We start from the raw sequence: 72,089 nt of genomic DNA on the forward strand, positions 1-72,089 counted from the left end.
TAACTTTATGAAGTAACTTGACTCCATCATTTTGTTAAAAGCTGAGTACAAGGATCTATATTTCATTATTTCGGTGATGTACTCTTTTGTGTTCACACTTTAATATTTCTAAAATCAGAATCCGTTTTATAGTTGCTCTTAGCAAAGTAGCACTCATGACTATCGTCTCTGTCGGTCAGCACATTCATGTCAAAACTCAGAGGAAGGGTAAAGCATTTTAAAGAAAGTCTTAGAGACAAGCAAGGCACACTCTTAGAAAATGCTATGTTACAAACACTTTTGATAGTACTAGAAACAGTGTTATATACTGAAAAATAATACCATCAATCTAGGGTGTGAGAAATCTAACAATGCAAAATTTTCAGAATTCTTTATCCAACTTATTTGCTTATATTTTCTTTTTCATGTAGCTATGGTTGATATTTGTGGAAAATATATATGTATGTATCTGAATGATAAAATATTTTATCTTAGTTTAATGCGATATTTTTCTTCTTTACAAAAGATAACATCTTGTTTTGTTTTAGAGTCAATAAAATAGAATTATAGGGAATAAAGGAGAATGAAAATTTAAAGACTTGACAGAGGGGAGTGTTCCTGGAAGAAGTGAGAGTGGGTAAGACAATGGGTACTACTAGAGGAGTTACTTGGGGAAGAAAGGTGGACTCCTTTCTTTGTTGGAAGGAAAAATGGGAATTTTTTGCCTTCACTGTCCTATTTCTCCTTACACCTTCCTCCTGCTCATGCTGAACAGAAATCCAAGTCAGTCTCTCAAGAGAAAGTGATTACTCAGTTGCATACTGACACATACAAGTCCAAATAATAAAAGCTGGCATTATTAAACAAATGCTTATATTCCAGGAATTTTACTGGGTACTTTACATTTTGGTCAGAAGAAGAAATTTGAAAGTGCACCTCAATGAGGGTGCCAACTTCTTTACAGAGTTTAAGCTAAGGCATGTGAGATTTCCCAGGAGTGTTCCGAAAGAGGAGCATGAGGACTCAGGAGGTCAGGCAGGACAAAAAGGAAGAGACAAGGCAAAGGCCAAGTTGAAAGCCTGTAGGCAATGAGATCCTCATTACATGGCAGTTAATAGTTTATACATTCTAAGGCTTCAGGGTTCTGCTGACGACACTGGGGCATATAATGTGAGCACATCTCCCAGTTTAGACTACAGTGAAGAAAATTTGGACAGACATTATGGGAAGTAAAAAGAAATAGCATTTACAGAAGGTTTGCATTCATTCTTTCATTTATTTCCAAAGAAAATTATTGGGAGGCAGTACAGTTAAGTGCAAGGGAGCACAGGCAGCGGAAGTTTAAATCATGGCTCTGCTGCGTTACTTATGTGACCTTGTCCAAGTCTGTTTTCCTCTTAGTCCCTCAGTTTCCTCATCTTTTAAATGGAGAAAATGAAGACTCTTATGTTGCTGTGAGTTCACTGTAATGGGCTCAGAAGAAAATTATAAGTTTTCATCTTTTTATATATGAGAAGATCAGATGGATAGAGGAGTCTGTGTGAATGATGAAACCCATGTTTCCGATGAGGAGACTGATTTCATTGACAGGTAATGGGCCATATACTTAGCAAGTGACAAGGCTGGGACTTGCTTTTAAATTTCTCTGATGCCAAATTCTACACCATCTTCCTAATCTGGTAGGTTCTAAATATGAGATAAACAATTGCTAAGCAATGGAACAAACTCAGTTGAAAGGCAGAGATTTCTTTTACATGAAACCTTTCAGTGGGCTTGGTAACTCAGATGTTTGTTGAGTGTTAAAGAAAGTGATGAATGTGTAGGTAATATTTGTGTGTCTATGTATAAATTTACCTATTTTTCTATATTCTACCTACATATATATAATTATAGGATAGAATGTTTTAGACAAAACCCAAAATCATAATTTTTGGAAAATTGGATATGTTTGTATTTAAAATGTCTAACAGATCACAGCACTGTTATAATATAGATACATACAGAGAAGATAATTGCAAACATATATGAGATACAATAGTAATATTCAGAAAATGTAGAGAATCCCTGCAAATAAGTGAGACGAAAGACATACATCTCAAAAGAAAATTAAGTAAAATATATGAGAATACAATTCACATAATTGGAACCCATTAGTTAAGCTTGGTAATCATCAAGGGAATCTAAATCAAAGTAGGAAGATTTTATTTCATATTCATAAGATGAACAAAATATCTGACACATAAAGTGTTGCTGAACATGTAAAGAAAAAGGAACTACCAAACATCACTGCTGGGAATGTAAAACCATGTAATCCTCTTAGAGAGCCCATTAGTACTATGTAGTAAAGCTAAAAGTACTCATATCCTGTAATCTAGCAATTTCACTTGGAGGTATAGGTACCCATGGAAAGTTCTTGCACAGGTACAGAGATATGTATAAAAACATTCATACATATTATATAAAACAGTGACAATTTGAGGAAAATACAAAAGAGGAATGGAAAAATAACTTATGGTATCATTAGCTATATAATGAAATGCTACATAGTTAAAGTTAATAAAATAATAATATGCTTATATATAATTATATGGACAATCTAAGACTCAATGTTGAGTGGCAAAAAGCAAGTTGAAGGACATGCACTACATTCAAGTATTTATAAATAATCAAAGGAAGGCACATGGTGATACCATATGTTATTTGTAAGTAGATGTATATAAAATGACCTATAAGAATACAAATGAAATAATAATTTCCTATGGAAAGTGGAGGTAGGGAAATGGGATTGTGAAGGGTAACAAATGGGCTTTCAGATTAGTTTCAGATTAGTTTCACCCACAAAATTCAGTGTAAGCCAGGGTTTTCAAGAGGTTGGTGCAATGAGGAGAAGGTGCTGCTGTTCAGTGAACAATGTGGGTTTCAGAAGAGTCATCACTGGTTCTAAAATTCATTCCTCACCCTCACCACCCTCTAACATTACTTTTTATTCTCTCTAGATTCGTTCATAATTAAATGCAAATATTAATTTGGAAGGTTAACCCTTTGCTGCAGCAGCATGGTAACATGGATTAATTTCCCAGATTAGCAGAAAGCAGTGCGTGGCTTCAAGGAAGGAGCCAGGGCCCAATTCCTGATTTTAATTGGCAGCTTTCAGATTGTGATAATCCTCATCCATTTCTATGTGGCTACTGTTCAAGAAGATTTGTAAATTGTAGCATTTACAAGTAAAAAGCCCGAGTTTGGGTTGTTGGGGTTAAGGCATGGGCCCCAGGGCAAGTGGCTGCAGCGTCAGGACAACCTGTGTGGCTGGGACAGAGAGCAGAGCACTGCTGTGGCTTGACGAAGCTGATGAAGAGGTCATACATGTGAATGAGGGCCAGGCCTGCTCACTGACATCTGACATGTCTGGAACTACTTTCCCTCTCTTTTCATTGCTGGGGTTTTCCTCTGCTAACCAGAGAACACTTAACTACCTCCTCTCACTATGGATGCTCACTGAACTCAGGGGGATGTAAGCAGAAGGAATAAAAATAACTGCACAATCATAAGCCCTGCAGAGGAAGCACGGTGTAACTGTTTTCAATACCTCAGCAGCAGGATTAGGAAAAGCTTTTGATCATTTAAGCATATTTTCCTAGGCCATCACAAGTCATAAACCAACAAATGAAACCCCTTTGGAAGTGGATTTCTCTGGTGAGTGAATTAGGGCCTTTGAGTTTGTGAGTAAATTGATTTCTTCTTTTTAAATTGATTGTCTGCAGCAGAATCCTATCACTTTTGGTGTAGGGTGACTTCTGCCCAAATTTTCCTGTTTCAGAAATTCCCCCACAAAAGCCAACTGCAAAATATTTTCAGTTTCTCATTTTCCTTTTTTTTACTTATTTTTCACAATGATGTATAAATGCCACTTGGACTCATTTGATCCATCACTCAGAAAACCTTTGTAGGCCTTAATAACATTTCTGCTTGTGTTTGTTACTGTGGTGCATGGTGCTGACACGCTTAGAAAGTTTGTGGTCTTTCTCAGCACCTGCTTTTTTTTCAAATATGCAATTGAGTTTTTCACAGCTGAACTCTAACATTTCTCTCCTAACTCAGTGAAGTTTCACAACACATTTGAAATATTTCTGAGGCTGGGCATATGTTCCTGTTTATCCAGCACAAAGCTGAGGCCTCTTTGAACTTTCATCTCCTGGTAATGTGCTTCATATTTTATCATCATAACACTAAGATTGGAACTGTGTGGAGGCTTTTGTGCTTTCCAAAGGATTTTCTCTTTTCCTCTCCTCGCTTTCTCTCCTCCCTCATTTTAAACAGCTGCAGAAAGGCTGAAGTCACAGGATGATTGGTTGGCCAATGCCAATAAATCTTTGATATGTGCCTTCTATTTCACAGTGGAGAGTTTTCTAAAAATCTTTATCTCACATCGGTTTAAAGTTCCACAGAACCCTCTCATGAATTCCAGCACAACACTCACAACACTGGTGTCTGAAGCCAAGTCTGTGCCAGACAGCCTTGCTCTTGGAGTTGAACCCCTTTGTCCCTTTCTCAGATGCATTTCCAGAGCCACTTTCTGTTCTATTTCTGACCAATCTCAATCTCCACGAGGAACTGGAATGATGTAGGTACAGGTTGGATATTCTAAAATATTAAAACTCCTCTGGAATCTCTGCCAGGTTTTACTTTTTATCTTTTGTGTGTGGGGGGGTTGTTGTTGGTTTATTATTATTATTATTTTTTAAATTTTTCTGGCTCAGAGAAACCTGAAAATGACTTTTCTTTGGCTCTTTAACACCTTCTTCACACACCACAAGAATATTATCCAGGATGCATTTGGCCCTCTATCTGTCATGAAACCTTGGTGAGATATTTTTCTGGAGTTCCTCCAAAGCCAAAGGAGCCCACATGGCATCCTTTTACACCTCGAGGGAAGAAAGGAGGTATTCAGACTGCATCATTTGCTGCCTGTTTGCTTGGTTGGCTCCAAAATACCAGCTTTACTGAGCATTGGCACCTTATGTTAAGAAAATATTACCTTCTCATTTCCTCTTTTTTTAATAGACTTTGATCTACATTCTTCCCCTCCTCTTGTCTCCTTTTATGTGTTCTTATGAAAGATTATAGTAGATCTCTCACATGAGTGCTAACAGGATAAATAAAGTGATAAGTTGGTTTAAGATAATAGTAATTATTTACATTGAACAAAAGCAAAACATTAGCATTGTTGTCCAAGAGATTATAACCTCCAATTTTAACAAAAATTTTAATGATAGCACCTCATGTCAGCTGATTTTCTGTCAATCTAGTTTTTAATTAGTTTCAATCTGTACTATTAATTATCTGATTTCTTCATAGAAATAGCAGTTTATGAATCCAAGATAACACCATAATCATGCTTATGTCTTCCTGGAAATTTATTCAAGTGATGGCAAAATGAATTTCTTAGCAATTTTGTTGCTCTTTAAAACAAATTTTAAATGACTTTTTCCCATGAAGTGAATGGTATTTAATTAATTTGTTCAGTACAGACATACTAACTAAACAGTTAGGCCTTCTGGAATCTACTCTGGGACCTAAAATATGTGACTGAACTGTCTAACCTGGATTACCAGATAAGACTTGCTGAACATTTTAATTAAAAAAAAAAAAGTTGATAATTTTTTCCCAGATGTATCACTCCATTTGGACTTTTATAACAAACTACCTTACACTGGATGTTGTATAAAAAATGGAAATTTATTTTTATAGTTACAGAGGCTGGGAAGTAGAAGGTCCAGGTACTGAAGATTTGGTATCTAATAAGAGTCTACATCTTCTCACTGTGTCCTCACATGGCAGATGAAGCAAGGGAACACTCTTGAGTCAATTTTATAAGGCTCTAGTTCCAATCATGAGGGCTGTATGCTCATGACCTAATTATCTGCCAAGGCCCCAACGTCCTTATACCATCATGCTGGGTGTTAGATTCAGCGTATGAATTTTGGAGAGACACAAACATTCAAGTCCATAGCACCAAGAGATCCAGTGCAGCAGAAAAAGATAGTCTTAATGAAGTTCTTTTCTTAGTAGATTTTTAAAAATAATATAATGTCCCTGACAAAGAGTGATATCAGCTCACATATCTTAGAAAATCTACACAAATAATTTATCCAGATGTCAGATCAGTGGTTATGTTAGGCAAAGAAATCCTCTTACTTTCTTCAGTTTTCACTATGTTCAGAATTTCTCAGATGTTTTTGACAGAATGAATTATATTTGAAATCAAGCATTCCAGAAATACTTATTAAAAGTGGATTTAGGCCTACATTCCATTTTCTGCACAATCATTTATAGACTATCACCCGACTCATTCGTTTTCTTCTTATCTTTCTCTTTTTTGATTCATTTGTCATGTACTTGCTTGTTCATTCAACTATTAAGCATCTCTGAAAAGCCTGAACTTTCCAAAACAATATAATCAAATGACTTGAATAGACATTCCTATTTTTTAATTTTTAATATAAAGTGAACAAATTTCGTAGATACAATTCTAAGAAAGTAATCACACTTCCCTCCCTTCCTTCCTCCCTCCCTCAATACCCACTCCTACATTCTTTCCTTTAGTACTGGCAATAAAATGCTTTCAATTTACTTTATAGTCACAGGCTTAATGCACCACTAAAAGAAGGCATACAAATGGTCATCAGGTATATGAAACAGTTATCAGCATTACTAAGCATCAGTGAAATGATAATTAAAACAACAATGAAATATCACCTCACACCTATTAGAATGGCTATTACCAAAAAAATGAAAGATAACAAGTGTTGGTAAGGATACAGAGAAAAGGGGAACCATTGTGTGTTATTAGTGGAAATTAGTATAGCCGTAATGGAAAATTATATTTACTATAAAGTCAATCGAAAGTCTGTTATTGCAAAAATTAAAGGAAAAAATGTAAGAGGGAGGATTGAGGGAGGGAAGAAAGGAGGAAAGTATGGTTATTTTCTTAGAATTGTATCTATGAAATACATGATCTGTTTATATTAATAAAAATTTAAAAAATGTCTATTCAAGTCCTTTGATTGTGGCATATATTTAAAAGACTGTTTTGGAAAAAAATTACAGATAGAACTACCATATGATCCAGGAATACCATTACTATTAATAAATAAATATAAAGAATATCCAAAGGATTTGAAATCAATATATCAAAGAGGCATGCACACTTCCTTGTTCATCACACCACTATTCACAATGGCACAGTAACCACCTATGGATGAATGGATTAAGAAAATGTGGAATACATACCCAGTGGAATACTATTCAGATTTAAACAGGAAATCTTGTCATTTGCAACATGGACAAACTGGAGAATGTTATGTTAAATCAAATAGGCAGGCACAGAAAGACAAATACCTCATGATCTTAATTATATATGGATCTAAAAATGTCAAACTCAGACTCCTAGAAAGAGAGTAAAATGGTGGTTACTAAAAGCTGGGGACTGGAATGGTTGGTGAGGTACACAAAGGTTTGTGAAAGGACACAAAATTGCAGTGAGAAAGAATACATTCAAGAGATCTGTTATACCTCATGGTGACTGTAGTTAATAAAAATCACTGAGATATTTTTTAAGTGGTCTCACCATAATTCAATGATAAGTATGTAAAGCAAGCTATATATTGATTACCATGATTTAGCCTGTTTCAGTCCATTTTCTATTGCTATAACAACGTGCCCTAAACCAGATAATTAGACAAAATAGGAGTTTATTTGGTCTGGGGTTTTAAAGGCTTGAGTATCTGTTCAGCATTTGGTAAGGATTTTTTTGCTACATCGTGACACAGTGGAGAGCGTCATATGGTGAGACAAAGCAAACACGCTGGAGAGAGCTCACTTTTATAACAAAGCCACTCCCTTGATTAATTAGGGATCCCCAGGATCCATCCACCCTTTGGAGCTTCTACCTATTAACACTGCTGCAGTGGAAACTAAGTTTCCAACACATGAAATTTAGAGAACATATTTAAGCTGTTGCATGGTCACTCCACAATGTATACATATATCAAAATATCATATTGTATGCCATAAGTATATGCACATATTGTCAACTGAAAAAATACATAAGCAAACATACCCCAAGTTAATTTAGTATAAGAGTATTTCCCTTTCCTATCATTGACTTTCACATAATCTGGGTGTCACTGGCATCTTAAAGGGTTTTTCACTACAGTAAAATAACTGTAAAACCACTAACTATATATGCCATCCTGCAGTGCACAAAAGTGAGTATTTGAAAAAGTCCATTGACTCAAATAAGTTACTTGAAAAAAATACGTAACAACTGAGAAAGTGATCAGACTTAAGAATGCAAGAATGGGCCAGCGCCGTGGCTCACTAGGCTAATCCTCCGCCTTGCGGTGCTGGCACACTGAGTTCTAGTCCCGGTCGGGGCGCCGGATTCTGTCCCAGTTGCCCCTCTTCCAGGCCAGCTCTCTGCTGTGGCCCAGGAAGTGCAGTGGAGGATGGACCAAGTACTTGGGCCCTGCACCCCATGGGAGACCAGGAGAAGTACCTGGCTCCTACCATCGGATCAGCGCGGTGAAGGCGGCCATTGGAGGGTGAACCAATGGCAAAGGAAGACCTTTCTCTCTGTCTCTCTCTCTCACTGTCCACTCTGCCTGTCAGAAAGAAAGAAAGAAAGGAAGGAAGGAAGGAAGGAAGGAAGGAAGGAAGGAAGGAAGGAAGAAAGAAAGAAAGAAAGAAAGAAAGAAAGAAAGAAAGAAAGAAAGAAAGAAAGAAAGAAAGAAAGAAAGAAGTAGCTCTATGGTAACATGAAGAGGGATCAGCATTATATCCAGTAACACACAGTGGTCCAAAAAGTTGTAATTATAACTCAAAAAACAAATGTCAAAGAGATTTTTAAGAGAAATCACCAAATATTCAAAATAACATTTTAGTGAAAGTAAACATTTAGATTGTATTAATAAAGATGATGAAAAGTGGAGGGAAAGGGGGGTTTGAAAAAGTAGACATTTGTTACATTCTCTGTCTTAAATAAAGAACAACTCAAAAGATGACACTATTGCTTTAATTTTTATTATTATTTTTCAAGTTATAAGAGGAGTAATTTACTATATATCACTTAAAACATAGCTTCTACTACACATATTACTTGGAGATATTTGGCAAAATTAAATTCTAATAGTATTTTCTCTAAGTATATAAAATGTTGGATTTGTACTCAATCAGAATTCACTGATAAAATATATCAAAATTTAATATATATTTTCTTTTAAAAATTAATTAGTATTTATTTGGGAGACAGACTTAGGTCTTCCATTTTCTGGTTTACTCTCCACATGCTGGCAACTGTAAGGAGTGGGCTATGGTCAAGCCAGGAGCCCAGAACTCAAGCCATGTCTCCCAAGTGAGTGGCACGGACCCAAATGCCTGACCCCAGGGTGTGTATTAGCAGGAAGCTAGTCAGAAGCTGGGAGAAGACTTGGACTCCATCCAACAATCTGATGCAGGATACAGGTACCTTAACAGGTAGGCCAAGTAAGTATTTTCTTTCCCTCAAAATATTTTATTAAGTTGCTAGTTACAGGTAGAATGGCCAAATATATCAACAAATCAAGAATGAAAAAGACTAAGTAATGGATCAAAGATATCAGAACCAAGTAATGGATCAAGGATGTCAGGCTTGCCTGTGGTTTTATGGAGAATTTAAAACAGGACAGAGGGCAACACTTTCTTTGTCCCCTCCCAGCTGATGGAAGCTCGGTTGCTTGAAAAACCTCCTTTGCTATGGTCACACACACAAAAAAAAGAACATGATGGAAAATGGGAAAATGAATCTGAATCTCACCGGGATGTAAAGTTACCACTACAGTAGAGGAGGGAGGAAGAAAGCTGCCTGGTCCTTGCTGGAAGATTCAATTAGGGCCTGTACGCCAGTTGCCTGTTCTCATCCATGGTGCAGCATGTCCTCGAGTGATTGTCCTAATTTCCCTAGATTCCATTTATATGCTTTTGAATTAGGCAGTTTTCTCTTGTCCAGATCATAGAAACTGTAAGCAAGCACTGCACTGGGGATAAGCTATGTGGGCTGCTTTTGAGTCATTCTCCTACTAATGACAGGAAGGAATTGAATGCTAGCTACCTAGGAAAGTACAAAATGAGTGTAATGGAAAGCAATGATTTGCCTCTTGCTAAAGCAATAACTTCCTTGTGATTTAAGAGAATATTAGAAAATCCTTGGAGAAAAAACACAGGTTTCAAGATTTTTAAGCTAGCAATTCCACAAGCATATTGCCATTTTATTTTTAAAGAGACAGAAAATGGACTTTTCAAGTATTTGAGGCAATTGGATAATCAGTAAATCTCATGCAAAAATTTAACTTTATTTACATATATTAGTAATGATAATTAAGTGCTTAAAGATAGAGTTATTAAAGATGAGTTGAGAAATATTTCTCACATTTTTGAGGCTGCCTAATCACAGTTTTGAGACGTTTTATAATAATAGTATAGACAGTTTAAAAATCAAAATATTCATTATTTGTGGGGAAGCTATAACAAAATGATTTTTTTAAATATTTCTTTATTTCTAGATTGACAGAGAGAGAGAGATCTTCCATCCTCTGGATGATACTCCAAATGGCTGTGACGACCAGTACTGAGCCAGGCTCAAGCCAGGAGCCTACAACTCCAGCTAGGTCTCCCATGTGGGTGGCAGGGGCCCAAGCATTTGGCCATCCTCTGTTGCCTTCGCAGGTGCATTAGCAGGAAGCGGGGTCAGAAGTGGAGCAGCCAGGACTCAAACAGGCACTAAAATATGGGATGCCAGTGAGACAAGTGGCAGCTGAATCTATTGTACTAAAATGCTGCTCCCCTATGGCTCCACCATGTTCTTCAAAGGACATTCCTGCCTATTTGGGATTTTGTAGCATTTTACTACTAGCCAAAAATATGGAAAGAACATAAATTAGCTCTAATTTGTCAATTTATTAATTAATGCAATGATTTTTTTTTGTCATTGACTCTTAGATGCTGAGGTTCATAGTCTCTGTCCTCATGAAGCTGATAGAACAACTACAATACAATTTCAAAAGTAAAAATTGTATTACAAAAGTAAATTATCCATAATCCATAGTAGAACTTTGCTTGGGGGGTCGGGTTATGCATGCATAATCTTTTTTCCCTTTTCTTTGTATTTTAGTTTCCCATTGAGTGAATAATAGCCTTAAAGTACCACTGATTGGGAACACTGCTTTACAAACATTGTCTCATTAATCTTAATGATTACTAATAACCTTTACTTTATACTTGTAGAAGCTAAGGGTTAGAAGGATTAAAAATCATACCTCAGGCAGTTATCATAGCCTAATGTAAAACATGGTTGGTTTCTCTTTGAATGCTCACAGCTACTAGGAGACACAGCAAATCATAAAATGATTTCTAAAATTTTATCATTCCTACAGAATGCAATATAAGATAGAGTAATATAAAATTTAACTGGAATTTAAATTTGAGATTTATTTTTTGCAAGAAATATAGGAATTTTAAATTTTTTTAAAATCTCATTTTCCAATTGCTCTTCTTATTGGAGTTCTGGGTGACATATCTATCATTCTTAAAGTTCTTCCACCACAAGGTTGCACCAGGGATTCAAAATTGTAAAGGAGACTCTAGAAATTCTGGAGATGCTGTGAGCATTGATTATCCATTTTCACTAGTTAGCACTGAAATATCCATTTTCCAAGCCACATAGGCCTTTCAGGCTACAGCTTTTTGAAGATGCTTTAGGCATGACCTCTGGGGACACTGGTCAAATTGTACTTCTTTCCTCTCTGGATTCTTGCACTGTCATTGGAACAACAGAGATAAATCTTGGACAAGTTAACTCTTCCCTCTTACAAGGGGTTGTCTTACTTTGGTCTCCTGCAAGGCTCCATGGGAATTGGCTGTATATAACTCATGTTTATGGCAATCAATACTTGGCAGTCCCAAGACTTGGACCCCAATTCCTCACTCTGTTATGTTAGTTGAGAGTCAGCTTATCCACAGCCATGAAGGCAGATGGAATAATCTTTTGCAAATTTGTCACAATGTGCAGCTATAGTAAGTGATAGGCTTACATCTCACCTGATTCTCAAGAAAGGGCTGGCATTCTCCCTACCCTGAAGAGAAAACCAGCAGTTTAGAGCTGTAGCAAAGAGTCTGCATGTCATATTGTTACTGACTTGTGCCTTTTAACTACCCTGTCTCAGAGAAGGCATTGGAGTCTCCCTAATCTTGCAGCATATGTCACATCTAAAGATCTGAGTCTCTTTCCCAGACCTAAGACGACTTAGGCTCTTCTAGCTCCAGGTAGGGTGCTCCAGAATACCTGCTACTGTTTCTGCCTCCTTGAGTATTCTCCGGGAAATGCTACTCAAGCCAGGTGAGCTGTGTAAAATAAATGGCCACTTGGACTTGCTCACGTGACATTATCAATTTGTTTTTGCTAACTTGAAAGGTATAAAATTATGCAATTTATGCTCTTGATATCAATTTCCTTGGCTATTAGTATACTGATCTTTCCATATGTTTCTTGGGCATTTTTGCTTCTTTCTCTGTGAAGTTCCTGTTCTTCCCTTTTTTCTTATTAAAGTTTACTTGAAATCAATTCACTGTTTATGTGCTGCAAATACTTTTTCCTATCATTTCATGTTTAAATTTACTTATGGTATTTGTGTTTTTTTAAATCTACATTTCTACCTCTGACCTTCATCTATACTTCAAATCTGTACTTTTCTTATTTTTAAAAATCTGATCTTGTTTATTTGTTACTCATAGAAAGTCTTACTTTTGATTGGATTCAGACACACACAGACTAGAAATTCTCAGAGAGAATACAGCATCCATCTCCTGCAAATCTGTTCCTGGCATTTCTCTTTGATCTCCCATTCTCTTGACCAAAAGTCTAATACATTCTCCAGCCTCTTTCTGATGTTTTCTTAACAAGGTGTTTTTTTCAGAGAAATGTGCTGATGATTTTTTGTGATGCTGAGTTTTGAGTTGTTCAGTCTTGAGTTTCCTACTTTCGTTGTTTAGGGTTTTTGCACACCATATGGATGTATACTATTTTTTTAGAGAACTATGAAAACTATACAGATTCTGTTAGCTCTTTTATGCCCTAGGTGATGAGTAACAGTATTTTCTGTTGGTCCAATAATATTCTTCTCTCTCTCTCTCTTTTTGAGCAATAACCAAGATAAGAACACCCTAATGGACATGGAAAATGCAATCCCAAACAGATTTACACTTCGTCCAGTTTTCCTTGGTCTATTGCAGAGATGCCCCATTACTAAGTAGCCGATGAACATAGCCATAAGTCAAGACATTTTGTTTCATGGGGAAATCTTTTTTGACGTTCCCATTACTGATTTAGACCACATAACCTTTTCACTCTTCACTCAACACATCCCGGAGCAACTTCTGGCTCATATGTTTATCAAAAAAGTGCTGATGTTGATGTTTCTCATCCACGCCAGTGTTTCTGTCACTGAGGCTAAGAAGAAATTTATCCTCAACATTCTGAAGCAGCCTTGCCTCTGCAATGCCACAAGAAAGAGCCAATCCTATATTTCTAATTATGTATTGGACATTTTTACTTGCTCATAAAAATGAATGTTATCTTTCTTTTATGAATACTTATCCTCAGTTCCCCTTGTTATGGTGCCAAATAATTATTGACATTTCAACTTGAAACATACAGGATGTTTTGACTTATTATTATTATTTTTTACTTTCGGGCTCTTTATTAAGTCAGTTAATCAGTATACAGTTGATGACAAACACACTGGTATTTCCTTGGTAGAGAAAACACTCTTTGTCTTTCCCCCCTGCCAAATACTCCCTTGAATTCGGGGTTCATAATTGGGAAAAATGCTTACATTAATAAACCATCACATGCCAAATTTCAGCCAATGTAAGTTGTACTATGTTGCTATGATTATTTAAAATGCAGGTCAACTCTTTACTTACCTAAGAAAAGGTTTCTGGTAAGCCTCTTTTCTTGTTCTTTTAGTAGCACTTCACTGTATGTGGGAACTCTAGAGAGGGCCAATATTTGTCATAGCTCTTTCTTCCAGCCACCCATCATCTTACGAGGTTACCTCCAGTCATTTCTACAGGAGTTCCTGTGCAGGCTAACTATAGGTTGTCTTTTTACATTAGGCGTACAACCACTGAAATATTATTTCTCAGTAGCCAGCTAGGTAAGAAAAAAATCAGTTGTGATTGTAATTTTAATGAAGCAGAATTTACATTGTTTCCAGGCTGTCTGCCAATTTGCTATTTAGGAAAGCTAACCCAGATGCAATTTAATCAGTTTGTCTTTTTTTTTTTTTAATCACCAAAAATTCTCTTGTCAAGATCAGATGAAGGATAATAGTATACCATTAATGGCTTGCACGCCAGAATGGAGTCCGTTCCTAATTCCATTGAACAGGAACCAGCTGGCATTTCTTGGAGGCCCAAAAGGTCTCTTTTGCACTCCTGCCTGGGATCTGCTGTGGTCCTGTACTGTTCTCTGTTGGTTTTAGTAAGTGGCCTCTTGACCAGCATCACTTGGGAAGCTAAATCTAACTTCACTGTAATGAGTCTCTCACCAAGACACATTTTTCATTATTCTGAAGTGCCTTTGTGAATAGGTTTGAATTTTGACTCTCACAGATGATTGGACTAAAACTTAAGTCATAGTCACGTTTTATTATCATGTTTCTGTTATTTCTCATGTGTGTATGTGTGTGCATGTATGCATGTGTGTACATGCTACTAGAACATTGTGACATCATACTGAGTTACCAGAGTTCATGGTAAGCAGAGTAATATTGTGGCCTCTGACCCCAGGTGTCCACCTAAAAAAAGTAAGATTATAGTGGCATGGATGAATTTAGCATGTAATACAAAATCAAGAGACAGAGTAGCTTGCTTCCATCCCAAATACTTGTATATAGATGATTCTCCTTTTATAGAACAATGGAACTTAAGGTTCCATTTCATATCCTCTACCAAGATGTAAATGGCCAGAGGCATTCTGTGGGAATTACTTTTCTTCAACTCCAGGTCCTCCTGTACCCCCTTGCTCCTGTCCCATGGTGGCAGGCAGTTGCATAATGTGAGCAACCTGGACTTGTTTGCCCTTGCATTTCTGCTCTGCCCTCTCCCTTCTCTGCTCTGTGTCAAGGAGAAATAACGTCCTCACAGCAGTGGTTCCCAGGCTCAGCTAGCTTCAGAGTGGGTTGTGGAGGTGGTAGGGAGACCAGGGTACCCTGCTTTTTCCACTCTTTCTGTAGCTCGCTAGATGCAGCTCTCAGCAGGCAGGCCATCCATAGTTCCAGCTTCCTCTAGTGCTGCTACACTACCTTCACCCTCTCTCTTGACACCTGCAGTCATGGATGGAGTAGCTTTCTGCTGCTGCAAATCTTGGGGTGCCCCTCTGACCCCATTTGGTTTCTCAGATGTTTCATTATGCAGGCAATTAATTTTCTGCAGTAAAGTCCCTTGGCTTCTCATTGGTTTCTCTTTCTTGGCTTGGCTCTGATGATGCACGTGATTTCCTCAGTACATATGAAATAACCTTGCAGACATGTGTGTGTGTGTGCGTGCGTGCGTGTGCGTGCACGTGTGTGTGTGTGTGTGTGTGTGTGTGGAGGGGTGTTTGTGTGAGAGTTTGAAGGAAAATCTTTATAGGGACAACATAGTGACACACCTGGTTAAGCCCCCGCCTGTGGTGCCAATATCCCATATGAGTGCTGGTTTGAGTCCGGCTGTTCCACATCCTATCTAGCTCCCTGTTAATGTGCATGTGAAAGGAAGAGAAGATGGCCCAAGTGCTTGGGCCCCTGCCATGTATCTGAGAGACCAAGGAGGAGTACCAGGCTCCTGGCTTCAGCCTAGTCCAGCCCTGGCTGTTGCACACATTTGGGGACTGAGGGATGGAGGATCACTCTCTCTCTCTGTAACTCTGTCTTTCCAAAAAAAATTGTGTAAAGTCTAGATATTTCATCATCCACAGAGGACAAAGCTAAAAATATAACTGCTAGGGAGGAAGCTCAAGAAAGTGCAACTTTTTACTTTACTTTGATATGTCTGTTAACTGACTGTATATAGAACATAATATATGTATTTAGAATAAATATTTCTCCATGAAAGTTGGTTGCAATTAAGGAATCTCTCCTTTAATGAAGCAAAAGAAGATGAAATATTGCATTTCACTTAACCCTGCCATTTTCTCTGGTAAGAAATTACTAATTAATTACTCAGTTAGAGTATTTTAAAATAATTATTTACAATAATTTTTCTTAAAATATATTTATTTGGAAGTCAGTGTTACAGAGACAGAGAGACTGGTTAACTCCCCAGATGGCTACAAGGGCCAGGGGTGGGCCATGCTGGAGCCAAGAGCTTCTTACGGGTTTTTCACATGGGTAACAGGCTTCCAAGCACTTAAGCCATCTTCTGCTGCTCTTCTCAGGCATTAGCAGGGAGTTGAATCAGAAGTGGACACAAACTTGAGTCCATATGGGATGTTGGTATTGCAGCTGGCAGCTTTACCTCCTATACACAATACTGGTTATAAAATTAAACTTTTATGAGGGAATTATTTCAATTAGTTTGTCAAAAAGGAAAAGTCAAACAATATATAACATTTTTCATTATTATTCTCTGCCTAATACAAAATATGAAACTAGTAACAATCCACATAGCTTCTGAGGTTTCCCATTTCATTTCACACTGCAGAGTACAGCTCATTTAAAGTTTGCTGTAGTTGACATTAAACACTGACTTCTAGTTCACTAGTGCCCGCTGATTCATAGTTTCACTTATCCGCAGTTTCAGTTGCCATGGCCAAGGACAGCCCAAACATACTCAATAGATAATCACCCAAATAAACAATTTATAAGCTTTTGATTGCACACTGTTCTCAGTAGGATGAGAAAATCTAGGCCTTATGTAGCCTGCTCTTCCAAAGTCTTCCAGCTTCTACCTATCACCCAGTTCTAAAACTATTTCCACAGCTCTACTTCCAGTAACATTCTTCTGTCTTGGCCTGTTTTGTGCTGCTTTAACAGAGATCCTGAGACTTGGTAATTTATAACAAATAGGAACTTATTGGCATGCCCTTCTGGAAGCTCAGAAGTCCAATATCACTGGGCCAGCATCTGGCAAGGGCCTTTGTGCTTCACTATAACGTGCTGGAGGCATCATATGACAGAAGGTGAGCAAGAAGAGGAAGTGGGGTTAAATCCACTGTCAAGATAATGAATACACACTTGGAATAACTGCATTAGTGCATTCATGAGTGGAGAGCAATCGTGAGCTAAACAACTCTGAAAGGTTTCACCTCTTAACACTGTCACAATGACAAGGAAATTTCAACATGAATTTTGGAAGGGGTACACATTTAAACAAGTGTACTTGCTGAAAGGTTTTAGCATATAGTTGGTTATGTCTTATGGCAGAGATTCCACCCATAATTCTCTACAGAGGAATTCAGGTAGGCAGAGATGCTAGATGACCTGGGATGCTTACATCAGTTTGTGCAATAGGGAATTATGATACATTACTTTCAAATACTCCACCAATATTCATGTAGACAAAAGGCAGTTTATACTGATCCCAAAGTTTAGAAAATAATTTTACATATCACAGGTTTCTTTGTTCATAGTTATAACACAAAGCAAAATTTTCAAGAATGCAATACTGCTAAAAATCAAGGCAACATTGTACTGTTTTCTGATAGTTGTTCACCATTTCAGAAAATCACAACAGCAAAACAATGCCACGCATTCTCATTGAGTCACCAAAATAACAAACAGGTGTTTGTTGGCACATGTAGCTGTCACCAGCAAATACATAACAAAGGCAACCTGACATTCCTTTTGAACAGTCTTACATATTAATGAAGATACACAAGATACAAGGATACACTGAATTTTATTACTAAAGATGTTTTTTCATATCCTTGCTGTCACATATGCTTTAAAATGTTGTGAATAATAATGCTAAAAAATCCAGATTTTAAACATTTCATAGTAAAATTATTGATTAGATTTTGGGGTTTCCTGTTTTTTCCAGTGTTGTACATTCTTTCTTTGTCACAGTTTTACTGTGGTGTCTTGTGCTACTGCTGCTTTTTGCAACATACTCTTGACCCTCTATTGTTTGTTAGAGGATATAGACCCCTTTCTAGGTCTCTCTGAATGCCAGATACTGATTGTAAGCCTCAACATGCAGAGGAATTTCAAGGCAGGAGATATGTTTTCAGAGATACTTTGTCATCATCCCGTCATAACATTGGGAATTATTTTGACACTGCACTTATAAATAAGGCCCAGCTCATTGGTGCTAATATCATACTTCATCATTTTCTCTGTTTCCAAAGTCTGTAATTTGTCTTGGCATGTTATCCTTATTTCAATTAAGATTATTTCCCTCTTTTTCTTATAGACAAATAAGTCTGATCTGTTAGGGCTTATTTTTATTTAGTGACCACCTTTTTCTCTATTCTTTTGTTTTCTTAAAGTTCTTATATTAAAGGGTTTCTGATCTAACTCTCTTAAATCCAATTGTAATCATTATCAACAGAGTTAACATTTGTCTACATCATCAAGTTTCCTGGGACAGCACTGCCTGAGCATTTACATATTGAAATAGGTGTTACTTTATTATAAATTACTTTAAAAAGTAATAGTGTCATACTGAGCCATAGTGGAGTTGAGTCCCCTTGTCAGTGCTTATTATCAGCTGCTGAGATGAATTGACCCACCAGGATTCTTGGACTTCATCCATATCTTTACTCTGTCTAGTCTCGAGGTCAGGGTTGCCCCTGAGGTCTAGCCTAGCAGTAACCACAAGAGCCTATTCCATGGTTTTCTCTCTTTTGTATGAGTAAATTTCCTGTGCCCTTAACCATTCCTTTTAGGGCACAGTTTTTTTTTTTCCTTTTTTTTTTTTTTTTTTTTTTTTTTGACAGGCAGAGTGAACAGTGAGAGAGAGAGACAGAGAGAAAGGTCTTCCTTTTGCCATTGGTTCACTCTCCAATGGCCGCCGCGGCCAGCGCGCTGCAGCCGGCGCACCGTGTCTATCCGAAGGCAGGAGCCAGGTACTTATCCTGGTCTCCCATGGGGTGCAGGGCCCAAGCACTTGGGCCATCCTCCATTGCACTCCCTGGCCACAGCAGAGAGCTGGCCTGGAAGAGGGGCAACTGGGACAGAATCTGGTGCCCCGACCGGGACTAGAACCTGGGTTGCCGGCGCTGCTAGGCGGAGGATTAGCCTACTGAGCCACCGCGCTGGCCAGGGCACAATTTTAATATAAGTAACAAGGTCATTTCTACTCCATCTGTTTTTGGATAAATGCCCAGTGTTCTCTGATGTCATCCCGGTTTCATTTGAGTTATTTCAATAGTGTCCTAAATGATGTACCCGCCTTCTGTTTCTCCTCCTTCCAATTCTTCCAGAGAAGCGAGGTTAACTCCTGAAACATAGTTAGGATCATGTAACCCTCCTGCTCAAAGACTGTGATTGATAAGAAGATAGACGATAGAGACAGAGACAACACAGCTCTAAATAGCCTTCAATTCTTTTTTTCCAAATTAAGCTCAAATTCCTAAGCCTTTCTTCATGGCTCTGATCTCAAGTTTCTCAATATTATTTCCTTTACTCTCCTACAGACAGTCTTTGCTTATGCTACATGGGTGGTTTGAAGTTCCCTAAACACACTCCCTAATTTCAAATCTTCACACTTGTATTTAAGCCATTTTCTTTACCTGGAATGACCTGTTCATTTCTGTGGGACTCTGCTATCCTTCCAATGTACCCTTCTTTCCTGAACGTATCCTGAGCCCCAGTCTGACTGATCTCCCTGAAGCCCCTCATCACTTTCCTTTCAGCACTTGGATGATATCACATTTATGCTTCATGTTTTACTTCCTCTATGAAAATCCAAGTTCCTTAGTGAAGCAGCATGGGATAGAACCACACCTACTAGGTCTAATCTGGATTCAATCACTTATCAGCTATGGGACTTTGGGAAAGTCATTTGAAATTCTGCCTTAGGGGCAGGCATTTGGCTCAGCAGTTAAGATGCAGTTTGAGAAACTTCCATCCCATATCAGAGATCTGGTTTCAAGTTTCAACTCTGCTTCTGACTTCAACTTCATGCTAATGCACACCATGGGAGGCAGCAGGTCATAGTTCAAGTGCTTGGGTCCCTGCCATTCACATGGAAGACCCAGACTGAGTCCCTAGCTATTGGCTTCAGCCTGGCCCAGCCCTGGCCATTACAGGCATTTGGGGAATGAACAGGTAGATGGAAGATCTTTCACTCTTTCTGTCTCTCTGCCTTTTAAATAAAATGAAAATAAATAAATGATTTTTAAAATATTTCTTTGCCTCAATCTCCTGCTTTATAAAGCAGAGATAATAAAAGTACCCAGTATCTAGAGAGCATTAAGCATGTCTTTTTTCCTGCTGTTCTGACATCTGGAGCCTTACTGACATTGGTGGTCTCCCAGGGTAGTCAATTCCTAGAGATAATGACTTCCCTAACAGCATGCTTTTCATGTGCAAACTAATGCAGTTAAAGCCCAAACCTTGCCCCAACTTCTCTAACATGCTCTTACACTCTGAGTCATTATTCTCCTGCCCTAATCACCCCAGAGCAGGCACCAGGCAACTCTGGAGAGCCATTTCACATCAGAGCCAGCTGAAATCTTTCAAACTGTTCAGTTGTCTGCCTACCCTCCCTCTCTTGTTCCTTCCCAGTAAAACCATGATAAACTCTCTTGCTTGAATTTCTTCCCAGTCCTTTGGCCGCCTGACCAGCCTGGGAAATTCCCTGTGTGAGCCTGCAGGGCATGGAGTGTTCTCTCCTCTTCATAACTGTAATGAATTCTTTCTTCAGTGGCAGAAATAATCTAATTTGTTGGGCTCACTGTACCTGAATAATAATGAAACCTACCTATTAAAACAGGGTATTCTGTGAGGTCCATGTGAGTTAACCTTTGTAAAGACTATGGATCAACAACTGGCACCTATTTCAAGTTGCATGAGTATAAGCATTAGCTATCTGAGGGTAATTTCAAACAATGTTTTTAGTGTGCCTGCACTTTGACTACAATCATCCCTGTGAGGTCAGGTGTGGAACTTTTCATTTGTGACATTAATGTTGGCACTCGAAAAGTTTTGGATTTTGAAGCATCTCAGATTTTCAATTTTCAGATTAGGGATATTCAACCTGTATTGAGGAAAGTGACAATATATAATGTATCTCTGTGTTCTTACATGATATCTGTCTTGTATATTGTCAGCTCTCAAGAAATATTTGACTAATAAATTAGTCTAATTCTTCAAGTAATGACTATCTTTAATAAATCTTCATTGATAATAAAGAGGCAGTCCATTACTGTTTTCAAAATGAGACTATCAGAAGGAAAACCAGGCAGTCATTGATTAGTACTGATAATTTGATGGGAAGCTTGAGAGACAGTAGTGGCGCTGAAAACAGCTAAAAACAGAGAAGTAAATTACTATAAAGGAAACAGAAGGGTAAACAGGATATAATGATCTAAGGTGGTATGGAATGCGAGGGAGGGATAGAAAATGGGAACCTCAAGTAGTAAGGAAATCAAATCCAAAGCTCTTATTATCATTACAAACTCCACGCGGGATGTTCGGGTGACTTACCCATTTGCAGACTGATACTGACACAAATAGAGGGAGGGACTACAGCTGCTCAGTCAGTGCTTGTGTTTAGGGCCAAAGTAAAAACTGTGCGAAATGATTCCATTCTTACTACATGGATTTTCACTTATGAAAAATTAAGACTTTTGTGGAAACTTAATTTGATGAGGACTTAAATTGTGTCATTTCTACCATAGAATAGGAGGTTGTCACAGCACAGAAGATAAATACAAGTGTTAAAATCCCATGTTAGAAAGACACCCAGAACTCACTCATATTACCCCTGCCCACTCCCCAATTACTGGTCTATATGATGTTAAATGAAAAAGAACTCTTCAGGAAAAAGAGAAGGCAGTCACCTGTCATGACACAGAGAGAAAGAACAACCTAGGTTGTTGATTTTGTTAGGCAAATATTACATCTTCTGCACCAACAATGAGAAAATTTTTTCCTCACAGTTACAGAAGAGAAAGCAAAGCTGAACTCACCCAAAGTACCCTGTATGAAGAAACAAAGAAACTGTTCCACACACCTGGAAAAGCACAGTGTTTCATTTTTGACTTTTTAGGAAATATGAGAAATACAAAAACAGAACAGATGCTATGCATCCAATCAACATCATCTTTGACACATCTTGTAGGTTTGCAAGCCTGCTCCACTTTATTTGTAGCCTCTTCTATCATAAAGAAGTAAAGATCAGAATGTTTCATTTTGATGTTGTGTGAGTTAACCCTTTGCTCTTTTCTCTAAGGTAGCATATCCTTGCTCTCAGGTTCTCTACATCTATAATCAAAGGGTCGTTCCCACACAGTTACTCATTTTATTGAATTTAACTGTGTTGCATAATTATTATTTACAGATTGTGAAGAAATATCTAAAGAAAACTATGCCAATACTAAGAGTATTATGGTACAGTGTAAATGTATTATTTTGTCACCTCTATAACCCTTTAGGCAAAATTACTGTTTATTTCCAAAAATAAATTTATAAATCACAAAAAGAAAATATACACAGAGTATTTGAGCCCTGTACCTGGCACAACAAATCACTGCTACAGTCAACAGCTTTGTTCTTTATTTATTAAGATCTAACATCCAATGATGAAATTATTAGACAAAGTAATGAGTCTCCATCAATCTGTCTTTAGTTTTATAAAACCCAGTTTTACTCTGTCAGCCTTGTCAATGCTACTGAATATTAATGGGAATAAAGTTAATTGCTGGGTGGAAAAAGGTCTTACTTGAAGTGAAAAGGAAGCACCTTGCTGAAATCTGTCAGTTTTGACAAGCCATAATTTATTTCTACTTAGTGATATGTACCGACAGATTTCAAACCTCACTCTTATCTTTACCACAAATTCTAATTATTTTCATTTGGGATGTTGTTGGATCCTAAGCCTCTGGCCACTTTCATCATTTGCAAATCAGTTATTCCACAGTAAATGAGAGGGATTTTGTCCAGAGTATGGGAAGGCAAGTTGTTTTCTGCATCTTCTGTGAGATGCAGAAATGCATTCATTGAATCTCAGTAGCCAACGAGAGGAAAGTAATGACTTTGAAAACAAGAAGGAATTCTACGTGAACATCATAACTTGTGAGCATATCTATATGCTAGTTAAACAATTTCATTCAAAGAAAATGAATAATGAATTATCATTTAGGGTTCACCCTGATTAGATTGTCACTTGATTGGAAACACAAAATGCAGTGGTGTTAAGAATTTTAAGAAGTTTCCATTAAACTTTTAGCAGTTGCAAATTTAATGCAACGCATACGCATTTCTATTATAAATCAGTAGCCCTTCATATGCAGCACCCTTCTTCATTAGGTAGAGTTCTGGAAAGAAATTAATCTTGAGAATAAGCACTGGCCAGCTGTTTTATTAGAAAGGACCAAAATAAGGTAAGGTGGTAAGGTTAAAATACATTTAACATTGTCTGTTTCCTCATATATCCTTGCTGTTGCTTTTTATAGTATAATGTGCATTTATTGTTGGAAACTTGTAGTTATATATCATTAGTCCATGATTCACTGTGGACCTTACATAAGTGATAAGGAAAGTACTAGAAAAAAAGTACCAGCTAGGAAGAGGGTTTTTTTTAATGGAAGTAAAATAAGATTTTATGTTTAGAAGAGAGATTTTGTGGGCTAATGATTTTGGTAACATTATAATAAATGAAATCTATGTGTCCTTAATGCTCTGATCTCTGATAGTTGGCTGTAGATTCTTCATTATATTCAGCACCTACATCTAATAACGTTGCAGGAGTCTGCTCTTTTTCCCTTGGCTGAAAGTAAGTGCCACATGTGACTGGCCAGCAGATTGGGTGGCAGTTATGTTGTGGTTCTTAGTCATCCCAATTTTTCTCCACCACATCCCAGTCACAATGGGGAAAAATGAAAAGCAGCTGCTAACAGCCTCACAACATTTCTGTAATTACTTTCCTGGGCTGGCATTATATGATTTGACAATGGCCTGGGGATGTAACAAATAAGAAAAACCTTGTCATTCAATTTAAAAGGCTCCCTACCAGGGCAACACACTCCCCCACTTCATCAGAATGACAGTACTCAACTCTGACACAGTTAGCGTGTTTAGTGCTGAGCGATGTAACTACAGCCAGGTGGTGCCAAGCACAAACAGCCAACTTGCTTTCCTATTGACACTGCGATTGAATTATAAGATGGATCCTTCCTTAGGCCAGAGATTCACATCTCAGGTCCAAAAAGTGCCAACCTATTTACTTCAAAGAGGAAATGCTAATGTGTTAGAATATTTTAGCTAAAAGAATAGTTTTTAGAAATAGCAATCCTACTTTGCTGAAGGTTTCATTTCCTTGATACCTAATAAACATCATTTTCACAGCTTTGCATAATCAAGTTTCATCCTAACTTTTAAAGATGATGTTATTAGGAATTGGCTCTTTTGGTCAAAGTAGACTAGGTATTCTAACAATCAATAACAAGCTATAAAGGTTTTATTGTCATCTATCTCATTGTCCAATAGGGTGTTTGGTGAATAATCTCCCACCTAGTGACGTAAAGATCCAATATCCTCCCATTTGATTATTATCTTCTAGGGCCTCTAAATCCTCCCTGTGTCCACTCAATCTCATTATGAGATAAGGGAATAGAACAAAATCACAAAGAAAATAATTTCCAACCACATCTTATTGTCCAGAACTACTCTTGTAACCCTAACCAAGATATGAGGGGCTGAGAAATTGGGGCCAGCAGCATTAGGGAAAAGATAGTGGCAAAATCATTAAATTTGCATGTTCTTCACATATTTCACAGCTCATTCTCCACTAATATCAGTTATGAGATACATTTCTTGACGGTAGTTTTTAGTGTTGTATTAGTCATAACACGCTTCAACTTGTATGGTTTCCTTCAGAAGCTATTGGTCTTGGTTTTTAAAATGAAACAGAGAATTAATTCATACAACAAATATTGATTAACTGCTACATGTAGGAGTTGCTATAGGTGATTGAAGTACAATAATGAACAAATAGACAAGAATCCCTGTCCTCATGAATCTTGTATTCTAAAAGAGGGAAGAAGTAAACAATAAACACAATATGAACATACATTATATAGTATACATAAGAAAATAAATACAAAATAATTGGTTCTTAGAAGGAGTTTTGGTAGTGATTGGGAAGAGCCACATTGAGAAGGTAGCAATTACTCAAAGAGGGTGAGAAATCAAGAATGTATGCATCTGAAATAAAAGCATTTTAAGCAGAAGGAAAAGGTTTTTTTAAGGTTTCCAACATACAGGCAAATCTAAAATATTTTAAAATGCTCCAAGACCAATATGGCTGGTGTGGAGTGAGTGATAGAGAAAATAGAATAAGAGGAGATCAAAGATTCCATGGGGCCAATTCATGTAGGACCTTGTGAGTACTGTGTTAACTAAAGAGCCTGTTGAAGGGTTTGAACAAAAGGTAATGTTATGTGACTTTAAGCTTTAAACAGGAGGAGAACAGAATTTAGGAGGACAAGGGTAGAAACAGGCAAATTAAAAACTATAGTAGTAACAATATAGGTAGGAGATGACAGTAGATTTCTGAGGAAATATGAATATAGATTCTGTTTATATTTTGAATTTTTTCTGTATTTGGAATAACACATCTTTGTGGATTGGATATAAAGTGTGAAAAGAAGAAAGAAGTCTATAAAAACCATATTTTTGGCATAAGTGTCTAAAAGTAAAGTTGTCATAATCATAGATAGAGATGGCTAGAAGCAGACTATGTTTGGTGACAGATTGATTTAGCTTTGAACATAGTTCAAAATGTCTATAACATACTCAAATATGTAATATACTTGAGTATATTATATATTTATATAAAAATATTGAAATTATCAATGAGATATGTGATTCTGAAGTACCGGAGAGAGATCTGGATTGGTGATATGAATTTGGAAGTCATTAACCTATAGTTAGTATTTAAGACCAAGGCACTGAATGAGGTTCTGAAGGAAAATGCCTCCAAATAGTGAGCTTTGGAAAGCTAAAATGTTAAAAGCCTGGAGAAAAATCAGCATCAGGTTTCCTGGAAGCAAAATATTAAAAAAAATTAAGAGTGGCTATGTCAAATGCTGCTGATAGGCCAAGAAAGATGAGGATTGAGAATAGACCTTGGATTTTACAATGAGGAGGCTATTGATAGCCATGGCAGCTGCATTTTGAGTGGAGTTGTGGGAATAAAAGCTAGACTGGAGGAGATAGGGAGGATATGAAGAAGGAAATATACATATGAGTATAGTTGTGAAGAGGAACAATATAATGAATCAAATTTTGTAGCATCTGACAATGTGAATCAAAAGGATATTTTAAAGATGTGCAAAATATACTTACATATGTTGAAAGGAGTGATCTAGTTGAAAGTGGAAAATTAAAGTAAGGGAGGAGGAATTTGCTGAAGGAAAGCTTTTAATAGGGCACAAATTATGGATAGGCTTTAGGGAAGAGCATGGATAACATCTGTGTTTATGGAAATAGTCAAGGATCATAAAATATAGGAAAATGGAGAAATTCTTAGCAAATTTAGAAGAAGAAAGAAAAGTATTAAAGAATGAGCAAACAAAATAGTTTGAAAGAAACAAAATTGTTGAAGAATTCTAGGTAAAATTTAGAAGAGATACTTATGATAATTACCATTTATACAGGCTATTTTGGGGCAGGGACCTTTGGAATTGATTAATATTACATCATCACCATGATCTCCATTTGCAAGAGAAACTCATTTTTCTTTCCTTTTCCTTTCCATTTCTTTTCCTTCATTACAGTCAGGTTGTTTTTTCTAATTAAATTGTAAATAGTTGTATTGTTTACTCCATAAGGATTTGTTGAAGTCTCTTGGTACCAGTGAATGTGACCTTATTTGGAGATAAAGTCTTTACAGATGTATATATAAGGTCATAATGTATTAGACTGGGCCTTACATCCAATGACTTGTATCCCTAGAAAGATATTTGAAAAGACAGGCTGGCGCCTTGGCTCACTTGGCTAATCCTCTGCCTGCAGTGCCGCCACCCAGGGTTCTAGTCCCGGTTGGGGCGTCGGATTCTGTCCTGGTCGCTCCTCTTCCAGTCCAGCTCTCTGCTGTGGCCCGGGAAGGCAGTGGAGGATGGCCCAAGTGCTTGGGCTCTGCACCCCTTTAGGAGACCGGGAAGAAGCATCTGGCTCCTGGCTTTGGATCAGCACAGCGCGCTGGCCGCAGCGGCCATTTGGGGGGGTGAACCAACGGAAGGAAGACCTTTCCCTCTGTCTCTCTCACTGTCTAACTCTGCCTGTCAAAAAGGAAAAAAAAAAGACACACAGACACACTCAGACTGAAGGCAGACATATGAAGAGAGAGATAAAAATTGGAATGATCAGCTAGAGCCAAAGGATGTTGAAGACTGCTTACAACTATCAGAAATTAGGAAGAAACAAAGTACAAATTTTCTACAGAGCCTTCAGAGAGAATAACCCTGTTCAGTTTTCAGACCTTCAGCCTCCAAACTGTGAGACAATTTAATTCTGGTGTTTTAAGCCAAACAGGTCATTGTAGTTAGTTACAGTAACCACAGGAAATCAATGCATCAACCATGATTATTTCAGCTTCCATAATTTTGCTAGGTTCTTTCCCTTACATAAAATGCATCTCCTTTTCTCTGTTCAATTATTCACATGTACTGACATGCATACAAAACATTGAAGAATGAAATAGAAGACGTTAAAAATGGAAAAATCTCCCATGTTCATTGATTTGAAGTATATTATCAAAATGTCTACACTAGCAAAAGCAATTTACAGATTCAATGTGATCCCAATCAAAATACCAATGACATTCTTCTCAGATCTAGAAAAAATGATGCTGAAACTCATATGTATACACAGGAGAACCTGAATAGCTAAAGCAATTTTAAACAACAAAAACAAATCTAGACGCATCACAATACCAGATTTCAAGAAAAACTATAAGGCAGTTATAATCAAAACAGCCTACTATGACACAAAAATAGAAATTTAGACCAATAGAATTGAATAGAAACACGAGAAATCAATCCCCACATCCACACTCAATTAATATGTGACAAAGGAGCTAAAATCAATCCCCAGAGAAAGGATAGCATCTTCAACAAATAGTTATGGGAAAACTGGATTTCCACTTGCAGAAGTATGAAACAAGATTTCTACCAAACACCTTATACAAAAATCAGCTCAAAATGGGTCAAGGATCTAAATCTACTACCTGATGCCATCAAATTAGTAGAGGCTAACACTGCAGAAATTGTAAGACATTGGCATAGGCAATGTCTTTTTTTTTTGGAAAAGACTCCAGAAGCCTAGGCAATCAAAGTAAAAATACACAAATAGGATTACTTCAAACTAAGAAGTTTCTGCACTGCAAAAGAAACATTCAACAAAGAAGAGGCAACTGACAGAATGGGAGAAAATATTTGCAAACTATTCAACTGATAAAGGATTAATATCCAGTTTCTATAAAAACAAAACAAACAATCCAGTTAAGAAATAGGCAAAGGACTTCAACAAGTATTTTTCAAGAAAGGAAATTCATGAAAAAATGCTCAGGATCAGTAGGTATTAGGGAACTGCAAATCAAAACCACAATGAGGTTTCAGTTCATCCCAGTTAGAATGGCTCTCATACAGAAATCAACAAACAATAAATGCTGGTGAAGATGTGGAGAAAAAGGTACCCTAATCCACAGGTGGTGGGAATGTAAACTAGTATAGCCATTGTGGTAGACAGTATGGAGATACTTCAGAAAGTTGAAAATAGATCTACCATACTGACCCAGCAATCCCACTCCTGGGAATTTACCCAAGGGAAATGAAATCAGCATATGAAAGAGTTATCTGTAACTCCATGTTTATTGCAGCTCAATCCACAATAGCTAAGATATGGAATCAACCCAAATGTATGCCCACTGAAGACTGGATAAAGATATTGTGGTATATTTACATTATGGAATACTACTCAGCTATAAACAATAATGAAATTCAGCCTTTGGCAACACAATGAATGCAACTGGAAACCATTACACTAAGTAAAATAAGCTAGTCCCCAAAAGACAAATATTGTATGTTTTCCCTGATCTTGTGGCAACTAACATAGTACCCAAAAACATTACGTATAGGAATAAAATTGACATTTTGAGACTCAACAGTTGTTTACAGTCCTTGTCTTTACTGTTGAGGAAAAGTGTCTTTTTCTTCTTACTACTTGTTGAACTCTTTGCTTGGTGTAGGGTTAATATTACAAGCATAAATAAGAGAGGAAGGAGGAAAAGCGGGTGTGTTGGCAGGAGGGAGGGTAGGATGTTAAGTATCACTATGTTCCTTTATCTGTATATATGAAATACATAACATTTCTTCACCTTAAAGATTAAATTAAAAATGAAAGTGGCAATACACAAATAAGACAGCATTGTGAAAATCTATTACTAAGAAAATTTGGTGAAAGATTTACTTCCAAAAAAACACTTAAGATAAACTATTTGCTTTACCTAATAGCAAGACCTTTCTTCCAAAAGAATTACCAACCTATAAACTAAATAAAGCTTGCTGAATAAAGAAAAAAGATTACTTGTTAATCATAATTAAAAGTTATATGGTGTATTTATGTAAAGTGATCTATAATCAAAAATTGAGATCCATTCTAGAGTACAGAAGAGAACCTCAACCAAGTTGAAAACAAAATGATTTATAGTATTTGCTAGCAAAATAATTTCAAGAGCTAATCCTAAGCAAATTCTTTCTGAATAGATCTGCCTCAGAGAAAATCTAATAAAGTTTTCAGCTGCAGAAAAACCCACTTTGCAATAATCCAGTTATGTTATAGATGTCAGTCATGCCTCATTTCCAATCTATGCTCCTTCTTATGAAAATCTTCTCTACTTGTTTTCCTGGGCAAAGGTTGACCACAGACAACCATATTTGTCCAATTACCTCAACCACTGGCCACAGGTGATTGAGCAGTAATGGATGAATGAGATTCTTTCTTTTGAGAATTGTAAAGTGAGCACTGATTAACCAAATCAGCTGGGAGAAAAGTTGCTGATAAAAGTCAGTTCATGTCAAGCCAAAGCCACATAACATTTGATTGAAGCAGAAAGATCACAGGCAAACAAAAAACACTGGCTTAAAGAGAGAAATAGGAGACCAACAGAGATAAGTTGCAAGAAGCAGAGATCTACTAGCATGAACCTCTATTAAAACTAGGGTAGACAGCCTTGGTTCTGATTTAAAATATTCTATCTCGTGTGTCCTGGTATTATTTCATTTCTCATTCTTAGATTCCTGTGTTATTATCTATGGAATCCTTAAGCAATATTCCTCTATTAAGCCTACTTCAAATAAAATACCTAAACAATCTAACAGAAAACAGACATGCTTTATGAAGTAGATATGTTTCTAGAAGTAGAGACAGAACTGAATTAAGACTAGTGGAATGAAGATGTGTTCCCAACTTTGAACACTAAAAATATGCCTTACTTTCTGATAAAATGCTCTGAAATTCTGAGATTTTTGTGTCCATTTTTTCTTTTAGCTACCATTTTATATACTTGTTGGTCAGTGCTTCTAGTTTGCCATAAGTTATGGTGTCTTTCATAATAAGAAGGACATTATGCATCTCAATTAGCATTATGTTGAATGCTTTCTAATCTTCTGCTTTCTTTCGAGACCATTCTTTAGTCTTAGATGACTAGTAAGGTGTCTTAGAAAACTGTAAGATTTCTATTTTGCTTGATTCTTTTCCTTTACTTAACTTGAGGCAGTTTCAGTTCTATCTCTTGCACTTCTTTAGGCAGAAATTATAGTTCAAAATTGTTCCCAGAATACAAACTAAATCGTAGTAAAAGAACTCACAGTAGAGAAAGGAATACATGATCACGAGGTAGGCCTTTGGGTCAAAATTAAAGAAAAATATCAGCAAATAATATGCTCAAAAACCAGCTACAAAAATGGAATAAATCGTCATAGGAAAACCCTAAGTAGTCCAAGGATTAGCAATCAACCAAAGGCAAACAACAGAGAGTCATTTACTTTTGAAAAGCTGCTAGAATTTTGGTTAAAAACAGTGGGAGACAGTGGCCTTCTTGCATGGGCCTGCTTCCATTTCTCCTACCTCCCAGCTGGTTGTGAAAGTCAGCAGCTTTGCTGCTAGAGGAGGTGAAATTTCTTTGGAACTCAGAGCAAAAGCTTATGCTTGGCAATGTTTTCAGTCACAGTAGCAAACCTCATAAGAAATGAATGAGGCAAGCTTTCAGTCTTGCTAGTCTGAGGTTGCAACCCTGGTTGGATGAGTAGCAGGCTTACAAATCAGCCAGAATTTTAACAAGGAGATACTGGAAGAGAGAGGTCCATAGGGGATCTGTATGAGTTCTACACACAGCCCTGTTTGACTGGGGACTACATGTACACACAGAATAATGTTGCAAGACATAAAAGCTGTCTGAACTCTGGAGGTCCTCTTCAAATTACACACGGATCCATCAGCAGAAGGTAAGGTTTTGTACTCAAGGTATTGAGAATAATTTCAGATCTGTCATTGATGGATCACTAGTGTATTCAGGTGAGCCTTAGGAAGTCAAATTAAGAAACAAAAATAATTTTAAAAAATACTAACAGGAATAAAATAGTAAGTTGTTCCTCGACAGTCAGGACAAGGGCTGATCAAGTCCTTGTCTCTCATAGTGTCCATTTCACTTCAACAGGTTTCCTTTTAGGTGCTCAGTTAATTGTCACCGACCAGGGAGAACATATGATATTTGTCCCTTTGGGACTGGCTCATTTCACTAAACATGATGTTTTCCAGATTCCTACATTTTGTTACAAATGACCGGATTTCATTTTTTTTACTGCTGTATAGTATTCTATAGAGTACATATCCCCTAATTTCTTTATCCAGTCTTCTGTTGGTGGGCATTTAGGTTGATTCCAGGTCTTAGCTATTGTGAATTGAGCTGCACTAAACATTGAGGTGCAGACAGCTCTTTTATTTGCCAATTTAATTTCTTTTGGGTAAATTCGAAGGAGTGGGATGGCTGGGTTGTATGGGAGGGCTATATTCAGGTTTCTGAGCAATCTCCAAGCTGACTTCAATAGTGGCTTTAACAGTTTGCATTCTCACCAACATTCTCACATTCTCACTTGTTAAAGTGATCAGTTTAAGTTCATAATTGATCAAAAAGATAGGATTAAGTGTCAAAGGGATTACATAAATAAGATCAATGTCTGCAAATAATACTTGATAGAATTAAAAAGGAAAGAATGATCCTACATGGGAAGCAGGATACACAGCTGTCACTCCCCCTCTTCGTGGAGGAACGACACAGGACCCTGCGCTGTTCTTTTGTCTGCTCGGCCCTTCCTGGGTTTGCTGCTGGTTCTTCCCGGGTTGGCTGCTGTCCCTCCACCTCTGTGGAGGGGCGGGCGCCCCTGCCACTTTCCCCACTTCCACGGGGGAGCGGCACACCGCCGGCCGGCTCTCTCGGGGGCTGCTCAGATGTTCCTCAGGTGTTCCTCTTAGATGTTCCTGGTGCATGTTGTCTCTCTCCTCCTTTATAGTCCTCTTCCACCAATCCCAACTCTGCTACCCACACGCCGAGTACGCTGCTCTCGTCCAATCAGGAGCAGGATCAGCTCCTGCAGGTCATCACTCAAGTTGGCGAGAGGCAGCTGCGTAGAAGTTGTTTACTCCCTTCTTAGCGCCATATTGTGGGAGAGCAGATGCATAGAATAAGTCTTAATTCCAGTAACTTAGTCTAGTCTCAGTTGCTCCCCACACACAGCAGACTCATAGAATGGCAAATGCCCTAAACAGCACTCTGGCCTCAGAATCAGCCCTTAAGGCATTCAGAGCTGGCTAAAAAGACCATGAGAATTTCACAGTCATGGAAAGCAAAGACACAGTGGCAAAAAAAAAAAAACAAAACAAAACAAAACAAAAAACAAAAACAAACAAACAAACAAAAAAACCGCAAACCTAAAGGAAAGATCTCTGTGAGTGAGATCCCAGTGGAAAGAAAGGGCCATCAAAGAAGGAGGTACTTTTCTCTAAAGGGAGGAGAGAACTTCTATTTTGACTATGGCCTTGTCTAAATAAGATCAGAGTTGGTGAACTCAAGAGGCTTCCATAGCCTTGGCAACTCATGACAAGAGCCTCAGGTGATTACTGACATCATAAATAAGAGTGTCAATTGTTAAATCAACAACGGGAGTCACTGTGCACCTGTTCCTCATGTAGGACCTCTGTCCTTAATGTGTTGTACTATGTGAATTAACAGTAAAACTACTACTTAAATAGTACTCTATACTTTGTGTGTATTTGTGGGTGCAATCTGTTGAAATCTTTACGTAGTATATACTAAGTTGATCTTCTGTATATAATGATAATTGAAAATGAATCATAATGAATAATGGGATGGGAGAGGGAGTGGGAGATCGGATGTTTGCAGGTGGGAGGGAGGTTATGGGAGGGAAAGCTGCTATAATTCAAAAGTTGTACTTTAGAAATTTATATTTATTTATAAATTATATTTATTTATTAAAGTGAAAAAAAGCAAAAATAAGAATTTAAAAAATGTTAACAGAGACTAGTAGTAATAGTACATTGCAGAAGAGACAGTTTCTACAAAATAAAATAATACAGATAAGGAAGGAAGAAAGGAAGAAAGAGGGAGAGAAAGGAAGGAAGGCAAGGAGAGGTGAGATGGGTGGCAGGGACAGACTCAACCAGGAAATTCAGAAAAACCCAAATCCAGAATTACTGCAATATACTACCTAAAATATATACTGTTTAATGAAAGTAGAAGACATGTAAAGTGGGGTGGGAATTGTGTAACAGCAGATTAAGCCACTGCTTGGGACCCTTAATCCAATATTGTGCTGGTTTGAGTCTTGGTTACTTCTCTTGAACTGGCCCCCTGCTAAAGCACCCTGGGAGGCAGCAGAAGATGGCTCAAGTGCATGGGTCCTTGCCATCCTTGTGGGAGACCCACATGTTGTTCTAGGCTCCTGGCTTTGGCCTGGCCCAATCCTGACTTTTGTGGGCATTTGAGCTGTGAACCAGTGGATGGGAGACCTTTCTCTCTGTCTCTCTGTCTCTCTCCCTCTCTTTCTCTGCCTTTCAAGTAGATGAAAATAAACAAAGATAAAAAAACTCACTCCTCCAACAGAAAGACATGCAAAGGAATAAGAAAATGTGACCCTTGGGGCTGGCACTACAACATAGCGGGTAAAACTGCCACCTGCAGTGCCAGCATCCCATTTGGGCACTGGTTCATGTCCTGGCTGCTCCACTTCTCATCCAGCTCTTTTCTACGGCCTGAGAAAGCAGAAGATGGCCCAAGTCCTTGGGATCCTGTACCTGTGTGGAAGACCCAGAAGAAGGTCCTGGCTTCTGGCTTCAGATCAGAGCAGCTCCGGCCATTGCGGCCGATTGGGGAGTGAACCAAAGGATGGAAGACCTCTCTCTCTCTGCCTCTCCTTCTCTCTCTGTGTAACTCTGACTTTCAAATAAATAAATAAATCTTAAAAAAAAAAAAAGAAGAAGAAAATGTGATCCATATCCAGGGAGGAAAAAGCAGTAAATAGAAACTGACTTGGAATAGGATTGTATTTTGACTTCATCAAATAGACTCCAAAATAGCTATTACAAATATTTTCAAAGATTCAAGGAAAGCATGCCTATAGTGTAAAGATAAGTGGTTAAAACATAGGAAAACAGCCAGCGCCGTGGCTCAATAGGCTAATCCTCCGCCTTGCGGCGCTGGCATACCGGGTTCTAGTCCCAGCCGGGGCGCCGGATTCTGTCCCGGTTGCCCCTCTTCCAGGCCAGCTCTCTGCTGTGGCCAGGGAGTGCAGTGGAGGATGGCCCAAGTGCTTGGGCCCTGCACCCCATGGGAGACCAGGATAAGTACCTGGCTCCTGCCTTCGGATCAGTGTGGTGCGCTGGCCGTGGCGGCCATTAGAGGGTGAACCAACAGCAAAAGGAAGACCTTTCTCTCTGTCTCTCTCTCTCACTATCCACTCTGCCTGTAAAAAAAAAAAAAAAAAAATAGGAAAACAATGAATCACAGTAAAGAAACAGAAGTTACAAAGAAAGAAGTAGAAATTCTAGAGTCGAAAAGAAAAATTACCAAAATGAAAGGGTCACTAAAGTGGCTCTATAGCAAATTTCAGATGACCTAAGAATCAGTGAATGTGAAGATAAATGGATACTATCTATTCTGAAATACAGTATCATAAAAAATGGACAGAACCTCAGAGATTTGTGGAACAACATAACTTGCACTAACATACATGCAGTGCAATGGGAATCTCAAGAGAGGAGAGGGAAAAGAAGGAAAAAGAAATAATGGTCAAAGCAGCTTACATTTGATGAAAAATATTGGTCTACAGATCTAGTAAGCTCAAAATACCCCTAGATGGGATAAATACAACAAAGAGGTCTAAACCTAGGCCCATCATAATCAAACTGTTGAACACCACTTACATGTAGAAATTATTTAAAAATAAGGAAAAATAATTCATTATTAACTGGAAGGCAATATTACTACTGGCTGGCTTATCAGAACAAATAGGTGCCAGGAAATAATGAAATGACATAAATTGCTGAATGAAATGAAAAAGTACCCTCAAAATTCTATATTCAAAATTGTTTTAAAATTGTGATGATGATTGCACAAGTTTGACTACTCACAAAATAATTAAAACGTGTACTTTTTAAATGGATGAATCATACAATATACCAATCTTAATAATTTTATTAGAAAAAAAATCTATAAACAGAATTATCCTTTAAAATTTAAGGTAAGATATCATATATATCAGGAAAAACCTTATAAGCAAGGATTGGAAGAATTCATTGCTAACATTTCTTCCACAGAAAAATACTAAAGAATTTCAGGATGAAAAGAAAAAAAACAATAGATAGTAATTTTAATCCACAGGAGTAAATGGGGAGCATTGGAGATTATAAATATGTAGGCAAGTATAAAACACTACATAAACATTTTCATTTTTCTTCTATTTTCTTTAAAACATTTAAGATGACATACAGAGCATGAATAAATGATGCCAAATACACTGTTTTTAAAAAAATCACAAAATAGCCCCCATTGACAGAATGAAGTAGAAGCAAGGTTGCCATACTCACTGCCTGAAAGCTTAAAGTTTGTCTTCATAGCTTTCATTAACATATAATGGTGTGAATCTTTCCATTTGCTACTGATGACCTCTAAAATTTAAAAACATATGCAAACAAGACTGAGTTTGAGGCAATTCCCTAGTAATCCAGGTAAATGGATTTTTTTTTTTTGAACAGTCATTTGTGTTAGTTTCTACTTTAAAAATGGATCCCGGGATCCTACATTGTGGTGTAGTGGATAAAACCATCAGTGGCATCTGATAGGGCCATTGGTTTGTACCCTGGCCGCTCCAATTTCCAGATCCCTACTAATGCCTTTGGAAAAGCAGCAGAAGATGGCCAAGTGTTTGGGCCCCTGCCACCCATATGGAAGACCCAGATGAAGCTCCTGGTTCTAGCTTGGCCCAGGGCTGGCTGTTGTGGCCATCTGGGGAGTGAGCCAGAAGATGGAAGATCAGTCTCTCCGTATCTCCCTCTCTGTAGCTTTAACTTTCAAAAAAATAAACTTAAAAAAAAAAAAGAATGGATACCTATCTTAATCTTGTCCAGCTCATTCTTACACTAGGGAATAATATTTTTCATCAGTCCTTACCCCAATTCAAATGCCTTCAATGACTCCTCACTGATTTTTTTTTTTGTCTATCAGTCAAAGCTCTCTATGAATATGAATTTAGCTATGTTTTCACTTTTCCAAAAGACTTACAAACTAATCTATTTACAATGGAGCACTCTAACAAGAATTTTTTTGTGAAAGATACAGATGAAAGCTAAGAAAGGCAAAACCAGGCAAGAATATAAAAAAGATTAAATAGGTAAAATCAAACAACCAAGCAATCAGTAGTGAACTATAGAAATGAACCCTGAAAGTATAGTCTTCAATCAACCAATAAGTAACAACAATGAAATTAGAGAGGCACAAAAATGGAATTTGGAGTGGATAGGAAGATAAATTTAAAAGGTTTCTTGTCTTGGGTATTATGCCTTTGTAACACTTTGCTATAATGAAAGTAAGTCAAACACAGCAACCAGAACAAAGAAAAGCTTGAATTTTGATACTGAAGACCCCCAACAAAAGTTTCCCCCTGCTGTCCTTACTTTTATTTAAGAAGGGAATCTTAGGCCAGTTTAGGGATTATATCACATTAGAATACATCACGAAAAGATTTGGTGTTTGAATGTTTATCTGGGGGAAAATATTACATAATTAATCAGATGTTCCTGAAATCCTAATATATGTTATGATTGAAGGGACATAATTGTTCTTTTCTTGACATTTAGGTGACATGGTCACAGGAAGGCATATGTGCCACTCTCCATTCACTTCCATTCTTTTCTAAAGAATTATACAGGATTTAGCAGGAAGACACCCAAACCTTTTTATTAGAACCCTTGAAATGAAGCTTTCTTTCTGAATTATTATTTCCCCTTTTGGCTTATAGCAGTAGGATCAATTTCATGTTGTAGAATCTCCTTGCTTCAAACTCATGAATGGGTTTGCTTTAATTTTACTCTCTATACTGACAATTACTTCTACTGTTTATGTACACCACTCTTAGTAGGCAATGGGATAAGTGTACTTGTTATGGGATAATTTGCTACTCATTATCTTTTAATCTTGACTTTATTTTAGGGATATCTATATTAAAGTTACTGGATCCAAATTCTCAATTCTGAGCCAGAAGCAGAGAGGAACTATTTAATTTGCTTTTATATAAATAACAAGATAAACCATTCTCAGGAATTAGCTTAACTGATTGACTTATCACCAGCATTTTCACACAGCAGAGTTTTGAAGGGATGGGATATAGAAAAGGAAAATGTTGATGAGAGAAAAAAAAGTGGAAATGAATTATGTCAAAGTCTCCCAAATCTTATGTATGGTGATAGAGGTGTTGAAGATGATGGTGCTGGTGGTGGTGATAGCTAGGGTAGAGCAGGGTGTAATGAGATGCAGACCCTAAAAAACCATAAGAGTCTTTGGAAAAAAAAAAGATCAGGTAAAGAAAAACTCCCTATATTTTATAGTTTTCCCGTGGGATGACCTTATCAATAAAGTTTGATGACAATAATGGCAGTAGGCAGGTGAGTAAACAGTAATTGTAAGCTCAGGTGGGTGTTGCGATACCTTTTACCCATCATGAAAAGGTTCTTGTGCTTTTTTCCCTCTGTGAAGCAAGTAAAATTGACCTATTCAGGGCTTTTCTAACTTTAACAAGTGTGATTTAGTCACACTGTTCTGAATTCTTATTCCTTTCCATACATCATACACTTCCTTGGGGAGAAGAAAAGAATGGAACAGTTAAATGGGAAAGGATTTATCCTTAACTACTTCTTTTATTCTCCGCTCATCATCAAAGAACTACGTATTCCCCTGCCAAACAACATGTACAAAACGAAGCAGATACATGCCTCTGAGATTTTCTGCAGAGTAACGGATAGATTGAGCTGGGATGATTTTGTGGCTATTATTTGCCTTTGATTCTGGGTTAATGTATTCATTTATAAGAAAGTTTCATTTTCCTTCCTGTTTGAAAGTGTTTTAACAGCAGTTATGAAAAATATCTGTATGCTAAACAGATACCTAACAGTTAATATGTATTTTTATGATTGAAAATATATTTTCTTTTGTATCACACTTCAGTTTTCTATCTCTAAGGAGACCTGTTAAAGTTGAGCGAGATGGGAGAGGACTGGACAACTGCCCAGGAAAAAGAGTAGGTCTTTATTACCAACACAATTTGTAACTGCATAGTGATAAGGAAAAGTAAGTGGACTTTTAGTTGGTTGTATTACTGTTTTTAAATTCTCTGTAGACAGTGTGCCTCCTTTTAATCTACACCTGAGACAGACTACACACTAGCACCACCCTCACCTTGGTATGCCACTAATGTTTGGGAGACTAGACAAGGAAGACTGAGGTTCAAGGAACTAGACACTTAAAATGCACCTATATACAATGAATACACATGCAAACATTAAAAGATGGTTATGTTCTTGACTCTCACTGGGATTAAACATGACAATAGGTCTGATTTGATTTCATCATCATTAAAAAAATCATCTATTATTTTTCACTTTATGTTTCTGTGTGGGAGCAAACTGTTGAAATCTTTACTTAATGTATGCTAAACTGATCTCCTGTATATAAAGAGAATCGAAAATGAATCTTGATGTGAATGGAAGGGGAGAGGGAGTGGGAAAGGGGAGGGTTGCGGGTGGGAAGGACATTATGGGGGGGAAGCCATTGTAATCCATAAGCTGTACTTTGGAAATTTATATTCATTAAATAAAAGTTAAAAAAAAGATGGTTATGTTAACAGAGGACTTAGAGCCACAGGTGTATAAATGAATTTGTAATTAATTGTAACTTCTAGTTCTGCTTCTGAGGAAATCTATAACATAAGGACAGGTTAAGAGTTTTTAACTGTGGGCCGGCGCCGCGGCTCAATAGGCTAATCCTCTGCCTGTGGCACCGGCACACTGGGTTCTAGTCCCGTTCAGGATGCCAGATTCTGTCCCGGTCGCTCCTCTTCCAGTCCAGCTCTCTGCTGTGGCCTGGGAAGTGCAGTGGAGGATGGCCCAAGTGCTTGGGCCCTGCACCCGCATGGGAGACCAGGAGAAGCACCTGGTCCCTGGCTTTGGGTCAGCGCGGTGCGCCGGCCACAGCACGCTGGCTGCAGCGACCATTGCAGGGGTGAACCAACAGAAAAAAAAAAAGAGTTTTTAACTGCGGACTAAAACACGAATGTGTGTGTAGGGTTACAAACATAAGATTGCTCCACTGAACCATCTATGTATCTACCTATCTAACCTATCTGAATTAAGGAGATAAGCAGGAAGACAGTTGTCAGATAAACTAATCTCAACTCCCTATGTAGCTGTGTGACTTGACCTCTTTGTGCTCCATCTTCCTTAGTGGCAAACTGAGTATAGTGTTAGGACTACACACAGAGTTACTATGAGGATCAGTGAAGTGACACACAGGAAATGCTTGGCCTAAAGCCATGTCCAGTAATCATTAGCAATCATTTTAAGTTTGAAGTGTCCTTTTATCACAGTGAGTTGATTAAGTTTTTATATGTTCCATTTATTTTTGCTAAATTACCTCGTACTTGTGTGTTTTTAAGACAGAATTGCAAAAAAAAAAAAAAAAAAATACAAGGGACTGGCACTGTGGCATAGCAGGTAAAGCCACCACCTGCAGTGCTGGAATCCTATATGGGCGCTGGTTTGAGACCTGGCTGCTCCACTTCCTATCCAGTTCTCTGCTATGGCTCTGGGAAAGCAGTGAAAGACGGCCCAAGTGCTTGGGCCCCTGCACCCACATGGGAGACCCGAAAAGAAGCTCCTGGCTCCTGGCTTCAGATCAGCACAGTTCTGGCTGTTGTGGCCAATTGGGGATTGAACCAATGGATAGAAGACCTCCTCCCCCACCTCTTCTTCTCTGTGTAACTCTGACTTCCAAATAAATAAATAAATCTTAAAAAAAAAAATACAAGGGTGCCTTAGTATCAAAATTAAGTACGTGTATGCCTGCCACTCCAGGGCATACTTTAATCCAGCCATTAATATAACATTTCTTTTGGGCCACACACTTACTTTTCCAAATGTTTCACAAATACCAGCTAATTCAATCTCTCAACTGATGAGGATGAGGAGGCTAACTCATAGGCAGAAGTATCTTGCAGGCAGTTTGGCCAGAACACTGGTGACTTTACCCAGCATTCTGCACTGCCTCTTACAGTCACATACACACACCGCATGGGAACCTGGCTGTTTGCCTGGAAAGTGGATGCTTAGGCTGAGATACTAATTAGGTCAAGTTAAATAGTTTGGGAGACAAGTTGGTTTCTTAAAGTGAGTGCCACTGTCCTGTTGTCACCCGTGTGACAAGTTGCTGCTTCTGGTGGTGATGACTGCTGAACATTTCTCTACCATTAGAGTAAAGAGCCCCAAACACATGTCATCATTCTCAGGTGCAGGAAGTGCCATTATTGGATATGAAATATGAGGCATTATTTCATTGACTAGATTCTCTCCTCTTTGACTTAAAACAGCCTGCCATTTTTCTAGTTATCACTGGGCTCTTTTCTGAGCTTTTCTTTGGCAAGAATTCCTCCAACTGCCATCCTCCTCTTGCACTCCCCTAGAGAGAAAAACAAAATAAGAGCAAAGCCCTCTTTAGTATTATAAAATAAACTTCAAAAGGAAATCCATCCCCAGAGAGTACAGTAATACAGTAATACCTTACTTTGGGGATCTATTTTCCTTCTCTAAGATAGAGTTCTCTGAACATTTCAGTGCAGGGTACATTGCTCCTCTTTTATATTACCACCTGCATGGCACGGTGCACCTTTAGTGCCAAGAAGCATGAGAGGATTTTATAACAAGAGTAATTGTAATAGGATTTAATCATGTTGTCGGCAGCAAAGGGCCAGCAACCTTAATGATGATGTTACAATAGGGAGCCCTGGAAATGGCATAAGTAGGTAAGATACAGTAAATTGGAGGTGCCCCGTGCCTGTAATGCATGCTGTAATAGCCATTCAAAGCCAGGCCCCATAAAAATACGCCCAGCATCTATACGGCATTAAACATTAAGCAAGCCTCTGAAAATAATCCAAAACCTCAAAGAATGCCATCGTGTTAAATCCAGTCTGTTAGAAAACTGAATTATGATGTATTTGGAGCATTTTAAGAATCAATGGTGACACAAAGGAAAGATAACAATTTATAAATAAGTAGACCTAAGTTTTGAACAAATGAAACTTCATAATATATTATTTCACCTTCCTAAATGACATGAGTAGGAAGTTACCCAATATTTCGGTGGCAAAATAGATGAAAATGCATAACATTTTTGTAAAATGCTTTAGGTGTTTAAGAGTCTGGTCTAAGACTGATGTCAGGTGATTAGAAAGTTATCATTTGTAGATTTTTTTTTACATATTCTTCTAGGGCTAATCCATGCATTAAAAATTCTGACACTATTTATTCCAATGGTTTCTAAAGAATACTGCAAATGCTAATTCATCAACTTCCATAATATTCTTTCTGAATAACATGAAAAATAATAGTAATGACATTTTCTACTTATAAACATTAACAACAAGAACAGAAGTCCTAATAATAATACTAGCCATGTCTCAAATAGAAAAGACTAGCAATCTCATTTTGTAGATGCCAAAATTTAGTCACTAAAAGGCTCAGAAAATTGCTTTGGACTACAGAAGCAGTAACCAGCCGAGCCAGCAATAGAAATCAATCCTTTTGATTCTCACATCTCCATTCCAGACACTATACCATTTCCTATAGAAGCAAGACACATCCTATCTTTACTTCTGAATGTAGCATTTTACCTTCACAAAACTATCTAGAACTTTCTTCCTTACCTACATCAGTTATCCACAGCACCTTTTCACCTAAGAATAAGATTCAATACATAAGTTATATTTCACTTCTTATTAGGGCCTCTCTGCAAATCTAGATGTATAGCACATTTTCAGAAATTCACTTGATTTAGAATGAACATACAGATACTCCAATTTTACTTGGAAGACACCATTCCATCCCCTTACATGATGTATAATGTTTCATTCTGAGTATCAAGAAGTTCTCATAGGTTAACTTCAGGTATTTACTTCACATATAAATACAAACTTAGTAATGGTGAACACTTTTTGTGTTCCCAATTGTCCCTCACTGTGATAGGTTTTTAAACATTCTAACAAGATTAGAAATTGTTTGTCTTTCACCCCACCTAGACTTGCAAACTTTATTGAATTTGAAACTTGCCCAAAGCAACTGACAAAAAGAGTTAAATTCATTAGATGATATCACTAGATAAGAATTTCATATCTAAAAAGTACTGCTAAATATTTCCCTTAAACTTGATTTGTGTTAAATTCAACATGTACTGGGTACTGAGCTCTTTTAGAGTAGATAAAAATGTACTCAAAGCCAAGTAACATTTTTTATTCTGATATAGATCTTGACAGTTTTTAGTATTTCTTCCTTAAAGCTGCTTTGATGAAATGATGTGAGCTTTTCAGCTTTAATTTTACAGGAAGGTGATGCTTTGCTCCCCTTTCTTTTTTATCTGAAAGCACTTTCACTAGCCAGCCAGCATCTGCACTACATGTGAACTTGTCTACAGAATCTCCTAAACAAGGTGAAAAAAAATCATTAGTAGTCCAGATTTCAATCTTCTATACAGCTCAGGTAACAATAAATGAGTAATTTGCCGCCCTTCACTTTGGCAAGCTGATGCTTAATGATTACCCAGGGACAGGATAATGGTACCATAGTGATTACACTATGTTTTTCTAACCACTTTCAAGGCCTTTGCTTCAGCCCTGCCCTAATGAAAAGAAAGCTCTGAAATTGGGCCAGGTCTTTATTAAAAATGTTCTGACGGGCTCTGCTTAGATAAAATGTATTTACTTCTAAGATTTGAGCCATCAAATCAGATTTGGAAGGCACAGACTCGAGAGTAGATCTGATTGCCTGAACACTTTCATAATGAGGAAATGAGGTGTTGGTTAATTCTATAAACCACTGGAAAGATTTATTTAAAGAAGATGTGATGATAACCTATCTCTAAACAGTGAACTGGCTCAAGAAGAACTGCAGAAGATGAGCAGACAGAAAATTGTAAAATCAGATCTTTGTTTATGTTACTGAGTTACTATGTGATCCTATGAAAGTTTCTGAGTTTCTTGGTCGGCAAGAATCAGCATAGCTGTCAATCACAGATAGTAGAAATGATAGGTGATAATGACTGACAGGTAGGAATACAAATATAGTTATTATTGATAGAAAGCACTATCTATACATTTAGTTGTGGCTTTCAGACTTTTTAAAATTTGATATGCAATAAGCGATGTTGGCAGCATTTGAGTACCCCCAGGCCAATTTAAATAGACCTATCTTTCTGAAACATTGTATTGTACAATGTCTCTTTATATATAACATATGATTTATTCCCAAAAAGTTCATGTGCTAAACACTTGGTCTCTAATGTAACATTGCCAGGTGGTGGAATCTTTAACAGGTACAGCTTAGTAAGGTGTGATTAGGCCACTAGAGGTATTATCTTGGAAGGGGTTAATGCCTATCTTTCAGGACTGCATTAGATCTCTTAGGACTGGATCAGTTACTGATCAGCAAACTGTTTTAAATTAAGACCACTGCATATATATATATATATATATATATATATATATATATATATATTTGGCCTCTTCCACATGTGCTACTTGTTTCTCTCTCACACACTCCCATCACATAATGCCATCTGCCATATTGTGGTACAGTCAGAATGTCCTCCCCGAAACTGAACCGATGAGACTGCTTGATCTTAGACTTTCAGTCTCCAAAACTGTGCGCTAAATATACTTCTTTTTATAAAGTACTCACTCTCGGGCATTTCATTATGGTACTAAGACAATGGCACTACTGTAATGCTCCTTCAAAACCCAGTGTTAATCTAATGATGAGTTATTTAATAATCACCTGTAAAAGTTTAAAAATGCAGATAATTCCTGTCCCCCTCCTGCCAATGTAGTATGTTGGGAGGGGAGAACAGAGATGGGTATACAGATAACAAGCATGTATTTTTAAATAATCTCCCTCAGGCTATTTGGGTTTGATCAGATCTGGAAACCCTTGAGTAGCCTACATTTCAAACTCTTTGGAGAACTAAAGGTTGTTTACTACAGGAGGCCAGGAAGCTATTGTAAAAGACCAGGATGCAGATATGTAAAATTACAAGGAAAAGAAGGTGCTAGGAGGTCTGGTTGTTGCAGCCAAAAGAGTAGACATGAAATGAGGTATATAAATATTTGAGGAATGAAGTAAAAGGTGAAGTAAAGAGCAAAGTTATGAGTTTAATATCTCCTGAGTTTGGGATATGTACAGAAGCAGGTTGCAATAACTAGGCAGTTGCCTTGAGAGTCAGAAATCATAGGTATGGATAGACGATCTAAGCAACATGGTTGAGGTTTGAACCTTGAGGAGCTTCAGCACTGATGGCGGGTGGGAGGTGGGGAGCAGAGGAAGAGGTGACTAAAGTGGTCAGAGAGTTAGGAAAGGCTCATGGAAGTTGGGGTGGGGTGGTGGAACTGACAGTGCTTAGAGGGCTCAAGGAAGACAAGAATGCAAAGATTCCAGTGTATTGAGGTGTGTTGGCGGGACTGAATATGGTTCCATATAGCAACTTGGTTGTGAGAGGAAGAAAAGATATATATTAGTATTCAAAGTATTGTAAGGTAGGAATTTTAAGATAGAAGAGATTTGAGAATGTTATGTGTTAAGGAAAAAGCAAAACTGAAAGAGGGACAATGAAGATAGAGAAGAGAAAACTGATAGAATGAAGTGGTCAAGGCAATGAGATAGAAAGGGACTCACAGCACAAGTACACATTTGGTCATGGAAAGCAAGAGAAATGTTCCTTCCTCTGAGGCTGAAGATAGAATATTTAGCAGTGTAGAGAAAAATTTTATCTCAGGTGTGTTGATGAGAATGACTGGGGAAGGGCAGGCACTGTGGTACAGCAGGTTAAGCTTCTGCCTGCAGTGCCAGCATCCCATGTAGGCACCGGCTCTAATCTCGGCTGCTCCACTTCCCATCCAGCTCCCTGCCAAGGTACCTGGAAAGTAGTGGAAGATGGCCCAAGTCCTCAGGCCCCTGAACCCAAGTGGGAGACTTGTAAGAAGCTCCTGGCTCCTGGATTCAGCCTGGCCCAGTCCCAGCTGTTGTGGCCATTTGGGGAGTAAACCAGTGGGTGGAAGATTCTCTCTCTCTCTCTCTCTCACCCCCTCGTCACCCTCTCTCTGTCTCCTCTCTCAATATATGCCTTCCTTTCAAATAAATAAATCTTAAAAAAAAAGGATGACTGGAGAAAGGTTGGGTAGAGCCTTTGGAACCGCAATGACAGTTGGAATAGTGGTTCTGAAAATTGGAGACTAGGTTGTGTGACTCTAGGCATATTAAAAAATCAACTTCGAGTAAAAGTCATGAAGAGAAAACATATCAAATGTCGTAAGTGATGTGGTTTTTCCCCTGGAAGCTGTCAGCGTAGGAATAGATACAATAGATTCAATTATTTCCCCCCAACCTGCCCCCACCCCTAGAGGTTGTGGCAGAACAGTAAGATAGGACTAGAAGAAGAATGAAGTTGGAAATTACGACTCAGATTATTAGACTAGAGGTGTAAACTTTACCAAGATGAAGCAGAAATGAAACCCCTTAAAGTTTAGGGGTTAAAAATATTGAGAGGTAAGACGTGAGTTGGTGTAGAATAAGACCTAAAATTAAAGTCAATATTATGTACTGGCTTACATGTGAAAATAACGGAGCCTCAACTGGTCTAACCACAGGCTCCCCTACCCATTCTGTTTTTATAGATATGATCCCTTACCCTTGTTATAGAGGTCACCTGAAGTTATTGCTAATCCTTGAGCAGTGAGTATCACTTCTTTGCCAACCCACAGATTTATTCCAGCCAGCCAATCACATCCTCCTATTGGAACCAAGGGGCACCTCACCCTTTTGCTACTCTGCCTCCCAATTCCCTTACTGATTCACTGCTATTCCTAAGTGCAAGTTGGTTGTATGATTGTTGGTATCCTCTTACCTTGAGCTATGAGTATATGTGACTAATAAACTCTTGTTGATCTGATCTGTCCAGTTTGGTGTGTCATGTGTTTAGCTAACCTTGTAATTCTAGGGCAGGAATCACCCCCTTTCCAACATGTGAATAGGAGGTGATTACAATAGTTGGATGTGTTGTTCACATGGCCACTGATGTTGTCCAGCATTATGCCATGCTTTTAGAAACAGGGAAATTGAGGCTAGCTCAGCAGCTCAATAGGCTAATCCTCCGCCTGCGGCACTGGCACCCCGGGTTCTAGTGCCGGTTGGGGCGCCAGATTCTGTCCTGGTTGTCCCTCTTCCAGGCCAGCTCTCTGCTGTGGCCCGGGAGTGCAGTGGAGGATGGCCAAGTCCTTGGGCTCTGCACCCACATGGAAGACCAGGAGAAGCACCTGGCTCCTGCCTTCGGATCAGCGTGGTGCACCGGCTGCAGTGCGCCAGTGCGCCGGCCGTGGCGGCCATTGGAGGGTGAACCAACGGCAAAGGAAGACCTTCTCTCTGTCTCTCTCTCTCTCTTACTGTCCACTCTGCCTATCAAAAAAAAAAAAAAAAGAAACAGGGAAATTGAGGGTAAAGGCCAAAGTTTTAATAACTGTGGTGAAGTGGTTTTCGGTCTGGTAGAATGTTAAAGGAAAAGACAGGGTGAATGGCCAGATGGCATGAGCCATGTGCCTGGTTTCCAAAATTATCAAAAACTGCTGAGCTTCCTATTCCTCAAGCTGAGATATTGGGAGAGTTGTAGTGGATGAGGGTAATGGAGACTCGTGTATTGAGTGACACATCTATGCCAGATGTTGTACTAATACCAGTCACAATACTTTAATTATTATCAAATCAAATAAGAGAGATCATCTTATTTTTTGGATGTAGAAGCCAAGGCAGAAAGAAATAAAAGAAACCTGGTCATTGTTTCATAGAGAAACAGAGGCTGCCCAAAGACACACCATATCCCATCATGATTCCTTCAGTTGCTTTCATTAACCATTTTATTTCGAAATTCTATTATGTTCAGAACTCTATTTCAGACACTAAAGATAGAGGACATTAGTGGATACAAGCAGTCCTTGCCCTCAAAGATCCTACAACATGATGGAAAATTCAGTCTTAGTGATTTCTACAAGAGAAGCAGAAATTCATGCCAATTTTTTTTTAAAAAATTGGTTACGTAGGATCTATCTTTATTGCAGACTGGGTTAAAAGTTATTTTCAAACCTAGAATCATTCTTTTGCCAAACATGAGAAGAGGAATCCCTTTTCCCAGTGAATATAGAAACTTCTATATTTAGTCACTCTTTTGTTTTTGGAATTCCCACCAGCCCATACAACTTAAAGCTGTGTCTTTTTCTGTTACAAGCAGTCTATCTACAGGCTTTGTATGTGGTTCTTTAAGAGCCTTATGATTTTTTATTATTCCTTTGTGACAGCTTTCTCAGAGTTATGCAAATGGTATGCCAAGTGTAGTAGACTGAAATTTCTTCCATTTTATCTCTGTCCAAATAGAAGTTGCTTCATCTGCATATAACAGTTCCCTTTGCAACTCAGTTGTAGTAGAAAATTGGAAGTCGTTTGTATTTGCATTTCCTGGGGATACAGACAAGAGCAGATGCCAATAATGGATGTCATAATTTGCTGCCTTCTCCTTGCTGCCTATAAATCTTTGAATATTTTTCCTACAATAGCAAGTAAAGAGATTCAGCAGGCATAATGGGGAGAGAGTAGATGTAAATCTCAGCAGTGGTGGTGGATTCCAGCTATGAATATTTCAGAAACAAGACACTCCCTTTAAATGAAACACTAATGGTTTTTAAGATGCTTCTAGGCCTGATGTGCTTTTGATTTCATTTAATGACCCATAGCTCCTGACTGCACAACACTAGATCCTGGTTGGTAGATTCTAAAGAATGTCTTTTCTTCTCTAATTTCAAATGCTGGCCTTATTGTAGTGTCAATTCTTGATTACCTATGCACTACACCAGAGTTAACACAGACATTCACAATTTAAAATTTAAATAATTTTTATCTGGTTTTGAAATGAAAACAGAATCTTTTGGTTCTCTCTCTCTCTTTCTCTCTCTCTTTCACACACACACACACACACACACACATATACACATACACTTTCTCACCCAAACTTATTTTCAAACAGTCTATTTGACTCCTTCCTTCTTGAAATCACCTTTTCTGGTTGGAACCAGGAATAATCCTAGAAAGCAATCTCTATGAATGGCTTTCTGGAGTTAGATCATTCACCAGCCAGATAATGATACAGTCCATTACTATTAAGTGGTTGGTAGAGTATTGATCATACCTGACATGCTGAAGCAATACAGTTGCTGAGACTTTCTCCTTTAGTGATCTTGGGTAAGATTCAGGTAGACTTAGCTTGTGCAGCATTCTTGATAAGAATCTCCGAGTAAATAGTGATAAGAATGGTCAAATTTGATAGCTGTCACTTAAAGACAGAAAATGAGAAGTTCACAATCACCAAGTTAAAGTAAATTATGATTCCTTGGCCACACCACAATTAAAGAGACCCACATTTATTTATGCCAAGGTGCAGACAGAGCTAGCACTCAGCCTTCCTCAAATTTCTGTCACTCTTAAAATTAAGTGCTGTGCCCAGTTATTGTAAGTTCTAGGCTATGCTTTAATGTTTTTAATCTCAATTAGGAAAAATGTTCAAGACATTATGACTGATCAATGGTTTCCATGTACATAATTCTCAATCAAATATGATTTCCAACTAATGTTTAAGTATTTCTCCCGACACCTAAGGGTAGTGAAATTTAATTAGTCAAACTATGCTGATACATTGATCAATGGAACAGGATAGTGTGCCCAGAAATTAATCCATACAGTACAAAGTAGGTGTTTACAGATAAATGACTTTGAAAGAAGATAATTGAAATATCTAAAAGAAACAAGGAATTTCTATCTTAGAACAATATTTTCCATTATCTTTCAAGCTATGATACACTTAGAAAATAATACTATTTGGATGGCACACTTGGAAGAATTAACAATTCAATAAATAGCTAGCTAGTCTATGAAGCACTTCCCACGCCACCCTCGAAGGGGAAATTAATATGTTAGCACACTTGTGGAAGCCAGTGCCCAATGCACTGACATTTCATGATGAGAAATCTCTGCTAGGAATACAATCATTGTGTCAAAGATATGTATCTATTCAAATGCATTAGATATTGCCACATTGCTCACTAAAATAGTTGTATTTTCTTTTACTGCTCTTAGAAGTAGCGTATATTGATTCCCACTGGTCCATATTCATGCCTATACTAGGCATTATGAGATATTTTACTTATGCCATTTAACTGAAGTGAAGTACTCCACTGAGTTCTAAATTACATTTCCCTAATTGGTAAAAATTTGATAATATTTCCACATTTTGGTCTTTTGGAATTCCTTTTATATGATCTGTTCCTATCCTTTGCATTTGTTTTCTTTTTCTTATTGATTTGTTTTCTTCATATTATCTGGATACTTTTCATTTGTTGTTATATAAATTAGATATATCTTCTTACAGTCTGTGGTTTGTCTTTTCAATTTGTATATTGTCTTTAATGAACAGACTTTTGAATTTCACTGTAGCAAAATCCATCATTGTTCAATGTTTTTCTTTTAAAATGTATTTCACTTTGCTTAATAAATCTTTTTATACTTTAAGGTCAGAAAACATTGTTGTACATTTTCTTTCTTTCTTAAAGAAAGAAATAGAAGAGGATACCAAGAAATGGAAAAATCTTCCATGCTCATGGATTGGAAGAATCAATCTCATCAAAATGTCCATTCTCCCAAAAGCAATTTATAGATTCAATGCAATACCAATCAACATACCGAAGACCTTCTCAGATCTGGAAAAAATGGTGCTGAAATTTATATGGAGGCACAAGAGACCTCGAATAGCTAAAGCAATCTTGTACAACAAAAACAAAGCCGGAGGCATCACAATACCAGATTTCAGGACATACTACAGGGCAGTTGTAATCAAAACAGCATGGTACTGGTACAAAAACAGATGGATAGACCAATAAAACAGAATTGAAACACCAGAAATCAACCCAAACATCTACAGCCAACTTATATTTGATCAAGGATCTAAAACTAATTCCTGGAGCAAGGACAGTCTATTCAATAAATGGTGCTGGGAAAATTGGATTTCCACGTGCAGAAGCATGAAGCAAGACCCCTACCTTACACCTTACACAAAAATCCACTCAACATGGATTAAAGACCTAAATCTACGACCTGACACCATCAAGTTACTAGAGAACATTGGAGAAACCCTTCAAGATATTGGCACAGGCAAAGAATTTCTGGAAAAGACCCGGGAGGCACAGGCAGTCAAAGCCAAAATCAACTATTGGGATTGCATCAAATTGAGAAGTTTCTGTACTGCAAAAGAAACAGTCAGGAGAGTGAAGAGACAACCGACAGAATGGGAAAAAATATTTGCAAACTATGCAACAGATAAAGGGTTAATAACCAGAATCTACAAAGAGATCAAGAAACTCCACAAAAACAAAACCAACAACCCACTTAAGAGATGGGCCAAGGACTTCAATAGACATTTTTCAAAAGAGGAAATCCAAATGGCCAACAGGCACATGAAAAAATGTTCAAGGTCATTAGCAATCAGGGAAATGCAAATCAAAACCACAATGAGGTTTCACCTCACCCGGGTTAGAATGGCTCACATGCAGAAATCTACCAACAACAGATGCTGGCGAGGATGTGGGGAAAAAGGGACACTAACCCACTGTTGGTGGGAATGCAAACTGGTCAAGCCACTATGGAAGTCAGTCTGGAGATTCCTCAGAAACCTGAAGATAACCCTACCGTTCGACCCAGCCATCCCACTCCTTGGAATTTACCCAAAGGAATTTAAATTGGCAAACAAAAAAGCGGTCTGCACCCTAATGTTTATTGCAGCTCAATTCACAATAGTTCAGACCTGGAACCAACCTAAATGCCCATCAACGGTAGACTGGATAAAGAAATTATGGGATATGTACTCTTTAGAATACTATACCGCAGTAAGAAACAACGAAATCCAGTCATTTGCAACAAAATGGAGGAATCTGGAACACATCATGCTGAGTGAAATAAGCCAGTCCCAAAGGGACAAATACCATATGTTCTCCCTGATCGGTGACAACTGACTGAACACCAAAAAGGAAACCTGTTGAAGTGAAATGGACACTATGGGAAATGGTGACTTGATCAGCATAGCCCTGACTGTTAATGAACAACTTAATACGTTATCCCTCTTAGTAGTTTTTTTGTCTGTTCTACTTAATATGACTGGTTTAATTCTGTAATTAATACACAGTTATTCTTAAGTACTGAAACTTAACTGAAATGTGATCTCTGTTAAACATAAGAGTAGGAATAAGAGAGGGAAGAGATGTACAATTTGGGACATGCTCAAGCTGACTTGCCCCGAATGGTAGACTTAGAAACATACCAGGGGACTCCAATTTAATCCCATCAAGGTGGCATGTACCAATGTCATCTCGCCAGTCCAAGTGACCAATTTCAGTTCACAATTGATCATAATGAAAGGACTAAGAGTCAAAGGAAGCACATAAACAAGTCTAGTACCTGCTAATACTAACTGATAGATTAAATAAAGGGGAGAGTGATCCAACATGGGAAGCGAGATACTCAGCAGACTCATAAAATGGCGGATGTCCTAAACAGCACTCTGGCCTCAGAATCAGCCCTAAAGGCATTCCGATCTGGCTGAAAAGCCCATGAGAGTATTTCAGGCATGGAAAGCCAAGACACTCTGGCAAAAAAAAAAAAAAAAAAAAAAAAAAAAACACAAACACAAACAAAACACCCTAAATGAAAGATCTCTGTGAGTGAGATCCCAGTGGAAAGAACAGGTCTTCAAAGAAGGAGGTACCTTTCTCTGAAGGGAGGAGAGAACCTCCACTTTGACTATGACCTTGTCTAAACAAGATAAGAGTCGGAGAACTCAAGGGGCTTCCATAACCTTGGAAACTCATGACTGGTGCATAGGGAGATTACTGATGCCATAGACAGGAGTGTCAATTGGTAAAGTCAACAACAGGAGTCACTGTGCACTTACTCCTCATGTAGGATCTCTGTCCTTAATGTGCTGTACATTGATACTTAATGCTATAATGAGTACTCAAACAGTATATTTCGCTTTGTGTTTCTGTGGGGGTGCAAACTGTTGAAATCTTTACTTAATGTATACTAAACTAGTCTTCTGTAAAGAAAAAAAAAAGAAGAAATTATCAATTCCCAACTTGACTCTCACTGGGATTAAACATGACAATAGGTCTTATCTGATTTCATCATGTTTAAAAAATCATCTATTATTTTTCACTTTATGTTTGTGTGGGAGCAAACTGTTGAAATCTTTACTTAATGTATGCTAAACTGATCTTCTGTATATAAAGAGAATCGAAAATGAATCCTCATGTGAATGGAAGGGGAGAGGGAGTGGGAAAGGGGAGGGATGCGGGTGGGAGAGACGATATGGGGGGGAAGCCATTGTAATCCATAAGCCGTACTTTGGAAATTTATATTCATTAAATAAAAGTTAAAAAAAATGCTTTAGAATATGTCGCTTTTAATAAAGTTTCATATACAGGTATCAAAACTAAAAAAAAAAGGCTAAAAATTTTGCTTTAGCAGTTAGTTTCTTTCTTTTTTTTTTTTTTTTTTTGACAGGCAGAGTGGACAGTCAGAGAGAGAGACAGAGAGAAAGGTCTTCCTTTGCCATTGGTTCATCCTCCAATGGCTGCCGCGGCCAGCACACTGCAGCTGGCGCACTGCACTGATCCGATGGCAGGAGCCAGGTACTTATCCTGGTCTCCCATGGGGTGCAGGCCCAAGCACTTGGGCCATCCTCCACTGCACTCCCTGGCCATAGCAGAGAGCTGGCCTGGAAGAGGGACAACCGAGACAGAATCCAGTGCTCCAACTGGGACTAGAACCCGGTATGCCAGCGCCGCAAGGCGGAGGATTAGCCTAGTGAGCCACGGCGCCGGCTGCAGTTAGTTTCTTAGTTAATAATCTTTTAATTTTGAATTTTTCGCATAATATAAAGTAAGGGTATGGACGCCTTAAAAAATCTAGGTATTGCAAAAGTTATGATCTGATCTGGAAAGTCATTTACCTCAGGAAATTTATTGCAAATATATTAGAATTCCAGGAGGAGAAATAAAGAGAGCATTTCTACATTAGCAAAAATGAAGAGATGATAACAAAAAGAGGATGAAGGAGATAATATATCTGTGGTAGAACCATGAGCCCAAGACTATTGCACATGCTGTCACTGCTAGGGCTGAGGTCATTTTGTAGCAATGCTGTGCTTGCTGCTGCCAGGGAAACCAAATCTGGAATTCTATAACTTATAAAGTTAATCCCTCCCCAACATTCCTCAAATAAAGTAATAGGTAACAGGATGAGAGAAAATTTGGTAAATTATATTTAAATGCATAGTTCTCTTTTTCTGCAACTGGCCGTAAGACCATAGATGATATATGTGAGTTTTTTCTTCTACTACCTCTTTTATATTCCCTTTGTTGTGAGCCAGCATGTCAACTGGTTGGAGTCCTTTATGTGTTTGGGTTACACTACTTGTCCACTTTTGGTTACTTCAATTAAAATACCTGAGAAGAGCTTCTTTGGGAAATAAGAGGTTTATTTCAGCTTACAATTAACGTTACAGGATTTGGTGACCCCAGATGATGGATACTGGTTATGTTGGGTGCAGAGGTGGGTTCCCATGGTGAGGCAGGAAGGAGAGAGAGAGAAAGGAGAGAGAGAGGGAGAGAACCTAGGCCAAACATGAACCGAAATAATCAAACTTCTCACAAGAAACGCCCTCTAAGAGCACTCCCCCACCAGCCCAATGACCTCCTACCAGGCAGACCTCTCAGAGACCATCATTAGATCTAGTCTCCACACTTCAATCAACCACCAATGTTAAGACATTAGAGTTTAAGCAGCTGCATGAGTTTTGGGGACACAAATCCTACTCAATCCATTATACTGACTCAAACTTTTATTTTTAAAACCTGAATCATTAGTAGATTTGAATTTATTGGGTAGGTGTGGTATTTCATCAACTTTTATTAGTTATCTAAAGAAGCTTACTTATGTCCAGCAAGTCACAGTTAATAATAAATTAATAATTAATACCACCAAAACCACCTGTTTTCTTACTAGCATTTTTTATCTACTTGGTAAATTGAAAGAGAATTCTTTTTATAATTCTTATTTGATTTTAGATTTACCCATTTCTTCTTGTTATTCTATTTATGACTATTGTATTTTAAAGATATCTCACAAGAAACATAAAAGAATTAATTATTTTCCTTGTGAGTTATTATTTTTAACCTTTAGAATAAGGATAAATTATTTGATAATTATAAAGTTTCTTTAACTAGTTTATTTGCATGTATTGTTAATATTGATTTACTAATATTTATTTCTATATATTTTCCACTACTTGCCATGATTTTCTATACCTAATTCTCTTTTTTCATTTGCTGCTTCTTTTGTTTTTTTATTGACTGAGGTTTATTACCTCTTTACTGGCATTGACACTATATATTTTTTTCTATTATTTAAATAGTTGTTTTATAATTTTAATGTGTTTGATTCACATAATAATGTCTAAAATAAAAAAAAAGATTTAGTAGAGTCTTCCCAAATACAATGACCTTAAGAACATTAATGCCAATTACTGTCACTCCAACCTATGTTATTTTTGTTGGACATTTAAATCTCCATGTATTTTTCTCCTTAACAAATCAATCATTATCACTGTTGTCAACAAGTAGTCAATGCTTATTTAGATTTATTATTCTAACTTATTTGCAAAACTTTTTTCCAATCCTTTTTATTAAATCAATATTCCTTATCCATGAGTGATGCTTATAAGAAATTCTCTCAGTGAGGATCTACTAAGAGTGAATGTAATATATTTTTATTTGTGAAAATAGCTTTCTTTTGATTATACTTTTAAATGACATTAAATGAGTGTAAAGTATAGATTTTATGAGAAGTTAAAATTCCCTGTGAGGAGGATAATTAGCTGTCTTCTCTTTTTTTATTACTGTATATGAAAAGTCAGCCATGTGTGTCTAATTATGGATGAGTCTCTCTCTCTCTCTCTTTCTCTTTCTGTCTTTCTCTCTCTCTCTGCTTGTTTTTAAAATTATTTTTATTTGCTGTTCTATAGGCTACTTGGATTTATAGAACTTCTTGAATCTAAAGGTTGGAGTATTTTACCACTTCTAAAAACTCTCAGCAGTTATCTCAATGGACTGCCCACCATCCTCTCTATTTTTCTCTGAAATTTCCTTAGGATGTATATAAGACTTTTAACTTTATCTCCAAGTCTCTCTTCATATATTTCCATTTCATGGTCTCTTTGTATTTCTATGAATAGTTTATTCAATCTTCAAATATATATTTCTGTTCCTCAATTCTCTCTTTAGCCATATCCAGTCTTTTTTAAACAATTCAATGATTACATTTTTTCCCTGCAAGTTATTTTTAATTTTTTCTCCCAAGTCTGTCTGGCTCAATTTTTTTTATTAGTAATCATCCTTTATTATGTTTCTTAAAAATGATAGAGAATAGAGAAGTTAACTGGAACTAGATATAAAGAAAATGAGCATTCTTAAAGCAAACACACAACCTTTTCAATTCTGCTAAACAACGATGGTATTAAACTACATGATGTTTTTATACATAATTTCTAAAAATAATGAATGATTTTGAATACCTTTATACATCAACTTATGTATATCTTTTTATTTATAATTTTAAGAGTTTATTCAAAAGGCAGAGACACAAAGACAGACAGAGATCTTCTATCTGCTAATTCATTTCCCAAATGCTTGCGACAGCCAAGGGTAGACCAGGCCAAAGCCAAGAAGCTGAAACCCAACCTGGGTCTCCCATGTAAGTGGCAGGGACCCAAGTATGTGAGCCGTTACTGCTGTATTCAGGGAATTTGTTGGCAGGAAGCTGGAATTCAAAGCTTAGCTAGGATTTGAACCCACACGCTCAGATATGGCATGTGAGCATCTCAGTTTGTGTCTTGACTGCTACATCAAATGCCCAACATCAGGGATTTTTTCTAATTCCTACAAAGTATTCTATTACATGAGTTTGATAGTGTTTTACTTTCTTAAACTTTTGACTCCTTCCTCTATTTAAAATAATAGTGTTAAACTTGTAGTTTTAAAAAAGGGTGTTTCAGTTTTATTATCTGATGCTACTAGGGTCTAATTCTGCTGTCCTTTCTATAGAAGTATATGTTCATATAGACTTATTTTCCTAGCCATATCACAGGTCAAGGTAACAAAGTTCCTTTCATTTCTCTTTGCCATTGTACAGCTGTTTCCCTGCATAGCTTTTCCTGAGGCCATAGCCCTTTGTGTGGCCAGCTTTGGGAAGGTGTCTCTAGTGAGAGTTTGCCAGTCTAACTCCCCACTTCAAGCTGTTCCAAGGCCTTGATTTTGTTCCATCATGTCCATTAAATTCCCTTGAACAGCAAGATGGACTAAGACCCGCCTTCCCAAGCTGCCTTGGAGTCAGTATCTAATTTTTTTTTTTTTTTCAAATTTCTCCTTGGGTTTAGCCGCTGAAGATTTTACATGCTGCTTTGTGTGTAATCAAGCCCTCTTTTTTTTAAAGATGTATTTATTTATTTGAAAGTCTGAGTTATAGAGAGGCAGAGAGACAGAGACAGAGAGAGAGAGAGAGAGAGAAAGAGGTCTTCCATCCACTGGTTCACTGCCCAGGTGGCAGTAACAGCCCGAGATGGGCTGATCCGAAGTCAGGAGTCAGAAGTTTCTTCAGGGTTTCCTACATGGGTGCAGGGGCCCAAGGACTTGGACCGTCTTCCACTTCTTTCCCAGGCCAGAGCAGAGAGCTGGATCAGAAGTAGAGCAGCTGGGACTTGAACTGGCGCCCATATGGGATGCCGACACTGCAGGTGGCGGATTTGTGCAGATTTACCCGCCACGCCACAGCACCAGTCCTGCCCCATTATGTTTTTATTCAATTCTTATTTGTATTTGTACTTTAAAGATTTTCAGGATCTCATCTATCATATTGTCAGACACAGGAATCCTATTATTTTATCACTTAACCTTAGTAATGTCTTCACACCACTTACCTTTGTAACTCTAACCCTAATCTTGGACACCTTTTGCCTGCCTATGTTACTGTGGTATGTTTGGCTAAAAGGAGAGCTCATGTAAGATTGAAATTTTGACGAGAGTTATCTGTTTGAATTTTGAAGTTAAAGTATATATTCCTGATGTCTAATGGCAAGAATGAATGTAGTGAATAGCTTTATACTTTCTCATCTACTTTCCCATCTCTCACATGTCAACAGCCCTAGGGCATTCCTATTTTAATTTCAAGTCCATTGTATGTTGCACAGTTAAATTCAAGGCTATGCAAGGTAAGAGAATTAGTAGTGCAGTAATTCAACATTTCAGCTATATTTACCTCTTTTCACAAAATTCAGTTGAGCCCAGAAATGTTCAACAGTCACTGGAGACTATCTCAGAATTCTGGCTGCTTTTGGAACTCAGAGATACTTGTAGTGGTTATAGTTTATGCACACATATTTCCATGACCAGATCACTCCCTTAATAAGAAGGCTGGGAAGGACATTTGTTGATCTTTTTGCTTCTGGCCTTTTAGTAAGTTTTAATATTTCAAAGGTGAATCATTCTTTCCATTTTGCCTACTCAAACTTAAATGGGCCCATTTTGTACTTTCACCAGTAATTAATGAGATCATTTTATCTTTAATTTTCTTTAACGGCAGTAAGAGACCTCAAAGCTTGAGATATTATTTCCTCAAACAGCATTCAATGGGAAGTCTCATGTTACTAGCAGGGAAATGTACCTCCCATACACTTCCAGTAGATGGCAGGTACAGCACTTGAAGCCTCTTGTAGTGAAGAAATACATAAAAATAGATTGTTACTGTGTTTTAAATCTCAAGTGCAATGAAAAAGAGGGAGTAAAAACTTTTGTTTATGAATTTAATATCATATTACCATATAAGTATCTTCTTATTTTTGTCTTCTAAAAATACAAATGCAACAAATGAAAATATCTCTTTATCAGGGAATGCTAGCAGTTCCAGATTGCAAATTAAGCATTTAATGTTGAATAATATAATCATCATGTTATAGATGTTAATTAAAGTGCTTAGTGAACAAAGACACATTTAGCAATTTTTAAATATAAATTCTGGAGGATAAGAAACCATTGTTTTGTAACAATTATTGTTTAATAGGCTTCCATTTACATTTTATACTTTTTTGGTGAATTCATTGGTGGAAATATACATGTATATACACGTATACAGAATTTTCAACTTATTGCCTTGTTTTCTTTGAGTAATTAATCTCTACAATTTACTATAGACATTCCACAGGGCATATGGAAAGAAATTTCTGTGATCTATGGTAAAAAACAGAAAGGAATATGCTGGCAGGCCTCTTGTAGATAAGAAATAAGCACTTAGTCGGACTATACATCACCTAAATGGTAAAACAGATGTTCATTCTGAGACGGATGACTCCAAAGCCTGCAAAATATTGCATTTTAGATTCATATATACCGTTTAATTAAAAATATATCCAGTTGTTACAGATATCTAAGGTATCCAAGGCTTTAAAACAGTTTTAACTCTAACATATAGTTTGATTCTCTTATAAATTTTTCATATTTATATTGTCCAGAAGTTGTTCAAATGTGGTTTTCATGCCTGAGACTCAGTTAAAACTGTAAATATATGAGTTTGGGTTGTTTACGCAGTTTTTCCAACTTCAGTAATATACATTTTACTTATTTTATTTACTGTCTGTCCTTCCCCATAAATTGTGGGCAGAATAATTTTTACCAATGGCTGTATTAATTATTAAATCTATAATATTTAGATCAAAGCCTGATATTTAGGGGTGCTCAGTATATAAGGATTGACTGAGTGAATGAAGGAATTTATAAGGATGGGTTATATAATTAAAAAAAATAAGGAAATGGCAGTCACTCAATAAATGTTTATTGGTTCAGTTCCTCTTTTCTCTCTTTCTCCTGTCTAGGGTACTAGAAAATTTGGGAGGGGGGTTATTTTTAACTCTTATTTTCTTTTATCACACCAAATTAGATCATCATTTTCAAATCTTGGCTCCTCAAAACATGGCATAAACTAACAGCAAAGCTAGGAGATGGTTGGAAATTCTGAATTTCAGGCCTCAGCCCAGAGCTACTAAGTTAGACTTTACATTTTAAGAAGATGCCCAGGTGATTCATGTCTACAGTCACTTTGGAGAACCACTGATGTAAGTTGTTTCTTCTTCCAAATATCCTATTGCTCACCTCATTTTAATCATCATTAGAGATAAAATATCATACAAATCAGCCCACCTCCCTCCAAACTATACAGCAAACTAGATTCAACTTTTTACATAAAGACTTGTTCACTTTACACCTCTGTTTAACTATTGACAGCTCCTCCTTTTACCTGGATACGGGGGAGGCAAGTCTTCCCCATTCTGATTCACCCCTCTGTCATCTGACTCTACTTTTCCAATCCAATCTGTTGTTTTATCACAAATTTATTCTTTAGCTGGATTCTTGCAAACTCTACTGTCATACCTCACCACTTTGTTTCTAAACCTTGAACACATTTACTTTGAAATTAACCCAAAATTAGTTATCATTCAACATTTAACACCAAGGATTAATCCTCCAAGCTCTTCCCTCACTGCCACAGCCCACATGAATGTCTCCATTCTCTACCTCACATAATTATGTCACGAAACACTCATTATGGAATATGCTGCTGGTTTACATAGGTTTGTCACACAAAGGGACACCAAAGAGTTCATAGAAAAGCATATTGGAAAAAAAGCTATGCATGCATTTCAAGCATATTTTATACCAAAATAAATTTACCCTTTAAAATTTTATCTGTCTGAAAGGAAGAGAAATAGAAATAGACAGAGAAAGATCTTCAATCTGCTGGTTCACTCCCCAAATGCCTACAGTAGCCAGGGCTGAGCCAGGCTGAAGCCAGGAGCTTGGAACTGAACCTGGGTTTTCCAAATTGCTGACAGGGACCTAAGAAGTTGAATCATTACCTGTTACCTCCCAGGATGAGCATTAACAAGAAGCTGGGTTAGAGGCAAAGACTTCAAAATAGGTTAACTCTGTTCTTTCTGAATTTTTGTTAATACATACCCAGAAATATGCACATATATACAAAAAGATTGAGAACAGTGAATCCATGTGAATAGAAAATAAGAGGTAAATCCAAAAATGTGGAACTCCCCATTACTTAAAAAATATAACTAAAGGTATTAAAAAATCAAATTTAAAGGAACCTAAAACAGGCACAACATTGTCTGTATCAATATTTAGACACCAAAATATCACTTAGTATGTGCAACTCATTATTTTGACAATACTGTCATAAGTAAAAGTGTTGAGGTGGTTTGGGATTATTGAATATTTGAATAGGGTGATTTATTAAACCAAAGCCAATGATCTAGGAAAATGATGACTGTGCCATTGTAATGGATGGCATAAATGAAGCAATTCATTTGTAGCATAGAGTTAGTAGTTTTCACTAAAGTTATACATGAATAAAGCTAACCATGGGGCCAGCGCCACAGCTCAATAGGCTAATCCTCTGCCTGCAGCGCTGGCACACTGGGTTCTAGTCCCGGTTGGGGTGTCAGATTCTGTCCCGGTTGCTCCTCTTCCAGTCAAGCTCTCTGCTATGGCCCGGGAATGCAGTGGAGGATGGCCCAAGTGCTTGGGCCCTGCACCTGCATGGGAGACCAGGAGAAGCACCTGGCTCTTGGCTTCGGATCAGCGCGGTGCGCCGGCCACAGTGCGCCAGCCACGGCGGCCATTGGAGAGTGAACCAACGGCAAAGGAAGACCTTTCTCTCTCTGTCTCTCTCTCTCACTGTCCACTCTGCCTGTCAATAATAATAATAAAAAAAAGCTAACCATGAGGTTGAGGAGGGTAGGCTATTAATTGTTTGCTCATGTAAAGGTTGAACATCAGAGAACATTAAGCTGATTATAAAACGGCAGAATAATATCTAGGTGTTTCTGTGGGTGAGTTCTCTGGAATATCCAGCTACCTTGATGGGTTATTTAATTCTTCATTTTCTCTGCTCACATAGTTCAACTTTGTTTCAGTAATCAGTACTCATGGACTAAGCTAAAAAGACCTTAACATTGGCATTTGCTTCATGCTTCATTGAAGTTTTAACAAGACTGTTACACTGGGTCTCTGCCTGGATCATTAAATAAATCATATAACCTCCAGTTATCTGTGTAGACAGGAAAATTCTTGCAGAAAAATGTAAAAGAAAAAATAAACTCACACACTATCCTGCAAAACTCTTCCTATGTTACAGATGTTGTGCTCTGTTCTTATGTCATATTCTTCCATTTGTAAATTATTTTTCTGTTTTCTCATTGTTCATTATAGATAATCCTGGATTCAGTGGTTTTCCTACACAGAAAGATGAATACCTCATGTTCTCTCTTATATGTGTGAGCTAAAATTAAAAAAGGGGGGAAAAACGCAAAACTGTGTGTATCAGTATTGCTGTAAATATAGTTCTGTCAAACTTTGTTTCATATGTCAAGCCAATAGTTGGGAATGTTATACTATTATAGTTTTATAGTGATCATGTTAAAATTTACTGTATATAAGTGAAGTGATCATCTTTTAGTGGCATGGCTCCACAAATTGTTAGCTACTACTGTTCTCTCAGCGGATCCCTCTACATTTTTAACCCTTCCTCCATATTTCTATGGCACAATGAATATTTGCTTTATGCCACAACCTGTATTTATTATACTTCTACTCAATCAATAATTTCTGTGACTCATACTATCTGTCTTTATTTGTTCTTTCACTGGTCAGTCCTCTGTCTCTGCTTACCATATGAGGAAAATTCCTCTGCAATCAGGGAAAAGTGTGATGCTTATAATCATTTATTCAAATACAGTATTTATTGAACTCTTCTTGGGTCTATATCATGGCTTGGGATACAAAGGTAAATTCTATAATTGGTAGTATTAAGAAACTCATAGTTTAATGGAGGAAACAGAATGATCTTTAACCATCTGATTTGATGACTAAAATATAATGAAAATATGTGCAAGGTGTTACTGGTCACAGAGGGGAGGGCAGCTGCCAGAATGAGTCTCATGGGTTCATTTCATCAGCCTAGCATAGAAATAAAAACCTGGAAACAATTTGCAAAGAGGCAGAAGCTTTATTAGACAGAAAAGAAACTTTTATTTGATTGTCAAGTGACAGAGAAAGTATCTGGTCTGAGAGGAGACCAGAGGAGTGCCCAAGCGGGACACTGGCTTTGAGGAAATGTCCTGGGTTTTTAAGGCATTACTGTTTTTTTTTTTAAAGATTTATTTACTTTACTTGAAAATCAGAGTTACACAGAGAGAGGAGAGGCAGAGAGAGAGAGAGAGAGAGAGAGAGAGAGAGAAGGAGAGAGAGAGAGAGGTCTTCCATCCAATGGTTCACTCCCCAGATGGCCGCAACGGCATGAGCTACACCAATCTGAAGCCAGGAGCCAAGAGCTTCTTCTGGGTGTTCCACGTGGGTGCAAGGGCCCAAAGACTTGTGCCATCTTCTACTGCTTTCCCAGGCCGTAACAGAGAGCTGGATAGGAAGTGAAGCAGCTGGGTCGTGAACTGGTAACCACATGGAATGCCAGCGCTTCAGGCCGGGGCCTTAACCCATTGCGCCACAGAGCTGGCCTATTGTTTTCATTAGGTCATTCTGTGGGGGTGCCAATGGACAGGGCTTTCACATACTTCATATTGATCGACTTGGGGTTCACTGAGATAGCGTTTGCTATCTGTCTGCTTAGGGGTTCAGCCCCTCCTCTGTTAGCTTTGGGTGCAAGATTGCAGCCATCTGGTGGTGTAATCATATAAGATAGTCTGGATCTCTTGGAACCAGTTTGACTCTCTCCTGGGCCTCAGCCCTTCTGCTGCTGGCTCTGAGTGAAAGATTGCACCCACTCTGAAGGTGTGATTTAACCCCACAAGGTCACACATGCAGCACAAGAAGCTATTAGTTGGGGAGATGCCAGTTGGTCTGGAAACAGGCTTTCCAGCCTCAGCTGACAGCTTGCTTGTGAAGGACATTCTACCTGTGCCTGAAGGGACCCACAGACTGCCAGTCCCACTGGTCCACCTCACAATGTGTGTGGTAATACAAGAGACAATAACCTAGCTGATAGTAGTGTAGGGTTGAGGTAAGGGTCAGGAAAGACACATTGAAGGAACTATTGTTTGAGTGGAATATTTTCTCCTATCATTTTTTATTATAAGAAATTTTAAACATACAGAAAGTTGAAAAACTTTACAAAGCTTAAAGAAAGCTTCTGCTGTTAACATATCACTGTATATGATTTTCACTGTACTATACTAACATATCTATCCATCTGTCCATTCTCTATCCAAACATCAGCTCCTATTTTGATGAATTTCAAAGTAAACCTCATCAGTATACTTTCCCTAAATGCTTCATCATGGCTTTCCTTAACCAGAGTTCAATATTTGTGTCCAGTGTTTCTATTTCTATACAAAATGCCTACATAAAAGAATATACAAATTAATATTTGCTGAGTTTTGACAAATATCTGTACAACTTTATAACCAAATTCCTATCAAGATCTAGAAAGTTGCCATCACTTTTAAAAGATCCTTCAAACCACTCATTCAGTCATCACCCATATCTATGGATCCAGAGTCAACAACTAATATGATTTTCTTCACCAAAGACTAGCTAGTTACCCATTCTAGAAGCTGGTACAAATGAAATCATAAACAATCTTTTTTTTGTGAGGAAATAGTTGTATCTCAAAAGATGAAAAAGAGCACATGAGAGAGGCGAAAAGAAAGTCTGATCACATTGTACCACTCAGCATGTTCAATTTAGGGCTACTTTGGTGAACTGCACAGGCTCTAGACTTTGCTTTCTGATGAAGTCATGTCAGAATATTTTTATTTACCATCTTTTATTTTCCCTTCTTTGTAAACCCATAGAAACCTTTTGCCCTTAGAGTCTTGACGTGGCAATCTAGAATCAAGTTGTTTTAGTATTACTTTCTTCAATGTGAGCCAATATAAGTATTGATAATGTATCACAGACTGGGAGTCCCAAGCTCATCTCTGTTCAGTCACCTACCAGTAATATTACTTGTGTGTCATCACCCACCAGTAATACTACTTGTGTATCACGACATCTGCTCCCAATGCCATGATTCTCTATATCTTCTTATGCCTTTAAGGATAAATGTACAACCAAATACTTCTTGCAATTAAGCACTGATAATGAAAGAGCGATGGGAATGTTATCACATGAGAATATTCTTTAATCAGTTAGAAGATTGGCATTCATATATTGGCATTCATAGCTATCCATGGCAGCTAATGACACAATTTATCTTATGAAAAAACAGATGGTAAACAGTCAACACACTACTTGCAAGAATTGGATAAAAATTAAAATAAATATTCTCCCCAAATTTGGAATAAGTGGTTACTTAACTATAGTAAAAATATGTAACAATGTTTTAAGTAACAGTAAAAACAGTTTTAAATTCAGATGTATGGATTTTACAGGTAAATTTGAGGCACAAAAATCACATAGATGTAGTTATTTAGGCATTTCAATAATCTTTTTTCTTCTGTCTCCATGATCATTATTTGCAATGCATTGCCAATCCTGGTCCACTCAAGACTTTATTGATCACCACAATCAAGTCTTCAAAAGTATGAATGTGATATCCAGGTAATTGGGGGAGAGAATTCTCCTTTTTCATTCAGAAAATTATTCTAGGCCTCCAACCCGGCAGCAAGATTTTCTTCACCCCCTGACTAGTCATCTTTTACAATACTGCTCAGCAGCCAAGATTGCCCCAGACAAGCTCACTCTGTCACTGCAAAGAGGAAAATGCTCAAGTCTGCAGGAATCACTGAAGTCTAACAGCCATCAAAGAAATCAAGCTGTAATTCTGCTGTTACAAGCAGTATGAGCTTGGGTAATCCAATACATCTCCCTGGGCCTATGGTTTCTTCCTTTTGAAATAAAGAGTCATGTGATTTTATTATAAATTAAAATGTCATTTAAAATTTACCAAATAAAAGTTATTTTTAATGCAATTTTAACATCCTTGTTTCATACAGGCCCTCTAGACATGTGAGTTCACATCATTTTATATTGCTTCACTTGTTGAAGATTTAATGTGTAATGATCATAGGAGTTTTCTCCATTGTCCCCATGATTGTAAGGGTAACAGTGGTTTTTAATAAGCTTTTGTATAATCATTAATTAATTCAATAATACATTATTTGGTTCCCAATTATATGTCTCATACAGTTTCTAACAAATTCAGTTCTCATACACTAAGTAACCAGGAAATAAGAAATAAATGAAGAATTTAATAGACAACATTATATCCTGGGGCCAGGGTTGTGGCATTGTGGGATAAGCTAGCACCTGCAACACTGTATCCTATATGGGTGCCAGCTGCTCCACTTCCTATCCAGCTCCTTGCTAATGCACCTGGGAAACCAGTGGAGGATTGCCCAAGTGTTTGGACCCCTGCCACCCATATGGGAAACCTGGATGGCCATTTGGGGAATGAACCAGCACATGGATTTCAAGTAAATAAATAATCTTTGTTTAAAAGAAAACATATCCTGACTTTCTTCATTTTTAAATAATTATTTTATTTATTTGAGAGGCAGACTTACAGAAAGAGAGAGGGAGAGACAGAGAGAGAGGTCTTCCATCTGTTGGTACACTTCCCAAATGGCCACAACAGCAGGAGCTGGACTGATCTGAAACCAGGAGCCAGGAGTCAGAAGCCAGGAGCTTTTTCCAGCTCTCCCATGTGGGTGCAGGGGCCCAAGCACTTGGACCATCTTCTACTGCTTTCCCAGGCCAAAAGAAGAGAGCTGGCTCAGAAGACAGGCAGCTGGGACAGGAACTGGCGCCCATACGGGATACCGGCAGAGGCCCACAGTGTCAACTCCAACAGACCCTAACTTTCAAGAAGCTTGCCTGCAGGATCCTAGTCCACCCGTATGAGGATGGACTGGGTCCAAGGAAAGGTAAGTGCGCCGCTGGCCCATTTCCCAGCCTCCTTAACCCAGAGACAATCAGAGGCAGTGGGGAGCCAAGTCCAGAAGGGACTCGTTTATTTTGTGCATAACAGAGTCTTTCAAAGCACAAAACTGCAGTCATTGAGGCAGGACATAAGGAACAACCAATCACTTAAAAGATCATTTTATGGGGCAATTCTTATAGGACTAGCCGTATGTCTGTACACTCTTCATCAGTTGTCACTTCCCCTGATGTTGCATGGCCAATTAGCTTTGGTGGTAAACAACTTTGTGTTCCACCCATCTTACTTCCTCTGGGCGCCATCTTTGAATTGCCTCGTGTGCCTAATTTCCCCGCACTTGCCCACAAGATAATAGTCCTACAGCTCCCTCATCATTCTTACTCCTTGATCTTGGGCACCCTACACTCCAACTGTTCCTGAACAGGCCCTGCCTGCACAGACGGCATCCTTGTGGAATTAGCAACACACATTGCTTCCTTAAGGAATAAACATTTATGTTAGTATATTTCCTAATTGATCATATAGTTACACATTTAGGGAGGATATTGTCATGTGTGATTGTACCCTACCTACAGCCCTCATTCACAATCACAGCTCACAGGAACTCTTCTTGTTTACAACATGTCATTGCATTTCCAGAAATAAAATTAAATATTACTAACTTGTTCTTAAGATCCATAAAGTGTTATGAATTACTAAGTTGGTTGCAGTTATTGTACAAATAAAGGAAATTATCAGCTGGGGGCCTATTCAGATGAAATGCATAAAACTGCTAATGAAAATGTATATAAAAGATTTATTTATTTATTTATTTGGAAGCCCGAGTTAGAGAGAGAGAGAGAGAGAGAATCTTTCATTCACTGGCTCACTCCCCAGATGCCTACAATGGCCAGGGCTGGGGCAGGCCAAACTCAGAAATCCATCAGGGTCTCCCACCTGTGTGGTATCGGCCCAAGTACTTGGCTCATGTTCCACTGCTTTCTCAGTGAATTAGCAGGGAGCTGGATCAGAACTGGAGCAACTGGGACTTAAACTAGTGCTCATATGGGATGCTGGTTGCACAGGCTGCTCCTTAACTCACTGCATCACAATGCTGGCCCCATAAATGAATGTGAATTCTCTAAAGATTGCACATAGGCAAAGCCCCATACAATAAATTCCATCTCCTCATTTTCTCACACAAAATCACTGGATAGTTCTCAGCTATTGTAGGTCACATTCCCACCCTAGGCTCTCCCTTTTTTCATTTTAAAGAACAAATTGTTACCCCATTGGATTTTGTTACAACAAATGGATTATTATTGTTAAATAAATATTAGTTATTAAATACTATTACATAATTCATATTTTAGTGAATGTGCATATGAATTTAAATTGAGAATTCAGCAAACATTCTGATAAGTACTAGATAATACAAACTAAAAAATGAAATATTATATATAATATTGTAATTATACAGAAAAAAAATCACCAGGTAGTATTTAAAGATGTAAAGATAAGCATCCCAAGCAGTATTATTTGTAAGAAAAGCAACTCCTCGTTTAGAAACACAGGTTACATTAGATGTCATAATGGTGCTAATAATTTATTAACTCACATTACCTGTGGGGAGCAACCCGGACTAGACTGAGTTACTGGAATTAAGACTTATTCTATGCATCTGCTCTCCCACAATATGGCGCTGGGAGAGAAGTAAACAGCTTCTACACAGGTGCCTCCAGTTCAGCCAATAAACTGTAGGACTTGCTCCTGATTGGAGAGCAGCGTACTCGGCATGTGGGCAGCCGAGTTAGGATTGGCGGAGGAGGACTATAAAGGAGGAGAGAGAGAACATGCACCAGGAACATCTAAGGGGAACATCTGAAGGAACGCCTGTGCAGCCCCCCAGAGAGCCGGCCGGCGGTGTGCCGCTCCCCTGCGGAAGTGGGGAATGTGGCCAGGGGGAACTGCCCTTCCACGGAGGTGGAAGGGATAGTAGCCAACCCGGGAAGAACCAGCAGCAAACCCGGGGAGGGCCGAGCAGACGAAAGAACAGCGCAGGGTCCTGTGTCGTTCCTCCACGAAGAGGGGGAGCGACATAATGGTGCCGTGACTCGGATATGAAGCCTAGGCAGGGTTTAGTGTCGTTCCTCCACGAAGAGGGGGAGCGACATAATGGTGCCGTGACTCGGATAGGAAGCCTAGGCAGGGCTTGGTGTCGTTCCTCCACGAAGAGGGGGAGCGACATAATGGTGCCGTGACTCGGATAGGAAACCTAGGAGGGAAGAAGTGGAAAATACCAGAGAGAGAGACTAGCAAACAGCCTAGGGAAAAGTCGGACGAAAAAGGTGCCGGAAGAAGCTATTGAAAGCCTAGGCATAGACTCAGATACGGACTACGGACTACGGGGGGAAGCTGGGAGAAATCTCTAAGGTCGAAAGCGAAAGTGAAAGCTAGAACAAACAGACTCGGATACGGACTGTGGGGAGAGGCCAGGAGAAATGAGGGAGGAATATTGTTGGAGGAAAGCTTGGGGAAACATACCGGGTAGAGAAAAATGTTAGGGAAATTGAAGCCGCGGGGGGCAGGCCGAGGCGGAAACGAAAGCCACTTTGGGATTCTCAAGTTAGCCCGGGAATAGGGGGCGAAAAGTTAAAACCAGAAGCGGAAACGTAAGCCTGGTTGGGATCCGTCTGATTAGCCCGGGGAGCAAAGGACGGGAAGCCAAACCGTGGGGCGGAGACGTAAGCTGGGTTGAATTCGCCAGGCTAGCCCGGGGAACTTGGACTGAATGCTAGTGGTGGAGACGCAAGCTACACTGTGTGACTCGCGGAAGCCGCCGCGTGCAGAGAGAGCACGGGGCGTGAATAGATAGGGAACGCGGGGCTGGCGCGAGGCCGTGGTTCAGACGCGAAAGGGCTAGTGAGAGACCGCGGAGTGTGCGCGCGAAGCCGAGCCGCGCAGAGCCGGGAGTCCGCCGGCGGGGCGAGGCGCCGGGAAGCCGCGCGGAGCCGTGAAGCTGCCGCGGGGCGGGAGCCGGGAAGCCGCGGGGATAAGAGAAACAGAAGTTTAGAAGTAAAATGAGAGCGGGAAGCTGCGGGGATAAGAGAAACAGAAGTTTAGAAGTAAAATGAGAGAAATAGGAATGCTGGAAGATAGAAGTAAAATGGGAGAAATAGGAATGCCCGGAGATAGAGAAGTAGAGAAATAGAAAGGCCTCCCCTCAACATGGCAATGAGAAAGCTTGGATTCGGTCTGCCTGATTAGGACGATAAGCACCTGCGGGCGGCTAGCAGCTTATGCGCTGCAGGGCACCGAACACAGGCACGCATCAGCGCCTAAAAACCTCCTCACAACATGGCGAAGAGAGGACCCGGATTCAGTTTGCCTGATTGATAGGACGTGTAAGAACCTGTGGCAACTCTAGCAAGTAGAGCAGAGTGTGTGCTGCGGGACACCGAAGACAGGTGTGTATCAACGCCAAAAAATAAAAAGAAAGGGGGATCTGTGGGGAGCAACCCGGACTAGACTGAGTTACTGGAATTAAGACTTATTCTATGCATCTGCTCTCCCACAATATGGCGCTGGGAGAGAAGAAAACAGCTTCTACACAGGTGCCTCCAGTTCAGCCAATAAACTGTAGGACTCGCTCCTGATTGGAGAGCAGCGTACTCGGCGTGTGGGCAGCCGAGTTAGGATTGGCGGAGGAGGACTATAAAGGAGGAGAGAGAGAACATGCACCAGGAACATCTAAGGGGAACATCTAAGGGAACACCTGTGCAGCCCCCCAGAGAGCCGGCCGGCGGTGTGCCGCTCCCCTGCGGAAGTGGGGAATGTGGCCAGGGGGAACTGCCCTTCCACGGAGGTGGAAGGGATAGTAGCCAACCCGGGAAGAACCAGCAGCAAACCCGGGGAGGGCCGAGCAGATGAAAGAACAGCGCAGGGTCCTGTGTCGTTCCTCCACGAAGAGGGGGAGCGACATAATGGTGCCGTGACTCGGATATGAAGCCTAGGCAGGGTTTAGTGTCGTTCCTCCACGAAGAGGGGGAGCGACAATTACCTTTATAAATCAAAGTGAAACAGTCAAGATAAACTCTATAGGAATACAATTATTTCATATACTTGCCATTAAAAAATGCCAGAACATCTCCATAAGTATACCAATCACCCATCTCTGGCTTAAGTAAAGTTATAATGACAAAATGTAAATTGAAAAGTAGCATAGATGTGAATTAGAACCTAATAGATATGGTACTTTTATGTAGTGTTCCACCTAAGTAAGTGTATGCCACTGCTCTGTCCCTGACACACGACTTTCATGTCTCGGTAACCTTCATCATCTAATCCCCTTTGATAGGAATACAATGGAAACTTTTATAATTCTACAAACTCCTACTCATGGTTTTGCAGACAACTCATATTTAACCTATCTGTGGGGTATTCTGGAACCTTCTCTTCCTGGTTGGTTGATGCATTCTCTGTACTCCCACAATGCATGGTTCATTTTGTATTCCAAAACGCTTATCAGGCTGTGCTATGATATAATCAGTAGTGGGTGTGTAAGGCAACAAACCCCTGGCAGAAGGGATGGGAAGATCAGATTGGAAGTATCTGTCAATTTTTGTAGTATAAATACATTCACCATGGCCAGTTTGAAGCTATCAGTAGTTTAAAAACTGGCTAGCAAAAAATCCCAAAGGTTTAACAGTTGGCTCATGAACCTTTATCAGCCAGTTCCAGTCTACCAATGAGTAGAATTATTTCATGTTTCAATCTTCTCTACTGATTGTAATTTCCTCAAAGGTAAGAATCACATATAATGTGTGATGCATATTTTTGTTGCTTGGT

The sequence above is a fragment of the Oryctolagus cuniculus genome, chromosome 12 (assembly GCF_964237555.1).
Source record: "Oryctolagus cuniculus chromosome 12, mOryCun1.1, whole genome shotgun sequence".
Taxonomy (NCBI): domain Eukaryota; kingdom Metazoa; phylum Chordata; class Mammalia; order Lagomorpha; family Leporidae; genus Oryctolagus; species Oryctolagus cuniculus.